Below are 72,089 nucleotides of genomic sequence, written 5' to 3'. Positions count from 1 at the left end.
GTTCATGGTTCTCTTCTCCACCCTCATATCTCTTTTTCATTACTCTTTTTATGGTCCTCAAGTCCGACATGCTTACTCAAAAAATTTCAAATGAATTAAAGGTGCAAATTTTAGCATCTCATCCGAAAGCACCCCTTCAGTACTGCATAAAGTGCGGGCATAGATAATGTGCTCAAGTTCTGGAGTGAGGCTTAAACCCACTGCCTTCCTGCACTCAGGGAAACCAACCCTAAAGATCACCAGAATAAAAAAAATTACTTACAAAGTAAACACCATTCAGAATATTGCTGACCACCACCCCCCGGCCCTAACCCCCAACTTCCAAGATCCTTAACCCCCAATCTTTCTCCTTCTTGGCCCCGATCTCCAGCTTCTCTGAGGCCTAATCACCATTCCAACACCGCACCCCCCCTCCCCCCCTCCCCTCCACTGGAGCCCATCAATCTACTTCCCTGAGCCAAAGATTGATCCCCTGCCCAAGGTCCAATCTTCCCCCCCTTCCCTCCCACCGAGGCCATCAACCGACCTCCCCAGTCCCATCATCCTTTAGTTACATGAGAACTACTGTGGCCCCAGCAGCAGCCTGATTTCAGCACCTTCTTCCCAGAGAGCTTCTCTCTAAACGCTGGCCCCATGGTAATGAGGTCCAAGGCCTAATATCCAGGATTTCGGATCTCTCCATTTGTGTGTGTGTGTGAGGGGGGTGGGGGGGGACTTCACTTCAAAAATGTGTGCTCCTGAATTTTCAGGCCCAGGAGTGTGGCTGTGAAATGAAATTAAGATTAATCCCCTTAAGTTAATGGAAAAGGGTCTGTGACCTCTAGCATTATACATCAGTGTGAAATTCAACTTCATTGTGGCCTTAAAAAAGGGCACCTGCCAGGCCATCAATGAAATGGCTCACAAAAGCATTTAACACCATTATCCAAAGCAGCCCTCTCTGCCCCAGGCGCCCCCCCCTCCCAGCAACACCAAACTAGATCCCTGAATAAACATAAATAAAAACAGAAAGTGCTGGAAATACTCAACAGATCAGGCAGCATCTGTGGCTAGCGAAGCAGAGTTAACGTTTCAGGTCTGTGACCTATCATTAGAACTGACAAAGGTTAGAAAAGAATTAGGTTCTAAGCAAGTGAAGGGGTTGCGGTTTGATGGGGAAGATCACAAAAAGAAGATGTGTGATAGGGAAGAGGGCAGGAGAGGTCAAATAACAAAGATGTCATGGGGCAAAGGCAAATAGAGTATTAATGCTCGTGGTGTAAGACAAAGCATTAGTCCAGAGAGAGTGTTAATGGCAAAGTAATGAGCAGCTCTGTCCAAAAGCACATGAAAAACAGGCATATGGTTAAAAAACAAAATAAAATAAAATGATAAAAAAATAAAATATTACAAAAAGGCCAGTCATGCTGTGAAATTATTGAACTCAATGTTGAATCCACAAGGCTGTAGAGTGCCTATTAGAGTGCCAATGTCATGCCATCTCAATTTCTCCACTCCCCTTGCTCCCTCTAACCTGTCTCTCTCTGAACTTGCTGCACTCCGTTCTCTCAAGTCTAACCTCAACATTGTGATCAAACCTGCTGACAAGGGTGGTGCTGTTGTTGTCTGGCGTACCAACCCCTACCTTGCAGAGGCTGAGCGCCAACTCTCAGACACTTCTTCCTACCTGCCCCTGGACCATGACCTCACCATCGAACATCATGCCACTGTCTCCAGGACTGTCACTCACCTTAGCTCCTCTGGAGATTTTCCCTCTACAGCTTGCTGTACCACCTCATAATCCTGCAACCCTGGACAGCCCACTTCTACTCCTTTCCAAAATCCACAAACAGGACTGTCCGGGTAGACCCATCATTTCAGCCTGCTCCTGCCCTACTGAACTTATTTCTTCCTATCTTGACTCTATTTTTTCTCCCCGGTCCAGTTTCTTCCCACCTATATCCGAGACTCTTCTGATACCCTAAGTCATTTTAACAATTTCCAGTTTCCTGGCCCTAACCGCCTCCTCTTCACAATGGACATCCAATCTCTCTACACCTCCATCAGGACGGTCTGAGGGCTCTCCGCTTCTTCCTTGAACAGAGGCCCAACCAGTCCCCATCCACGACCAGCCTCCTCTGCCTGGCTGAACTTGTTCTTACATTGAACAACTTCTCCTTCAACTCCACTCACTTCCTTCAAATATGCATACCCGCATGGGTCCGAGTTATGCCCGACTTTTTGTGGGATATATCGAACATTCCTTGTTCCAGTCCTACTCAGGCCCCCTCCCTCACCCCTTTTTCCGGTACATTGATGACTATCAGTGCCGCTTCCTGCTCTTGCCCCGAAGTGGAAAACTTCATCAACTTTGCTTCCAATTTCCACCCTTCTCTCACATTTACATGGTCCATCTCCGACACTTCACTTCCTCGACTTCTCTGTTTCCATCTCTGGTGATAGGTTGTTCAATAATATTCATTATAGGCCCACCAACTCCCATAGCTACCTTGACTACACTTCCTCACACCCTGTTTCCTGTAAGGACTCCATCCCATACTCCCAGTTTCTCTTGTTTTGATGATGCAACCTTCCACAACAGCGCTTCTGAAATGTCTTCCTTTTTTTCTCAATCGAGGATTCCCCGCCACTGTGGTTGACAGGGCCCTCAACCATGTCTGATCCATTTTCCGCACTTCTGCCCTCACCTCTTTCCTTCCCTCTCAGAACCATGTCAGAGCTCCCCTTGTCCTCACTTTCCACCCCACCAGCCTCCACATTCAAAGGATCATCCTCCGCCATTTCTGCCACTTCTAGCGTGATGTCACCACCAAACACATCTTCCCGTCCCCTCCCCTGTCAGCATTCCGAAGGGATTGTTCCCTCCGTGGCACCCTGGTCCACTCCTCCATCACCCCCGACACCTCATCCCCTTTCCAAGGCACCTTCCCATGCAATCACAGGATGTGTAATACCTGCCCTTTTACCTCCTCTCTCCTCACCATCCAAGGCCCCAAACACACCTTCCAAGTGAAGCAGCAATTTACTTGTACTTCCTTCAATTTAGTGTACTGTATTCACTGCTCGCAATGCGGTCGCCTCTACACTGGGGAGACCAAACTGAGATTGGGTGCCCGCTTTGTGGAACACCTCCTCTCAGTCTGAAAGCATGACCCCAAGCTTCTGGTTGCTTGCCATTTCAACACTCCCCCCTGCTCTCATGCCCACATTTCTGACCTTGGCCTGCTGCAGTGTTCCAGTGAACATCAACGCAAGCTCGAGGAACAGCACCCGGTCTTTCGATTAGGCACTCTACAGCCTTAGAAACATAGAAAATAGAAGCAGGAGTAGGCCATTCGGTCCTTGGAGCCTGCTCCGCCATTCATTATGATCATGGCTGATCATCTAACTCAGTAACCTGTTCCCGCTTTCCCCCCCATATGCTTTGATCCCTTTCACCCCAGGAGCTATATCTAACTTCTTGAAAACATACAATGTTTTGGCCTCAACTGCTTTCTGTGGTAGCGAATTCCACAGGCTCACCACTCTCTGGGTGAAGAAATTTCTCCTCATCTCAGTCCTGAAAGGTTTACCCCGTACCTTAGACTATGACCCCTGGTTCTGGACTCCCCCACCATCGGGAACATCCTTCCTGCATCTACCCTGTCAAGTCCTGTTAGAATTTTATAGATGTCTATGAGATCTCCCCTCACTCTTCTGAACTCCAGCGAATATAATCCTAACCGACTCAATCACTCCTCATACGTCAGTCCCGCCATCCCGGGAATCAGTCTGGTAAACCTTCGCTGCACTCCCTGTTTAGCAAGAACATTCTTCCTCAGATAAGGAGACCAAAACTGCACACAATATTCCAAGTGTGGCCTCACCAAGGCCCTGTATAATTGCAGCAAGACATCCCTGCTCCTGTACTCGAATCCTATCGTTATGAAGGCCAACATACCATTTGCCTTCCTTACCACCTGTTGCACCTTCATGCTTACCTTCAGTGACTGGTGTACGAGAACACCTAGGTCTCGGTACATATTTCCCTCTCTCAGTTTATAGCCGTTCAGATAATAATCTGCCTTCCTGTTTTTGCTACCAAAGTGGATAACCTCACATTTATCCACACTAAACTGCATCTGCCATGCATTTGCCCACCCACTCAACTTGTCCAAATCACCCTGAAGCCTCTCTGCATCCTCCTCACAACTCGCCCTCCCCCCAGTTTTGTGTCATCTGCAAATTTGGAGATATTACATTTAGTTCCCTCATCTAAATCATTAATATATATTGTGAATAGTTGGGGTCCTAACCAATCCCTGTGGTACCCCAATAATTACTGCCTGCCATTCGTAAAAAGACCCATTTATTCCTACTCTTTGTTTCCTCTCTGCTAACCAATTTTCTATCCATCGCAATACACTACCCCCAATTCTATGCACTTTAATTTTACAAGCTAATCTCTCATGTGGGACTTTGTCGAAAGCCTTCTGAAAGTCCAAATAAACCACATCCACTGGCTGTCCCTCATCAGCTCTATTAGTTACATCCTCGAAGAATTCTAGTAGATTTGTGGAGCATGATTTCCCTTTCGTAAATCCATGCTGACTCTGTCCGATTCAACCACTGGACTCAACATTGAGCTCAACAATTTCAGAGTATGACTGGCCTTTCTTTCTATTTTTCTATTTTTTATCATTTTATTTTATTTTATTTTTGACCATGTGCCTGTTTTTCATGTGCTTTTAGACAGCTCTGCTCATTACTGTGCCATTAACACTCTTTCACCACAAGCATTAACACTCTCTTTGCCTTTGTCCCATGACATCTTTGTTACTTAATCTCTCCTGCCGTCTTCCCTATCACACACCTTCCCCTTTGTTCTCTTCCCCACCAAACCACCCCACCCCCTTCACTTGCTTAAAACCTAATTCTTTTCTAGCCTTTGCCAGTTCTGATGAAAGTTCACAGACCTGAAACTCTGCTTCTCTCCCGACAGATGCTGCCTGACCTGCTGAGTATTTTCAACAATTTCTGTTTTTATTTCAGATTTCCAGCATCTGCAGTATTTTGCTTTTATCCCTGAATAAACACTTACCCCACCAATTGGCAGCTTGTTACACCTGGGTGTGTCAGGGTGAAGAAGTGGAGCATATTGTTACAACCAGGTGAGAAAGAGGTCCAGGGGCTCCCTTTCAGCCTTCACCTGGTCTGACTGTAACAGGATTTTATTTTTAAACACACTGTGTTTTGAGCTCCCCTTTGGTGAATCCTTGTTCACCGCTTTCCAATTATAAGGTAAAGAAATTAGCACAAACAGGCTTTCTTAGGTTTAAAGAAGAAATGTGAAATTTATTAAAACTTAAACTCTAATTTAGTTAACGCCTACCGATACACGACGTGCCCACGCGTGCATGCATATGCGATAGACACATGCAGATAGGGACAGAAAAGATAAAGTGGAAAAGTTTGGGGCAATCTCTGAGGAGGGGTTTTTGTTACTGTGCTTCAAGCTCACTGTAGTCCTTGCCTGTAGGTAGATCTTGCTTTTTCGTTGGGGCCCAGTATTCTTCTTAAACCTTGTTCACTGTAGGAGACTTTTCTCTCTTGGGGTCCATGTGTCTTCAATGGTTTTTGGACTTCCGTGAGAAAGAGATGGGAGCAGACAGGAGAGGCTGCGGTGAGCCAACCACCAGAGGTCTTTTTAGTCCAGGAGCAAACAGATTTCTCAGTTCAAATTCTCTGTGGCGAGTTCCAAAAAACCTACAACAGCCAGTTAGTCTGACCACGTCTGTTTGTGTATTTGGCCATCTTAGCAATCAACCTGGAATGCTAGCTCCTCCACCTTCAACATCGGTAATCAAAAGTCCATTGTGGATTGAATGTGTCAGGGAATGGTCTTTTGTCCCTTTTAAGCATTGTCTGTAAATATGCAAATTTCTTTCCAGTCAAGGGTCTGGTGTTTTTTTTAAAAACAACAAGTTCGTCTTTACTCTAGTAGCAGTTTAAAAATCAATATTCATGTGGCAAAATTAATATGCCTCATTCTTGGCAGGTGAGGGCCTACATGACAGTGTGCATCAGCAGGGAGTAGGAAATCCTCCTATGCAGAATGGAATGGCACAGAGGTAATTTCAGAGGCTCAAGTTGTGAGATGGAGGCTCCTGAAGGGGACTTCATAGCCTTGCACAGATGAGTAAGTCCGTCCAAAAGCGCATGAAGTTGATCAGAAACATTCCATATGCTTAACCTTCTTTGATACACCGAATGGAGTCAGGGCCGACTACAGGCCTTAGTTCCTGGATGGCTGTGGCTGCAGGATCAACATAATGCCAGGTTATCTGGGCAGCTAACATCTCTGGTGACATACATCCTGCTGCACTGTCATCTAATATATCCCTGACTCTGGTTACAAGCAAGAGCTTGTTTCTCTTTTGATTAGCAAAGCAAAACACATGCACCTTGTGGTTCTGGGGGAGTGGCTGTACAAGAAACCCTGCTGGAAGTAATCAAACTCCAGACTTTTAGTATAGCACAACCCGAACTGAGATAAAGCTATTCCTTGATATTAACTCTGAGGCAGATTTTCAGTAAAAGGAATATATGGGATACTGAGAACACAGAATAGGACAAAAAAGAGGGGATATTGTTCTGTGTGTTAATGAGAACTTAATCCTTCATGAAAGAGAATATATTTGTCTGCTGTGTAGTGCTGAAGTAATTTGGGTGCAGTTGGATCAAGATATTGGTCCAAAATTCATAATCAGTATCCAGTTCATTAGCGTGAGATACTCAGGGTACCAATTAAGCAAATTAACAGAAACAGATAATGTTTACATTGATGGAAAATTTTAATTTAATAGGTATGCTGTGAGATCCAGTAGTGGTCAACCAAGTATTAAGGGAGTAGATTGAAATATTTGTGGATGTTGTAAACATTTGTTTTCTTACACAGCATTGAAGATACCAAGGAAACTCATATATTGATTTAATTCTTATCAGTGACCCAATGTGGGGTTTTATTTCCTCGTTTATGGGGATGTAGGCAGCACTGGCCAGGCCAGCATTTACTGCCCATCCCTAATTGCCCATGAGAAGGTGCTGGTGAGATGCCTTCTTGAACCACTGCAGTCCATGTGGGGTAGGTTGACCCACAATACTGTTAGGAAGGGAGTTCCAGGATTTTGACCCAGTGATAGTGAAGGAACAGTGAAGGATTGGACACGCACATGGGGGAACACCTGGATAACACCTGGATAACTCTGACCATAATATCATTACATTTAATGTGAACAACCAAATGAATTTCACTGAAAATGTAATGCTAGTACAAGGGGAATAAATTTACAAAAATGACAGAGGATTTGAATAAGGTTGACTGTGGGCTCCTACTGAAAAAAAAATTGGCAGGACTGATGAAAAATTGATAATTTTAAAACAAGTCTTATGCATAAAGGAGTCAAGTGTGCTCACGCATACTGTAAAGATGAAAATTGCTGCATGGTGAAACAAAACCAAAATGGATAAATTACCAAAGACAACTTAAACTAAAGCAGAAATATATTATCGGATACAAGATAAACAACTCTCAAGAGAATAGGTATCGGATAAAGTTGAATAAAAGAAAGTCTGCTATCAGATTGGCCAAAACAGTACTGAAGAAGAACATGGTGGATATGTATGGCGCTGATAACAAGGCCCTTTTTTTTTTACCTCCATTAGGAGACAGAAAGCCTTCAAGGATTGTATAGGGACATTTAGTGATTATTCAGGGCAGATTGGTTGTGGTCCGAAGATATGGCTGAGGTTCTAAATGGTTACTTTCCAATGGTCTTCACTACTGAAGATGATGCTGAGTTATCAATGCTGTTACATAGATGTGATGCTAATATAGAATGCAGGTACAGAAATGAGGGCTATTAAAACAAATAAAGCTGCTGACACTGTTGGTATCTACCCTGGGGTGCTGAAAGTAATGAGAGCTGTATTATGCAAGCCACTGGCTCATATATTTAACAGCTCACTGAGGTCTGAGATTATTCCAATGGACGAGAGCAAGGATAATTAAAAAGAGTAATAAGGCAGAGGTAGAAAACTATAGGTCTAACTGTTTAACTTCATGTATAGTGAAGTCCCCAGAAGCTATTTTTAGAGATGTATTTTTTGATCATCTTGAAAGATGTGATTAGGAAATCCCAGCATAACATCAGGATAATGAAAAGTCTTGTCTCACCACTTGAATCAAATTTTTTGAAGAGGTTACAATGTTGGTGGTTGATGAAATTCAATCACACCCAAAAACAGGCACGCAAGGGGCAGTGTGTGCACTGCACATGCCTGTTAGTGTCTCAGGTAGCACATATTATTCGTGCTGCCTGCTCGTTACCATGGGTCTAGCATGCAGCCGTGCTACCCATGCTGTTGCCTGTTTGGGGACTGGTCTCTGACCCACTTAAAGGGAGGTGCACTCTAACTGCAGACAACAGGGAAACACTTGTAACTAGAGAAATTGCTTCTCCGAGTACTGATTGGGTACTGATAGTGCTATTAACTATCAACGATCTAGGGGTTTAACTCTTAAATAACCTCACCAACTGTAATAACCTTAGACACTGATCACTGTACATTTCATACTCAATGTCAGTTAATGAAAGGAAGAAAAGCTTGCATTTATAGAGCACCCAAAGTGCTTTACAGCCAATGAAGTACCTTGAAGTGTAGTCATTGTTGTAATGTAGAAAACACAGCAGCCAATTTGCATGCAGCAAGAGCTCACAAACAGCAATCTGATAATGACCAGTGTTTTAGTGGTGTGGTTGAGGGATAAATATTGGCCAGAACACTGGGAAAAGCTCCCCTGCGCCTCTTTGAAACAATGACGTGGGATCTTTTATATCCAATTTAATGGACAGATAGGGCTTAAATTTAATTTTTCATCTGTAAGATGGCACCAACAGTGCATCACTCGCTTGGGGTGCACCAGCCTCGATTTTATGCTCAAGAATCTGGAGTGGGATTTGAGTCCACAACCTTCTGACTCAGAGGAGACAGTGTTGCCAACTGATCCATGGCAGACACTCATGATTTATAATGATATTCTGAATTCCTGCATAACTTTGGCTACTTATTTTGTAAAGTAACTCTATCCATCAATGATTTGTGATTTAGACTGCTGGATAACTCTAACTACATATTTTCATATCTGTTAAGTATTCATGTACTTAACTCTACCCCTAAGTTTTGATTTTGTAACAAATAAACTGTCTTTTAGTGCATGTCCAATTTTCTCAAGTCTGCCTTGATGATTCATCAAGAAAGTGTTAATTCATTTATTCAGAGGCTTGCAGGTATCCTAACCGAGGGTTGAACTAAAATTTAATTTTAATCTAAACAGGTTAATGTAAGGACCATTTGGCAAGCTGACCCAGGTAGCACGCATTCCTAGACCTATGCTTGGAGGTAAACCCCAGCTGGTTGTTAGTGCATGCTAAGGATTTATCTAGTTCCTCAGTATGTATTTGTCAGGAAACCAAAACTATTTCTAATCCTCCTCCATCTCAATCATTCACATGGGCAGAAGATAGTTATTATTGGTAACAGCACTGCATCAGGGCTGGTCACTCATGGAGTTCCTCAGGAATCCATGTTAGGTCTGTTGTTCTTCATCATTTCTTTTAATGATATGGAAGGAGGCATTGAGGGAACAAAGGAAAGGCCTTGCATTTAGAAAGCACACTTCACGGCCTCATAACATCCAAAAGTGCTTCACAGCCAATTAGGTACTTTTGAAGTGTATTTGCTGCTGTAATGTGGAGAGACGTGGCCACCAGTTTGTACACAGCAAGGTCCCCCAAACAACAATGAGATACACGACCAGATAATCTGTTTTAGTAACGTGGGTTGAAGGATAAATACCAGGTGAACTGGTGGTCAGCAGGAATGCTATTGGGTGCCTATGAAATTGTAGCAAGCAAAGTGTCAATACCTTCAAAATGATGGGGAGGGAAGAAAATTACTGCCAAAAAGGACGGGTAAAAAATGTATTTAAGAGTTTCATATTGCAATAGATCACACTGTCAGTAGTTAATTTGGGCAGGGGGGGGAAGGGGGTAGGGGGGTTATGAAATTGAGCTTTCAGGACAGGCTGTCCCAGAAACTGGACCTGCCCCAAAACTCTTCAAAAGGAGTGCTGATGACCTTTAAGGAGGAACTAGTTCTGCCAGGTTATGGTAGAAACACTGCAACATAAGTTAAAATGTCTGTCAGGTATCTCTTTCAAAGGACATCTGTATCCCATCAGAAAGATAGTACGATGCTGGTAACAGATTGGCAGAGGATAAGCTGTTACTATAGTGACAAGACTGAAGCAGCACTACTCAAAAATAAACTCTTCTCCACAGAGCTGTACAGTACACCTCTGAGACAAATAAATTACCATTACAGTAAAGGTTGTAACAGATCGTGAGTTCAGCCTGTTTTGTATAATAAGCTGTCATTTCTGGATTGTAGTTCTAAAGTTATTGACAAAAACATCTTTTTATCCTAATCAAAATTCTAAGCAGGACCAGTACAGACCAGCTCAGACCAGCTGACATGCAGAACTCTATCAACAGAAGTTTCAGTCAGGTTAATCAAACACCAATTGTAAGCTATTGTTTTTGAACTGTTCAAAAGTAAATCTATGTATTAGAAACATGTTACTTAACAGTCAAAATGCTAGAATGCACAGGGCCTAATTTTAATGCTTTTTTTTTTTCTTCACCTGGGCAGCTCCAGCTATCCCAGGCTCGGTCGTTGGGATGGCGAGGCAGTTCCTATTCAATGCTGGTAAACACAGGAGCTGCCCCTGTTGAAACAAAACAGCCCCACCCAAGGTCTTCAGGTCTCTTCTTTCCCCCTCCCCACAATCCTAATTTTAATGCTGTGGCACCAGTGCTGGATCTGTGCCTTAACTGTTTGATACAGACCCACACAGACGGTTAGAGCTAATGGCCTTGAAATATGATTTTTATTTATTATATTTGATAGAACCGGCAGCATGAAAGCAACTTTGTGATAAATTATAGGAAATATGCCAGTCAAAATCAGCACAGTTTTCTATTATGAACTGTTGCCCCCTCTTCCCCAGAGTCTTTTCAATGCTACAAGCTAATTTGCTGATTTAAGCAACATAAATTGAACGTGCTGAATTTGGAGTGGAACAATATCTTTCTTCTTTCTTTCTTCTTTGGCCTCCTTGTCTAGAGAGACAATGGGTAAGCGCCTAGAGGTGGTCAGTGGTTTGTGAAGCAGCACCTGGAGTGGCTATAAAGGCCAATTCTAGAGTGACAGACTCTTCCACAGGTGCTGCCGATAAAATTGGTTGTCGGGGCTGTTACACAGTTGGCTCTCCCCTTGCACTTCTGTCTTTTTTCCTGCCAACTGCTAAGTCTCTTCGACTCGCCACTCTTTAGCCCCGCCTTTATGGCTGGCCGCCAGTTCTGGCGATCACTGACAACTGACTCCCACGACTTGTGGCCAATGTCACAGGACTTCATGTCGCATTTGCAGACGTCTTTAAAGTGGAGACATGGATGGCCGGTGGGTCTGATACCAGTGACGAGCTCGCTGTACGATGTGTCCTTGGGGATCCTGCCATCTTCCATGCAGCTCACATGGCCAAGCCATTTCAAGCGTCGCTGGCTCAGTAGGGTGTATATGCTGGGTATGTTGGCCACCTCGAGGACTTCTGCATTGGAGATACTGGAGGTCCTGCCACCTGATGCCAAGGATTCTCCGGAGGCAGCGAAGATGGAATGAATTGCGACGTCGCTGTTGGCTGACATACGTTGTCCAGGCCTCGTTGCCATAGAGCAAGGTACTGAGGACACAGGCTTGATACACTAGGACTTTTGAGTTCCGTGTCAGTGCACCATTTTCCCACACTCTCTTTGCCAGTCTGGACATAGCCGTGGATGCCTTTCCCATGCACTTGTTGATTTCTGCATTGAGAGACAGGTTACTGGTGATAGTTGAGCCTAGGTAGGTGAACTCTTGCACCACTTCCAGAGCGTGGTCACCGATATTGATGGATGGAGCATTTCTGATGTCCTGTCCCATGATGTTTGTTTTCTTGAGGCTGATGGTTAGGCCAAATTCGTTGCAGGCAGCCGCAATCCTGTCGATAAGTCTCTGCAGACACTTTTCTGTGTGGGATGTTAATGCAGCATCATCAGCAAAGAGGAGTTCCCTGATGAGGACCTTCCGTACTTTGGTCTTCGCTCTAAGACGGGCAAGGTTGATCAACCTACCATCTGATCTTGTGTGGAGGAAAATTCCTTCTTCTGAAGACTTGAACGCATGTGAGAGCAGCAGGGAGAAGAAGATCCCAAACAGTGTAGGTGCGAGAACACAGCCTTGTTTCACACCACTCAGGGTAAGAAAGGGGTCTGATGAGGCACCGTTATGCTGAATTGTGCCTTTCATATTGTCATAGAATGAGGTGATGATACTTAGTAGCTTTGGTGGACATCCGATCTTTGCTAGTAGTCTGAAGAGACCACGTCTGCTGATGAGGTCAAAGGCTTTGGTGAGATCAATGAAAGCAACGTAGAGGGGCATCTGTTGTTCGCGGCATTTCTCCTGTAGCTGGCGAAGGGAGAACAGCATGTCAATGGTGGATCTCTCTGTTCAAAAGCCACACTGTGCCTCAAGGTAGCCTGTTTAAAATGACTTGAGCGAAGACTTTCCCCAATATGCTGAGCAGGGAGATTCCACGGTAGTTGTTGCAGTCACCACGGTCACCTTTGTTCTTATAGAAGGTGATGATATTGGCATTGCGCATGTCTTGTGGTACTGCTCCCTCATCCCAGCACAGGCAAAGCAGTTTGTGGAGTGCTGAGAGTAAAGCAGGCTTGGCACTCTTGATTATTTCAGGGGTAATGCCGTCCTTACCAGGGGCTTTTCCACTGGCTAGAGAATCAATGGCATCACTGAGTTATGATTTTGTTGGCTGTTCGTCCAGCTCATCCATGACTGGCAGAGACTGGGCTGCATTGAGGGCGGTCTCAGTGACAACATTTTCCCTGGAGTACAGTTCTAGGTAGTGCTCCAACCAGCAGTCCATTTGCTTGCTTTGGTCAGTGAGCGTGTCCCCGATTTAGACTTGAGGGGGGTGATCTTCCTGATGGTTGGCCCAAAAGCTCCCTTAATGCCATCATACATTCCTCTGATGTTTCCGGTGTCAGAGGCCAGCTGAATACGACTGAATAGGTGTTGCCAGTAGTCATTTGTGCAGCGGCTGACTGTTCTTTGTGGAGCGCTTCTGGCTGCTTTAAGTGCTATGGATGTTAACTCGCTGGGGGCTTTCTTGTAGTTCAACAGTGCAGTGCACTTAGCGGCTTTGACAGGTTCCAGCTCTTCAAAGTGAGATTGAAATCAGTCTGCATTCTGCTTCACACGTTCACCAGCTAAAAAAAAGACATGGTTATATTCACCAAGCAAACATAGCAGCTCCAACTTGTTATTACACAGCATGATATAACTTTTGTGTTTTTTAAACTTTACTTTGATATAGTGAATGACCAATGATGTGACTTGGCTGTTAGTATTCAGTTGAAGCAGGTTCTGTTCTGAGGTGTTATCAGAATGGAACTTTTAGATTTGTAAGACACATTATTTTGATTGGTAAGACATTTGGTGAGACTTTTGGGGTTTTTTTGGTCTGTACGATGCTATGGTAAAAATATTTCTTTTGTCTATGATTCTGAATCAGTTAGCTTCAAGAAGTTTATCATTATGCACTGTACCTCAACAATTGCAATTAATCATACACTGTTTTCATGGTACCCATGATAGAATGGGACAGAAAGTGTGAATTTAAGAGTGACAACTCTGGCAGCCAGTTTAATAAATGGCAGCTATACCTGTGTTTTTGCAATTGTCCACAGGATCAGTGATAATACTATTTTTGTCTATAATGACTTAGCGAATATCTAAAATTATGTGTGCTTTAATGTATGTTCATGCAATGTGGTGCCTGAGCTATGTGGGAGCATTATCAATGTGTCAGCCTGCCATTGATATTAGCCCAGAAATAAGGAGTTTGTTAATGATGGCTCAACCTATATTGACTGGGTGGGTTAGGGGTAGGATCTCTGGCTCTCCCCAACTTATTGGAGTGCAGTTAAGGGAAAGGCCTGGAATTTCCTTGTACATAAGTGCATCACCATTTCTTTTGCTCCAATTAACTGAGAGCTATTTCATGTCATATAGTACAACTTAAATGAGTATATACGATAGACTGGCCACAGTGTCATTTTACACATTTCCCCGCTACATACGCACACACTCTGTTACAAACAGGTGTCTATGTCCAATAGGGAAGGGGTCTACAGTTAAAAAAAACCAGCTTTACTAAGTGGAGAGAAATTATCCTTTCTCTTGGCATACACGATTTCTATTCCTCTTAGAGCTCCTTCCAGCAATTATCTGTGCAAAAGGTGCATAACACATTTACATCTCATTTATGAGTGGGTTAGCAATGTTCCCTGCTATTTCAGTATCAGAATGAATATAATCAGTAACACCAGACTCTACCCTTGAATTTATGCTGACAAAAAACACACTCACAGTCTTGTGACCCCGGGTTATTTCTAGAATAGGTTACGTGGAACCCGAATGAGAAATAAGTAGCTTTGATCACAAACCATGGACAAGTCACGTTAACAAGATCTGTCCAAGGAAATCAAACAACCAAACAACAAAGTGGATTCTGCATTGTATTGGTTTTCTATTACAAAATTCTATTGAAAACTAATTCCTGCAAAAATAACTGCATTATGACAATGGGTAAAACACACTAGAACAATCAGGTTAGAGTGATTGGTCTGCTCATAGGGAGAATGCCTTTTATAAATATATATATGACAGTTAGAATATATTTGGTAGCATTCTAAGAGAAAGAAAAACAAGAGAGGGCACCTTCAGTAATACTTCATTGGCAAAATGCTGCACTGATCCGTGCATGTATCAGTGATGGTGTAATTCTTCTAAAAGCCAGTTCCCTACACCTTATGTGCTGTTGTCATTGTGGTGTAACTTTGTGCAGTATGTAATTAATCCATATTCCCGTATAAAAATCCTAGTTTAAGTGAATTTGATTAATTTTCAAAATCCTCCTTTATTCTGATTTATTTCTACTTTTTTGTGAAGGGAACTGAGCAGGATAAGTTCCAAATCCCAATAGTGCAAGGTAGCTGAATAAACACACAGTTGAAATGGTTAGATTGTTGAAGTACTCTGGGTTAATAAATGCATCTGTCAATGTTAATTCAGCTCTCTCATGCTGGTGGGCTCTGTAACTTTTTCCATTCTGTCCCCCTGGACTGTCTGAACTTACAATTTTAAAAATCTCATAAAAATTAACAAATACAATCTTAAATATAATTCTGTTTATCTTTCATTTTTAAAAGCAGCACTGATACTGAAACTCTCTTTATAAAAGCAAGTGAACTTGTCCTCCAATACTGTGTTTAGGAACAATTAGAAAGCTGAGTTCCTAATAGAAGCAATTTCAGCTGTGAGCCTTCTTGATTGAAAAATTCAGCTTGCTTTTAAGAGGAATTAACAGCACTAATATCAGTGATCAATGGTGTGGAGTGGAGAATGAAAGGATGTAATGTCACTTTCGATAACCAATGTGCACTGCAATATTTAAAGCAAACAGCTTGCACTGAACAGGAATTTTTTTTGACTGAATGGGAAACATCTGTATAAGAATCAAATTTTCTTGAGGTCAAATTACTTAATCGTCATGGATAAAAACAAATCAACGTCTTAGTAGAAAGTTAAAACTTCCTCAGGCCTAATCTACAATGTCTTTAATGTAATTAAACAATGAGCATCTAATGGTTATCAAATGTTTACAGGAGAAAAGCAAAGTTAAAACTCAAGGGTAATGGAAGTGAAAATTGACCACTGGTTCTTCATTTGGAAATAATGAACCATTTTTTGGAATTGATTCATGAAAATCTAAGGTTTCCTATTTTTTAAATTTGTTCCTAAGTGTCTGATGAGTATACATATTCAAAGTGTTTAGATTCCTGCCCCAGTTTTATCGCAAAATATAATTCTGTCAAGTGGAGTTGCCAATACTTAATTTCACTTTGCAAATGCCATTTCCTTTGTTTGTACTAAAAAGCTGCAAAGATTCATTTCTGCCAAATAGCACACAGAGAAGCATTGAAGATAGAATGTGCATGTTTGGGGGTGGGGGGAATAATGGAGCAGAAATTAACTCAAGGCAGCTTTCTGGAGGGAAACTGCTTCGGTGAGTTGATCTCCTTCCCAGTAGAGACAGCAGGAGGCCAGGGTAGTTTTTATCTGTTCAATAAAAATAAGGTGATGACAAAAATCATATTTTTAATGTCGAATGTTAGCCAATAATTTCCTTCTACAAAAAAGATTTTGCAATTCAAAATCATGAGGCAGTACAATTAAACATTTTTGTCTTTGGATGAGAGTTAATCAGATTGAGCCCATCATATGAGATGCCATATTTCATTTTTGCATTATTCTTGGGGAAGGTGATGCTATTGCCACTGAAAGGTTAAAAGATGTAGTAAGCAGCCAGATTGGCACATTAATTAAAATAAACCTTTTTATTGTTTTGGATTCAGATGCAAATTTCACCAAACCCAAATGCACAATTTGAACATGAAGTAAATCAGCAAGTTGAAACCACAACACACTGTGTTATGGAAAGATATAATACAGAATTGAGTCAACTTCCTCAGCAACACCTTCATAAGAAGACACTGAGCAAAAGGCAGATCCTTCTCATCGGGCGAAAAAGGGAATTAGCAAATGAATCCACTTCTCTACGTGCTTCCTAACTTGAGCATCTTGCTTATCTGCTGAATATATTTGGCTAAATGTATTCTAACATCTCAGCCCTGAGGTAGTTCATTGTGAAGATCAGAGAGATCACATACATAACCATTAAACTACTGCAGAAACAAAGAGATTGGGTGCACACATTGATCCTACACAATAAAAACACTTCAAATGCTTACAAAAACACTGATGGCATGTTTTCTCATAACTAAATTGATGTGTTTGAAATACCATCTGTTACTGCCACATGACAGAAAGAACTTGCTATTATCTTTAATACTGTTTTTTTCAGACTTTTTTAGACCATGTAAATTAATTTATGCATGTCTGGATGCCACTTTTGGCTGGTGATCCAATTGACAGTGTATTTTGAGTACTGTACTACAGACTGCGGTTGAATCATGATAAGCTACATTTAACTAGTTAATGTGAGCAGCCATGCTTTACCTGGAAGGTTTCAAAAAGTTAGTCTGAAGCTATAATTTTCAATTAAACATGCTTTTCATCAAAATATATCATGTAAAATTATTTGAATACAGCTTAAAATAATTAAAAACATAGTTCACCACTTGGAAGGTTATGAAATGAGTTCAATTTGCATCATGTTGATTTGTACAACACTGATTTTGATCTCGATAAGTACAATATGCCCTTTTGTGAAGCTCTGTCACGTGCTTATGCACAACGTCACACCCCTTATGTATATGTTTTTCAGATAGCCTTCATTTATTCTCAGTGTATAAATTTACTATTGGCAATTTAACTTTAATAGAATCTGGTATTGCCGACATCAAAACTAATCATCGCTAAAAACACAGGGATGTTGTAAATCACTTCCATGTGTATTTAGCTAACATTCCCAGCTGTTTATATCATGCATCAATTTTTATGGCCAAAGGATATTTTGGGCCCTTAGCCTAGAAGAAGGGCAGGATTAAAATAAGTCCATGAGAAATAACCATGGGGTGCATATGTAAGCTTATGAAATTTAGTTTGAAAGTCTATTTCCTATTTTACAATAGAATAGTGCATGCTGCTGTTATTATTCATACATCTTGATACAATCATGCACACTGATACCATACCTTAAAATTGCAATACAAGATATTTTTACATTGATTTTATTGTTTCAGTTTGTGCTAACAAAAAATTATGGACACTTCTTCATCAAATATTTAAAAAATAACATCTAGCTTGCTTGTGCAGATTTACATTTAGTATGTACAGTACAGTTAGGACATCCAATGCTTGCTGCATCTTTCTTTTGCACAGCAAAGAATTGATATTATACCTGATGACAAAACTATTTACAGACAATAAAACACTGGTTAAGAAGTCACAACAGTGCAATATACAAACCACAGGCAAGAATAATTTCTGTGACTCAATCAAGAGATTGTAAACAAATACTTAATTTAAGACAAATAACCGTGGCATTTAACTGATTGTGAAAAATTGCATCCATTCCATAATGAGCAATGACAAACGTAAGGAATATATATATTCTATATATTAAGAACCTAGTCAGTCAAATCCGATAATTCCAATCTACTACAGATTGTATTTCTTTATCTTATCACACTCTGATAAAGCTGCAAAAAACGGCAGCCTGATTTATATCTCTCCTGATTTTTATTTCCATTGACTTTACAGTCAATGCTGATACATTACTGGCCATTTTACACTATCACCCAAAGTCAACATTACAGAGGCGCTACCTCTTTCTGGTAGCATTGGCTGTGACTCCCAAACTCATCTGAACTTCATCTATCCACAATAGTGTACCTCTATAGCAAGAATTTTGTGTTTTAATCAGATATCTTTGATCACTGAAATAATTTAATGGAGTTGTTAATCTGATGGCAAAAAATTCCTAACAGTGCAGTAATTATCTTTCACAGTTATATTTAGGTTGGGATACTATAATATAGAATGTCTCATCGCTTTAGATTTATGATGTTCCTACACGCAGTCTGTATAAGATACCAGAAGGCGCACTCTTTCAAAAGGCATTATTTGGCTTACCTTTTGATTTTAAACTTTATTCTGGATTTCTCGAATCAAAGTAGCTGGATTGGGTAAGAGGCTTTAATGTGTATAGACATATTGTTCAGTCTACTAAAAGTGCATTTTACACCAAATACTTTACAACATATTTCAGATCTCTCATTTTAAATCAAATATATACCCTTTGCTGGGACTCACCAGTAGTCTCAAAACATACTGTTCCCAAATGAGAAACAGGGAATATGCTTCTTCATACATGAATTCTGTGTGTACCCGAGGGAAGCTAGAGATTTTGAAAACACAAGCCAGCAACTTCTTCCAACAGTACTTAAGGGAAAATAAAAAGGACATGAGAGAAAAAAAACCTACCAGTATTTTAAAAAGAGCAAACGAACATGAAGGGCACTATTGTTAAACATGAGGAACTGAATAAGGAAGGAAACAAACATTAAAGACAGAACTGATGGAAAATAATTCGAATTTTCATTAAGAGTTTCTTCAACAAATGAGACCATTGTGAATGAAATTAACGAAGCGGCAGAACAGTGGATAATAGCTACCATAACGGTTCAAATATGTTTTTTTGGAGGAGAAATTGGTGAGAACCTGAATACAGGCACGGGACATGTAGTGTGACTCTAACACCAACTCCAAGAGGGCAGCTGGAGATTCGTCTGCAATTGGTCCTTGGATCTCATTACCACAAATCTGATCCGCGATCGACCATTGGGGATCCCGATACAGCTCACTGGTCCAAGACTGGCCAGCTCCAAGTCAGCAGCGACTTTCCAGTAGATCTACGTGTGGAGTTGAAAGGGATGGGGCAAATGTGGGCTGGCTACCCTCAGCAGTGTATGGAGAAGTCACTCTCATGCTCCCACTGGCTTCATATGAGGGTAAGTGAAAACAAGTTTGTTTGCCTTCGGTGGCCTCCATAGGTCCCTTCAAGCTGGGACCCCTGCTTAGGTGGCAGTAGTTCTGCTAAAACTAGTCGGAACTTCCGCAGTGCAAACTCTGCCTAGTTTTTGACCAGTTTCAGAGCAGGGTCCTAAAACAGGCAACAGCATATGCAAGGGGCTAACACAGGCTTAAGGTGGATGCGAGGGGCACCGGAATATTGCCTGAGCCAATATGTTGTTAGATGTATTTCAGGCACCCTTGGACATAGCCCCACAAAACTGGACCTGAGAAACAAGCAAACTAGTTTTGAGACCAAGGGTTGAGAAATTAAGTGAAACACGAACAATCAGTTGTGACCCACATGATTCCATTCTCGGGTGTGGCTGCTTTGAAGAATGTTGATGTATCATAGCTTGAGGTTTTATCTTGTACAGCCATGGCCGGCCATTTGCTCGGGCCAGGCCTGGCTGGACTTTTGATAATGGTGAGCCATCTCTTCCTATTCCCTCTGCCAGTCACATCGCTGGTATAACACGAGTGAAACATTGCTTACCAACCTTTTAAAACCGGCCATTGTGCATTGCGGAGAGGGCCAAGTTGATGTTAACCTGCTCAATAGCAGCCACCGAGCGGGTATTACAGTGAATGGGGAGGAGGGAGTTTGAGGAACGGCTGCTCAGCTTCAAGCGTGTCCCAGGCGACAACCGTCGCTGTCGCCACTTCCATAGGAAGTTTATTGTAAACAGGGACTAAACACAACTTCCATTTCTAAATGTTAAATCTTCCACTTATTAAGAGAACGAATGAAGTTGACACAAACTGTAAGCCGGGGCATTGGCCTTCTAAAAAGTCTGTTTTGTGCAGGTATTTTTCCTTAATTGCACACACTCTTCCTCTTTTACCATCTTCGAGTTGGTTTAAATGGTGAGGGTTGGGGAGGTGGGGGTGGGTCACATCCACAGCTTGCATGTGTCATGAGAAACCGATTGCAAAGAAAACTTAAAACAATTGTACAATTATCCCATTTCTTGCAACTCGCCATCTTCACTGCCGTCTGTTACTGTAACTGGCTCCTGGTCGCTGGCCCCGCTTCCCAGGGATGACTCGCTGCTGGTGCTCTCCCCAGACAGGAGCCTGGTGACCCTCAGATCAGCCCTGAGTAACTGCACATCGTTCCCTATAGTCAGTTCCCCCAGATCGCTGATCATCTCGGAAAAGTCCTGCTCTTCCTTCCTTTGCGAGGGCTCTGCACTGTCCAGAATGTCCTCATACTCCGCACTCATCTCCAGCTCGGCTTTCTCCTCCTCCTCCTCTCCCACCAGGTCCTCGGTGATGGAGCCCAGCTTCGGAGCGCTCCTGCTCCTTTCTACCGGGGGCTTGTAGCTGCACTGGCCGTTCATCAGCTTCCTGAGTGGGACCAGGGGGATGGTCTGCTCCCCGATCAGTCTCTGCTGTTGGTGTCTGGCATCGTCCCTCCTCTTCAGCCTCTTAAACTCGGCCAGGGCGCTGCTGGAGGTCTGGTACAGGAGCAGAGCCATCGCCTGCGCCTTCTCGGCTTTGGAGACAAGGACGGCGTGGCACCTCAGCATGACCGCCTTGTGCTTCAGTTCGTGCCTGTAGATCCAGGCGAAGATTTTGGGAGAGCTGGGCTCTGCCACACAGTATGTGATCCTGTGTAAAAGATACAGATGTCCCGGTCTCTTCGCCTTCCCGTCCACATGAACCATTCGGATTCCTTGAGAGCTGATGGTCAGTTTCATCTTGGTGCCGTTTTTACCTTGCTCGCTCTTGGACCAGATTTTGGCCACTGCCACATCGGCACAGCCTTCTCCTTTGGACTGGATGGTGGTGGCATTGCCCAGGTACAGGACCGTGTAGGTGGGATCTTCGCCGGTGATTTTGATCTTCCTCCTCCTGGATTTGAACATGCTGCACACTCGGTTGAGGCCACTCTCTGCCACCACGTCTGGACAGGCACGGGCGAAGGAAGTGATAGTGTTACAGTTCAGACTCAGCGAGTAGCCGAGCTGCTTCGGCTGTTTCTTCTCGATTAAGTCAAATTTGTTTTTCTTCCAGGGTAACATCGCTGATATAAATAGATTTAGATAGTTGAAATGTTACGGCGACCGGGAAATCAACGTCTCCCGGTCCTTTCCATTCTTGCTGCTGTCGTGGCCGGGCTGCTGTGGGTGATCGCTGGATGCTTTCAACCCTCTTGTACTTCTCATGTTTCTGACACTGACTCGTGTTAAGTTGATACGGTCCGAGACTGAGATGTAAATATAGACTGGAGCGAACCATCCAGTCACCGGAGCGGGGAGGAGCGACACTACCTCACATCGAGGAAGTTAACGCAACGAGAGTTAACCAATTCAAAACCGCTGTTAGCCTTTCAACACTATTTAACATGAAATAAGAATAGACGCATTTCCAGGATCCAAGTGTTTTAGTTGGTGGAAATATCTGGATGGAGGAGGACCAATTCTAATTTAACTTGTAAATTTTTCATAATATTCTCCTAAAGGGAGAGAAACTCATGAATTCCTTCATAGGGTTCTACAGAACTTCCTGGGTGGGCAATGGCCCGTTGCTTCGGTAGGTAAATGCAGCTTCGGGTAGGTTCCGATGAAGGGTCACTGACCCGAAACGTTAACTCTGCTTCTCTTTCCACAGATGCTGCCAGACCTGCTGAATGGTTCCAGCATTTCTTGTTTTTATTTCAGATTTCCAGCATCCGCAGTATTTTGTTTTTATTATTCGGGTAGGATGCTGAGTTCTAAATAACAAGATGATGTTGAGATAGCTGCTCTCGCCCGGAAACGCTGCAGCTGGCGTACGCTGTTCCTGGAATGAGTTGTTCCAGGTCTCTGCTCCACAATCCCCTTTCCAATGAGCTCTGCTGGAAAATAGATGTCAGGTCAGGACCTGGTTGCACTGCCACATCCAGGCAGAAAGCTTGTCGGCAGCCGTTATCCCGGTTCACACGCAACTAATGATAGGATGCCAGAGAGCATCCTGTGTAGAAACCCAATTGAAGTCACTGACTTCAGAGGAGAAGCGAAGGGAGGTGGGGGGAGGAGACCATCATTAGCAAAACTATCACATAATCTGACTTTGGAAGATCTTAGACTTATTACACTGATTAGGTTTATGAAGAGTTCAAACTAAGTAAAGCAATGTTCTGCTGTCAGGGAATCACACAATAAGCTGAATATTCAACCTCTAGTTTTAAGATACAATTCTCCCTTGCCTTTTTTCTTAATTCCATGAAGGCGCATTTAAAAGGGCGGGTTATTACTCATCTCTCATCTTCTTTGGCTTTATTTTTCATGTGTTATAATTGTTGAAAAGATCGAATTTCTTCTCAAAACTTGCTGTGAACAAATCAAATTTTATTTTTATTGAACAACATTTGGAATGGAACTGTTTCTGTTGCAATCCAACAGCAGCAAAATTCCGGACAAATCGAATTAACTAATCACATTGAATTCATTGGATGGCAACCTTCATTGTAACCTTTACCCTCTTCCAGAGATACTGGTGCTTTTAAAACTTTACACAAAACAATTTGTCTTTTATTGCGATGACTGTTATTTTCACCGTTATTGGATACTGCGTCTTCTCCTGATTGAAAACACAGCGTACAATGTTCCAGAGCTGCTAGATTTACGATCAATAAGAAAGATCAATGTGTGAAGCTAAATGATTGATTCCGTTTACATCCATCTGACAGGAGAGGATCATGAGATCTACCCACAGATTTTCTCAACACTTGGGATGTTGTGAAATACCGCCACCTGTTGTAAACAACAGCACCATTCAATCCTTTATTTCTCACTTTATCGGCTCCAAAGCTTCATAACCTTCAAACAATGATTATCTTGCCTGTTTACTCAATGATGGCTGGTGCGACAGAGGTGTATGTCAAAGGCTGACGGGTTGAAATAATGTGCGATTTCTATTTAGAACATTTAGCTGAGTGAATTTAATGACAATTTGGTGCAGTTCGTCATTTTATGCTAACCTGATCATATTCGATTGTTTTAAAAAATCTAAACATACATAATGAGGACAACATTTTAATGGAATACAGGATCTGTTAATGGGCGTTATACTAGACAATGAGCTGCTAAAATCATTTCCACATATTTCAAATTCTATTTAAATCACATTGAATCTGAAGCAACCAGCTTTTAAGTTACAGAAGTGGAATTTCCAGCAGTGTGTTGCCCTTTTTCAGAAAATTCACTCTTACAATATCTCATTTTTATTGTCAAAATCTTACTAATTATGTGATTATCATTAGCTTCTAAAAAGAATAAATAATTTGCATTTATATCATGATCACAAAACATCCCAAAGTGCATAACAGCCAATTAAATATGTTTAAAGCGTAAATGTTGGGAATGGGGGTTCGAGTTAAATCCTATAAGCTGGAGGACTGTAGTTTATGTTTATTAAATCCTTTGCTTAGTTTTCTATTTCCTCATCCTGCTCAGGTAATGCTCTTTCGAGGCCTTTACTTGCAGTGCATTCAACTGCATGTTATGGGATTTGCAGGAATGCTATGTACTGCCTTAACCTTCAGCCTTTAAAAAGGATATGGTTTGGGTACAGTTGAAGTACATTTCCACGAGGGGGAAAGGTAGGGCAACCAAAACCAGAACTCCCTGGATGACAAGAGAAATAGAGAGTAAGATGAAGCCGAAAAAGGGTGCATATGACAGATCTCAGGCTGATAATACAAGTAAGAACCAGGCTGAATATAGAAAGTTCTGAGGGGAAGTGAAAAAGGAAATAAGAGAGACAAAGAGAAGGTATGAGAAAAGACTGGCAGCTAACATGAAAGGGAATCCAAAAGTCTCCTATAAGCATATAAATAGTTAAACAGGTAGTAAGAGGGGAGGTGGGGCTGATTAGGGACCAAAAGGTTGATCTACACATGGAGAGAGAGGGCACAGCTGAAGTATTAAATAAGTACTTTGTATCTGTCTTTACCAAGGAAGAAGGTGCTGCCAAAATCATAGTGAAAGAGGAGGTAATTGAGATACTGGGTGAGCTAATGATTGATAAAGAGATGATATTAGAAAGGCTGGCTGTACTTAAAGTTGATATGTCACCAGAAGCTGAAGGGATGCATCTGAGATAAAAACAAGAAATGCTGGAACCACTCAGCAGGTCTGGCAGCATCTGTGAAAAGAGAAGCAGAGTTAACGTTTCGGGTCAGTGACCCTTCTTCGGAACTGCATCTGAGGTTGCTGAGGGAAGTAAGGGTGGAAATTGTGGAGAAACTGGCCATAATCTTTAATTCCTCCCTAGATATGAGGGTGGTTCCAGAGGACTAGAGAATTGCAAATGTTACACCCTTGTTCAAAAAAGGGTGTAAGGATAAACCCAGCAACTACAGACAAGTCAGTTTAAACTTGGTGGTGAGAAAGCTTTTAGAAACAATAATTTGGGACAAAGTTAAGAACAAAGAACAAAGAAAATTACAGCACAGGAACAGGCCCTTCGGCCCTCCAAGCCTGCGCCGATCCAGATCCTCTATCTAAACATGACGCCTATTTTCTAAGGGTCTGTATCTCTTTACTTCCTGCCCATTCATGTATCTGTCTAGATACATCTTAAAAGACGCTATCGTGCCCACGTCTACCACCTCCGCTGGCAACGCGTTCCAGGCACCCACCACCCTCTGCGTAAAGAACTTTCCACGCATATCCCCCCTAAACTTTTCCCCTTTCACTTTGAACTCATGACCCCTAGTAATTGAATCCCCCACTTTGGGAAAAAGCTTCTTGCTATCCATCCTGTCTATACCTCTCATGATTTTGTACACCTCAATCAGGTCCCCCCTCAACCTCCGTCTTTCTAATTAAAATAATCCTAATCTACTCAACCTCTCTTCATAGCTAGCGCCCTCCATACCAGGCAACATCCTGGTGAACCTCCTCTGCACCCTCTCCAAAGCATCCACATCCTTTTGGTAATGTGGCGACCAGAACTGCACGCAGTATTCCAAATGTGGCCGAACCAAAGTCCTATACAACTGTAACATGACCTGCCAACTCTTGTACTCAATACCCCGTCTGATGAAGGAAAGCATGCCCTATGCCTTCTTGACCACTCTATTGACCTGCATTGCCACCTTCAGGGAACAATGGACCTGAACACCCAAATCTCTCTGTACATCAATTTTCCCCAGGACTTTTCCATTTACTGTATAGGTCACTCTTGAATTGGATCTTCCAAAATGCATCACCTCACATTTGCCCTGATTGAACTCCATCTGCCATTTCTCTGCCCAACTCTCCAGTCTATCTATATTCTGCTGTATTCTCTGACAGTCCCCTTCACTATCTGCTACTCCACCAATCTTAGTGTCGTCTGCAAACTTGCTAATCAGACCACCTATACTTTCCTCCAAATCATTTATGTATATCACAAACTGTCACTTGGACAAATGTCGATTAATTAAGGAAAGCCAGCACAGATTTGTTAAAGGACAAATCATGTTTAACTAGCCTGCTTGAGTTTTTTAATGAGGGTTGATTAGTGTAATGCAGTTGATGTGGTGTACATGGTGCCACATAATAGACTTTCCAGCAAAGTTGAAGCTTATGGAATGAAAGGGAAAGTGTAGGATGGATACGAAGTTGGCTGAGTGAGAGGAAACTGAGAGTTTTTTTTTGGATTGGACCAAGGTATGCAGTGGGGTTCCCCAGGTGTTGATACTAGGACCACTGCTTTTTTTGATATAAATAATCTAGATTTGGGTGTGCAGGGCACGATTTCAAAATTTGCAGATGACACTAAACTTGGAAATATTGTGAGCTGTGAGGAGGATAGTTAAAGACTTCAAGAGGCAGTGGAATGGATGGACATGTGGCAGATGAAATTTAATGCAGAGAAGTGTGAAGTGGTACATTTTGGTCGGAGGAATGAGGAAAGACAATATAAAACAAATGGCACAGTTCTGAAGGGGATGCAGGAAAGAGACCTTGGGTATATGTGCACAAATCATTGAAGGTGGCAGGGCAAGGCAGGCTGGAAAAATTATTAAAAAGGCATATAGGATCCTTATAAATAGAGGCATAGAGTACAAAAGCATGATGAACCTTTATAATACTCTGGTTCAGCCTCAACTGGAGTATTGTGTACAATTCTGGGCACCCCAATTTAAGAAGGATGTAAAGACTTTAGAGAAAGTACAGATAAGATTTGCGAGAATGTTTCCAGGGATGAAGGACTTCAGTTACATGGATAGATTGGAGAAGTTGGGACTGTTTTCCTTGGCGAAGAGAAGGTTGAGAGGAGATTTGATAGAAGTATTCAAAATCATAACGGGTCTAGACAGAGTAGTAAAGAGAAACTGTTGCCATTCGCAGAAGGATCCAGAGCCGGAGGACATCGGCAAAAGAACCAAAGGCAACATGAGGAATAACTTTTTTACACAGCAATTGGTTAGGATCTCAAACGCACTGCCTGAGAGTGTGGTAAAGGCAGACACAAGCAAGGTTTTCAAAAGGGATTTGGATAACCACCTGAAAAAAAACAATTGCAGGGCTATGGGGAAAGGAAGGAGTGGGACGAGCCGAGTTGCTCTTAGAGATGGCACAGACATGATGGGCTGAATGGCCTCCTTCTGTGCTGCAACCATTCTGTGATTCAATGAAATGCCTTGATCCACTCGCTGATTCGGATAGCCAGGTGAGGTTGTTTTGTATACTTAAGGCAATTGTCTGTTAAGAGAGTGCAGTTCATTAGTGACGCGTGTACCCAAAGAACACAAAGAATGAAATGCGAGTTCAGATTCTGTTTTCACTCCCTATCCACTGTTAGTTTGTGTTGTCAAAGACTGGCAAATGAAACTATTTTTACATATGCTACCATTTCTGACTATCAGCAAGAAGAATCAATAGAAATGAAATAATTATAGTTACAATCTCCATGGGCTGCATTTTATTCTGGCAATGGGGGTCCAGGCAGGAGACCCTGCCTCAGCCCTCCATCAGACTCCCAAAGCCATTTGATGACAGGCAGCCAATTAACTGCCCAGCGTCAGGGACATCATCCCTTTAAGGGATGAGCTCCCACCTCCAGAGCTGCCTGCCAATCAGAAGGCCAGCAGCTCTGCAGACCATCAGCACCACCGGAAACAGCGCCCCCTGCCATTTTTGCTCCCTCCACCTCCATGCCCACTTCCAAGGGCAGCACAAAATCCTGCCCTATGTCAGCTTTATTGTAAAGTGATACTGAGAGGCTATATTCTCTATATTCTCTGTTGTGGTCACAGCTACACAGATTATAAAGGATTATAAATCCTTATCCTATCAGTTCCATTTATAAATGGCTAAAGGGCTGGTGTGGGAAAGAGGGGTTCCTTTTCATAGGGCACTAGCACCAGTTCTGGGACAGGAAGGAGCTGTACCGATGGGCCAAGCTCTATCTGAACTGGGATGGGGCGTGCATCCTAGCAGAAAGGCTAAACAGGAAGGGGCAAAGGCTATAAACTAGTAAAATGGGGAGGGGGGGTCTACAAGAAATGTAAGCAGCCTACATGTAAACAAAAGAGGAAAGGAGAGCATAGGAAAGAATAAATTAAGGGAGGACATTAACGGCAAGGGAATAAATAAACAGTAATCTAAAAAGATGGTTAAACATTAAGTGAAGGGAAATCCTATTAAAATTAATTAAAATGTCTGTGTAGGAATGCACATAGTGACCATAATAAAACAGGGGAGCTGGAGGCAATCATGTGTTGGGAGGAACCAGACATAGTAGGGATTACTGAGACAAGGCTACAGAAAACTCAGGGTATTGTAATATAACTTGTCCCTTTGATGTGTGAACTAATTTAAGATTCACAGGACTGCAAGAAATATCCAAAGAAAATGTGTTTTTTTATTATAACCTAACTAGAACATATATACAAGCAGTTACTGCACGAGCCATATCTAAACACATCTTACCTTGTCCGGCTGTACCCACAGCTCCCTGGTCATGTGTGACACAACATCACTTCCTCCAGTGATCTTCACTTACAGCGTCTTAAGGCAGTTCACTGTTAAGATCATACCACATCTTTTGTCCAAAGATGTAAACATATGCACAATATACAATGATGTTGTGGGTCAGACTAACTATACATGATGCACAGAAATGTTATTTACAGGTAAGAAAATTTAACACTCTCTAAAACATAGAGGAGGTTTGCTTATTTGTCCCGATTTTGTTATTGTGAACCCCTTCCCAGAGTTGAGCTCGTCTTGTCGATTCCTCTAAAATCTGGTGACTCAGAACTCTGGTTAGCATGTTCTTCCTCTATGTTTGTAGCCTCTGTATGTTCATCTCCAGACTTTGTCTTTGAATGTGTCTGCAATGTCGCATGTTGTCACATGTAGTGTTGCTGTACAGCTCTCTGAGTTGATTTTGGTTCTGTCTGAGAATCGCATCATTGCGTGTCTTGACCTCATAGTGCCTTGCCCAATGTCTTCACATGTGACAAGCTTTGCACTGGTCCAGGTACACAAATTGGGTGAGTCAGGCCACATTTTCCACAAGGCTTAGTAGACTTCTGAGCCTTGGTAACCATACCAATCTGGGCTGATCACATATCCTAGTAACTCTAGAGGATGCATGCTTGAGGACTCTGACCTTCTGTCCTACTATTGAGCTAATTCTAGTCCTGCTTGCCTGTCGTACAATGCCTTCATCTTCCCTTGTTTAGAAAGCTTAGAAAGACTGGCAACATCACTAATCACCAGCAATCCCTTTTGCCTCTAGCCACTTGCTGCAATGAACTGAAGCCTAAAGAGAGACTCCCAGTCATATCACCTCTTCATGTCAAGACTCCCAGCCTTTGTGTCATCTTTTACATGGACTGACCAGAGACTTTTGATCTGGGTATTTTCTACCATCTTCGGTGTGTTACTGACTTCATGTATTGTGACATGAAGACCTCGCCATATTGTCCTGCGACAGCTGTTCCAGTTGTGTCTGCAGTATAAAACATTTGTGGTAGCCATTCGGAGCTCCCATAGCTGCACTGTAAGGTTATCATTCCAATGCACTTGATTGGAAAACCATTGTAGGCAGTCAGCCTAGCTGTGGTGGATTGCGCCATAGATTCCCATTTCTTTAAGTACATGTCCTTCAGTATACAGATTGGTAGAATGTCTGCACTTGCTCCAGTGTCGATTTTCACTCTGAGCTTATGCTTGCCACTCTGTGGCATATAATCCCGATCATGGCAAATGCCTCTGATACATAAAAGCATTGTCATGTTGATCCAGATTGACTATGTGAAATGCTTGCTCGCTGTTCGCACGAATGCACTCTTCATCCATGTCCTCCTGGCAATCTGTCTTTCTGCTGATCTGATGTACCTGCTTGGGCTTTTGTTGTGTGTTGGCATACCTTTTGTTGTGTTTCTCATCCTGTCTTGCAGATGTTCTCTCTGCATGTGATCTGCCACCATTCCTGTGTGCAGCATCTGAGCTCAGCCTCTTGCACTGCCTTGCCCAATGTCCTCGCATGCCACAAGCTTTGCACTGGCCCTGGTACACCGGACAACTGTGAATTGGGTGAGAAGGCCACAGTTGCCACAAGGCTTAGCAGTTTTCTAAGCCTTGGTTACCATACCAATTGTTCTAGCCACCCCCAACGCTTGTAAATACTGGCGTCCAGCCATGATGGCTTCAAATTTCCTTTGATCACTGAGTAGTGCAGCTATGGTGTGCCCTTTCTTCTTTTCTAGCTGGTCTTTTTGAAAGGCCTCTATTGATGTAGATGCGATTACTAGATCTATAACTAGTTCCGACAAAGTCGCATTCCTGAGCCTTGTCTCAGTAGCTTGTAACAAACTGGTCAATGGACTCATCTTGCCTTTGCCAGTAGGTCATAAGCTCAAACCTATGTACTCATAAATTTACCTTCACCTTGAGCTGCTGCTACAGGAATGTCCATAGCTTACTAGGGTGCTTCTGATCCTCAGTTGACAATCCTGATGTATCGATCCATTGTGGGCCCTTGCTGCCCAGTGTAATCTTAATCTTGATAGCTTGTTTCCCTGGTTTGCTCACTTCTTGATCCAGGAAACACAATTCCATTCATTATTGGAACAGTTTAAATTCAGACGCTATGTCTGACGCTTTCCAATCTATAATTGGATATCTGAAAGCCATTGTCTTAATGATCCTACATTTTTACAAATATAGGACTTTTTACAGGTTTTCTTTTTCAATGACACATTTCTTTTTTTTCTTATTTAGTTTAGTTTAGAGATACAGCACTGAAACAGGCCCTTCGGCCCACCGAGTCTGTGCCGACCATCAACCACCCATTTATACTAATCCTACACTAATCCCATATTCCTATCACATCCCCACCTGTCCCTATATATTTCCCTACCACCTACCTATACTAGGGGCAATTTATAATGGCCAATTAACCTATCAACCTGCAAGTCTTTGGCATGTGGGAGGAAACCGGAGCACCCGGAGGAAACCCACGCAGACACAGGGAGAACTTGCAAACTCCGCACAGGCAGTACCCAGAATCGAACCCGGGTCCCTGGAGCTGTGAGGCTGCGGTGCTAACCACTGCGCCACTGTGCCGCTTTGTTTAGCGAGAGCAGTTCTTCATTCACACAGGTGTGGGTGTTTTTTTAAACCGAGGGAACAGCTCTTTGTTTACACAGGCTGGTTCTTTTTTAAAAAACTCTGAGCTGTTTTTTCTTTAAGCTGAGAGAGAGTTGTTTTCCCTGTAGCCTGTTGCAGCTTGCAGTACCGGCAGCTGCCACAACCAGCTTTTCTCACTGTGCTGTGGACCTCTAGTGGTGCTGTTGAGTTCTTCCCTCTCTTTTCAGCTTAGGCCCTGCCAACAAAACAAAAAAAAGGAAAACTAAAACAGTAATGGCTTCAGCTACTGCATTTCAAATTTTTTGACCCACTGCCAGATTAGTTGAAAGCTTTGATCTCCCTGGCAAATTGCCTACACCTCCCAGAGTCCTGTCTGTGGTCCTGACTCACTGCAGTGTTGTGGGGTGTCCTGCTAACTGTTCTCCTGCTGGATATTCAGCCAGTCCAGGTAGGAAATCAGTTGTTCTTTGTTCTCTCTTAGTGTGTTCTTCAGAAAAAAAATCAAAGGTTGGCACAAGGTAATGTTTGGTGGTCTTCAGAAAAAATATGGAATAGATAGGTATTGATAGGCAAGTAATATCCAAAGAAAATGTGGGTTTTTATTATAACCTAACTAGAACATATGCAAGCATTTATTGCACGCGCCACATCTAAACATATTTTACTCTGTCCGGCTACATGCACAACTCCCTGGTCATGTGTGACAGGACATCATTTCCTCCAGTGACCTTCACTTACCGCTTCCTAAGGTGGTCTGCTGTTAAGGTTGCCCCACATCAGATATAACATATTTAGAAAAGATAGAGAGAGAAAAGAGGAGGTGGAGTAGCTGTACTTATGAGGAATAAACATAATGAGTGTAGAAAAAGGATGCAGCTATTAGCAAGACAAAAATAGAATCCATATGGATAGAGATAGAGGATAATAAAGGATCAATCACATTAATAGATGTAGTCTACAGGCCACCTAATAGTGGAAGGAAGGTGGAAGAAGAAATGTGCAGACAAATTTGTGAAATGAGTAAAAGTCATAGAATAATAATCTTTGGGGATTTCAACTACCCCAATATTAATTAAACAGAAGAGGTAGGTAAAGGGGATAAGGGAATGGAGTACCTACAATGTGTATAGGACTGCTTTCTAACCCAATATGTAAAATGCCCAACAAGGGAAGATTGACTATTGGATCTAGTAATGGGGAATGAGCCAGAGCAGATAAGAGAAATAAAAGTTGGTGAACATCTAACAATAGTGATCATAATATAATAAGTTTTAAGAAGATAATAGAGATGGATTTAAGTATGACAAAAAAACAGCTGAATAGATGATTTTGATGGGCTGAGAACAGAACGTGGGAAAATAATATAGGCAACAATATTGGCAAACAACGATGTAGAACAACAATGCGAAACATTTAAAACAGTGTTCAACAGAGTGCAAGAAAAATATATTCCAGTTAAAGAAAAGAACAAATTAAACACTGGTGTGACTCCATGGATGAATAAAGAAATAATGGAACAATTGAGGGTTAGGAAAGAGGCATACATTAAGTACATAGACAGCAGTGGAGTGCATGATAAGAGAGAATACAAAGAGATTAGGATAGAAGTCAAGAAAAAATTAGGAAGGCAAAGAGGAACTATGATGTCTGATATCTATTCCATGTGTCATGTCTGAAGAGAGAGACATTTATAAAAAACTAATAAAACTGAAGCATTTCTTTACAGCTAACGTTATATTCAGAACTCGATGGCTGTGAAGTACTTTTGACATCCTGAGGATGTGAAAGATACTGTACAAATGCAAGTTCCTGTTTGCATACTATCTTGGGCAGAGAGTGATGGGTGGTACAATGGGACCTGAAATGGACAACAATTCCACCCAATCAGTTAAACAAATTATGCTGTTTTGGGATCAGAATTCAATGTAAAAGTTGCTGAAGTAGTTGAAATTGCTTTTAACCCTATTACAAAGTATTTCGATGTTCACAGTTTCAGTTGATTAATTTCTTCCTATAATTCAAATTATTAACTTGATTTCTTTATGATTCAGTATAAAGTACTGTCATCTCAATTAGAAAGGACAGTTCATAAGATATTTTTACAAATAATTAACTATCCATCTTAAATCCAAAAAGAAATTACACAGGGGAAAAGGTTTTCTCTAGTGTTACTTGTAATGAAGTCATAAAATGATTTATAAACACTGGATTTATGACTTTGTAACACAATAGTGCAGAAAAATATTTCCCTAAGGTGGTGATCATAAAACTTGCAGCTAGTTGCCAGCTCTGATCTTTGCCAAGAAATGGCAAATCTTCCACATAATGTGCAGCATTTTTCAAATTTGGCACCATTACTGTTGTTTCCTATGGCAGCTGTCATGCAGGCCCCCACCTGCCAAGAATGAGGCACATTAATTTTGCCACATGGACATAAAATTTCAAATTGTTGCTGGGAAGAAGAGAATGCCTGTTACAAGGAATTGCCAGGCCCCTTGGCTGGAAATACATTTTTTCATATTAACAGACAGGCTTGCAGACAAAGGAGCCACTCCCTGCTCCAATTCATTCCACAAACAGACATAGTCAGACGAGTTAGTTACATGTCTAACTGGCTGTTGAACTGAGAGTTTTAATTGTACAGACAGTGTTTGAACTGAAAAGAAAGCAGAATGCTCCCAGACTGAAGAAGACCTCCTGTTTGCCTGTCTGCTCCCATCTCTTTCTCACGGAACTCCAAAACCCACTGAAGACCTTCATCGGACGGGGTATTGAGTACAAGAGTTGGCAGGTCATGTTACAGTTGTATAAGACTTTGGTGCGGCCACATTTGGAATACTGCGTGCAGTTCTGGTCGCCACATTACCAAAAGGATGTGGATGCTTTGGAGAGGGTGCAGAGGAGGTTCACCAGGATGTTGCCTGGTATGGAGGGCGCTAGCTATGAAGAGAGTTTGAGTAGATTAGGATTATTTTCATTTGAAAGACGGAGGTTGAGGGGGGACCTGATTGAGGTGTACAAAATCATGAGAGGTATAGACAGGGTGGATAGCAAGAAGCTTTTTCCCAGAGTGGGGGATTCAATTACTAGGGGTCACGAGTTCAAAGTGAGAGGGGAAAAGTTTAGGGGGGATATGCGTGGAAAGTTCTTTACGCAGAGGGTGGTGGGTGCCTGGAACGCGTTGCCAGCGGAGGTGGTAGACGCGGGCACGATAGCGTCTTTTAAGATGTATCTAGACAGATACATGAATGGGCAGGAAGCAAAGAGATACAGACCCTTAGAAAATAGGCGACATGTTTAGATAGAGGATCTGGATCGGCGCAGGCTTGGAGGGCCGACGGGCCTGTTCCTGTGCTGTAATTTTCTTTGCTCTTTGCTCAAGACAGTTGAACCCCATGAGAGAAAAGTCTCCTAAAGTGAAAAAAGTTTACGAAGAATACTGGGCCCCAACGAAAAGCAAGATCAACCTACAAAAGGACTCTACAATGAGCTCCAAGAACCATAACAAACTCTTTAGATATTGCCTCAAACCTTTCTATTTTATCTTTCTTCTGCTCTTTTCTGTCTCTATTTGCATGTGTGTATCGCATATGCATGCTAGCGTGGGCATGTCATGTATCCGTAGGCGTCAACCAAATTAGATTTTAAGTTTAATAAAATTTCACCTTTCTTCTTCAAACCTAAGAAAGCCTGTCTGTACTAATTTCTTTGCCCTATAATTGAAAAGCGGTGAACAAGGATTCACCAAACGGGAGCTAAACACAGCGTGTTTAAAAATAAAACCCCTAGATCTCTTTCTCACCTGGTTATAACAGAAATTTGGGTGCTCGCGTCCGGAATTGACCCACAGACAAACGAGAGAAATTGGAAATGGGAAGCCAAATTGTCCCCAAAAAAAGAGCAAGTTTTCAGTACAAGTTTTCTTGTGATTGTATGTGATTGGATACTAACATATCTGCAATTGAAGCTAGTAGCTCTCCAAGCCAGGGTGAAGTAACTTGGGATTAGTTAAAAGTACTGTCAATGGAGGAGTTGAGGAAAATAGCTGAGCAGTGTGGGATCACTGTACGTGGCAGGGCTAGGAAGTCTGAACTCCTAAGGCTAGTGGCCAACCATTTTTCCCTTGAATCTGAAGAAGCAGAAACAGGATTAGAAGTGGAATCCAACAGGGTATTGTTAGCAAAGATACAATTGGAACAGAGGAAACTTGATTTTGAGGAGAGAGAGAGGGAGAAAGAGAGAGCTTTCCAGAAAGAACATGAAGAAAAAGAAAGAAAGGAGAAAGTAAGAGAGAGGCGGGAGAGAGAGGGGGAGAGAGAAAGAAGCTTCCAGAAAGAATGTGAAGAAAGAGAGTCATTGCAGCTTGAATTAACTAGGGGTCGACAGAGTAACCCCAGGCATGGCCAATATGGAGGAGCATAATTCAGGGCTGGGTACAAAATTACTAAAACTCGCTCAACTAATTCCAAAATTCAATGAGGAAGGTGTGGAGGCATTTTTGTGTCTTTGGAGAAACTGGCAAGTTAAAATGGCCAGCTGAGACCTGGCCTCTTTTACTGCAATGCATGCTAACTGGAAAAGCCCATGAGGTTTATTCACTGTTGCCAGATGAGACTTCGTCAAATTATGAACTTACCAAAAATGCTATCCTCGGGGCATATGAATTAGTACCCGAAGCCTAGCGCCAAAAGTTTAGAACCCTCAAGAAGCAAGCTAAACAAACTTATCTGGAGTTTGAAAGAAATAAGCAGCTGGCTTTCGACTAGTGGCTGAGGGCTCTTAAAGTACAGCTCAGCTATGAGAATCTCAGGGAAGTAATTCTGTTAGAGGAATTTAAAAACTCTCTTCCACTCTCCATAAACACCCATGTAGAGGAGCAGCGGATTCAGAGAGCCCAGCATCAGCTGTTCTGGCCGATGAGTTTGCTTTAATTTATAAGTTGGTTTCTCACAGGAGAACCTTTCCTAGTCACCCCCACAAATCTGAAAAGGACAAAGGGTGGGAAGGTGATATCAGCGCAGGCAGTCCTGGGAGAGAAAGGAAAGCGGGAGACACAGGAGGCCCCCCTCCAGCCAAAACGGAAGGTGCTGTGAGCAAGAGTGAGACCCAGATACCTGTGTGCTTCCATTGTAATAAATTGGGGCATTTAAAAACTGACTGCTGGAAACTAAAGGGAAAACGGGTAGGATTAATCAGGGCACACCCGCTCAGTGAAGACAGTAACCTGATGGAAAGCACAGCAGAGCAAGCTGTGGCTTTAACCCCAGTAACAGTGAGACCCAGGAAGCTTACGGTGGCAAGTGCAGGAAAATTTAATAGGATTCCTGAGGGTTATCAAACTTTTGTATCTGAAGGGAAAGTAACCCCATATCCCTCGAGTGGGGCAAGCGAACCCATAGTAATTCTCAGGGACACAGGGGCCACTAGATCCCTTTTACTGGGAAAAGACCTGACCTTTCCCCCAGGGAGTGCAGTGAACACCAGAATGGTGGTGAATGGTATTGGAGGGCAGTGTATGCCTGTACCTGTACACCAGATGCACCTGGAGTGTGACCTTGTTTCGGGACCAGTGACCATAGGGACTGTCCCCAGTTTGCCTGTGGACGGGGTTGACCTGCTCCTAGGTAATGATCTGGCGGGGGTGAAGATGGTAGCCCCCTCAGTAATGAAAGAAAGACCGCAGGAGATCAGAGAGACAGGGCAGTGGCAGGAGATGGTCCCCTGCAGCTTCCCTGAATGTGTAGCGGATCAGGCCATGATCAAACCAGCTCCCCCAGGGGACACTGCATGGGCACTGCAGACAGATGACCAGGTCTGTCTGTCCGAGACTTTCTTTGCAAAGTTAGGAGACCCAGGGAATGAATTAAATGGATTTTCCCTAGCTGAGGCTCAGCGAGCCAACCAGTATTGTGAGAGTTAGCACAGGCTGCCCAATCTGAAAGTGAAGCAGAGGGAGTCCCTGACTGCTACTTTTTAAAGAATGAGGTACTGATGAGGAAATGGAGTTCTCCTCACAGACCTAAGAGCAAGGAGTGGACAGTAGTTCACCAGTTAGTGGTGCCACAGATGTACTGGAGAGAAATATTAAGAACGGCCCTCGAGACTACAGTGGCTGTACATGCCGGTATACGAAAGACCAAAGCTTGTATAAGACAGCAGTTTGACTGGCCAAAACTCCACAAAGTTTAGAGATACAGCACTGAAACAGGCCCTTCGGCCCACCGAGTCTGTGCCGACCATTAACCACCCATTTTATATTAATCCTACACTAATCCCATATTCCTACCACATCCCCACCTGTCCCTATATTTCCCTACCATCTACCTATACTAGGGGCAATTGCTAATGGCCAATTTACCTATCAACCTGCGAGTCTTTAGCATGTGGGAGGAAACCGGAGCACCCGGAGGAAACCCACGCAGACACAGGGAGAACTTGCAAACTCCACACAGGCAGTACCCAGAATTGAACCCGGGTCACTGGAGCTGTGAGGCTGCAATGCTAACCACTGCGCCAGGTTGTGGAGTACTGCAGGAGTTGCCACATGTGCCAGGTTGAGGGGAAATCCCAACCTGCAGTAAAACCTGCACCCTTAAGTCCTGTACCAGTGTTAGGAGTACCCTCAGCAGAGGGCTGGTGAACTGTAAGGGACCTCCGCCGTGAACAAAAGGGGACAAGCAGGCACACGGCTGGCAAAAGGTTAGACAGGGAAGAGGAAAAAGTGACCAAGACGGCAGGTTAAAGGACGTCAGGGAGGAATCCCGGATGAAACACCTACTGTCTGGTCAGCCAACCCCGAAAAATGTGAAAAGTTAGACCCCACATCCTCCTACCTAAATGCAGACTCTAGAAGCACCCCACCAGAGTTGCTAACAGCATGTAAAGGAACCTGCAGGGACAAATAAAGACCTCTAGGGGCAGAGAAACCATGAGGGTGATGCCTCATCAAGTCGAACTGTCACAGGGGAGTGCAGCAGAGTCTGCACAAATACCTGCAGGTAGGAGTGTCCCAGAGAACAAAGGCGAGATTAACAAAGAATCCTTCCCCACAGTCAGAGAAAAAGGGAACCACCCATCCTCTGAAGTCAAAAGTCTTTGCATGACTCATAAAATCTGTTACAGTAAGACCCGGTGAAGGCTGAAAGGAACTCCTAGACCTCTTTCTCACCTGGTCGTAACAGTCCATATTGATAATACTTTGGTTTTGCTTAATAACATTCAGAGTTGTCAAATAAGAATAAATACAATTGAGTCTTAAGTAATCAGAAGATAATGATTTTCACAGATTTCAACAAGTCAATTTGCATATCTTTGAATAAAAGAAGGCCTTTAGTTAAAGCCAGATGTTGCTTAAACCATGGATACAGAAGCAAAAAGCAAACTAATATAACTGGAGTGGCTCCTTTTTAACACGAGTTAAGTCGGCACAGTGGCGCAGTGGTTAGCACCGCAGCCTCACAGCTCCAGGGACCCGGGTTCGATTCCGGGTACTGCCTGTGCGGAGTTTGCAAGTTCTCCCTGTGTCTGCGTGGGTTTCCTCCGGGTGCTCCGGTTTCCTCCCACATGCCAAAGACTTGCAGGTTGATAGGTTAATTGGCCATTATAAATATCCCCTGGTATAGGTAGGTGGTTGGGAAATATCGGGACAGGTGGGGATGTGGTAGGAATATGGGATTAGTGTAGGATTAGTATAAATGGGTGGTTGATGGTCGGCACAGACTCGGTGGGCCGAAGGGCCTGTTTCAGTGCTGTATCTCTAAAACTAAAACTAAAAACTAAGTGCAGAAAAGCAATGTTAGTGGGAGATTTGATAAGAAGTGTACACTGCTTCTGTATCTGTAAATGTGTGTCCTGAATATTGTGTTTCTTTCACACCAGAAACAGAACAGGTGCAGAAGCTTGTGGAAAGGAGTCAGCTGGAGCTTGTGGTTTTTGTGGAAACAAATTACTTGAGGCAGAATAGGATTTAGGTCCTGCAAAGAAAGCTCCAGAAGGTATATTAAGAAGCAGAACCGACCAAAATATTAGGGATGTAAATCTTTGGCTAGAAGTGTGATGTAGTGAGGAAGTGTTCATATTCATCAGGCATTAGTACCAGTTCTAGAGCAGGAGTGTGCTGTACTGGTAGATTGCTCTAGACTGAGTAGGGATGATTATCCTCATGGAGAGGTTAACTAGAGCTGTGGAGCTGGGTTTAAACTAATATGGCAGTAGGAGGGGAGAAAAAAAAAAGAGAAAAATAGGCTTCTTGGAAGGCAAGGTAAACTTTTGGTATATTAGTGATAAGATGGAAAGATGGCCGGTTAAAAAAGAAATGAGGACGTTAGGCAAAAAATGAAACATTTCCAAACCATGGGAACTAAACTGCATGTATATTAATGCTGAGAGTATAAAAACAGAGAAACTAGAGTCATCAATCATGTAGAAAATAGTGATATAATAGGCTGATTTCCTGAAATAACTTATTTCTTCCTATCTTGACTTTATCTTTTCTCTGCTGGTCCAGTCTCTTCCCACCTACATCCGTGACTCTTCTGACGCCCTATGTCATTTTGACAATTTCCAGTTTCCTGGTCCCAACCGCCTTCTCTTCACTATGGACGTCCAATCGCTCTACAACTCCATCCCCCACCAGGATGGTTTAAGGGCTCTCCGCTTCTTCCTTGAACAGAGGCCCAGCCAGTCCCCATCCACCACCACCCTCCTCCGCCTGGCTGAACTTGTTCTCACATTGAACAACTTCTCCTTCAACTCCGCTCACTTCCTTCAAGTAAAAGGTGTTGCTATGGGTACCTGCATGGGTCCTAGTTATGCCTGTCTTTTTGTGGGATATGTCGAGCATTCTTTGTTCCAGTCCTACTCAGGCCCCCTCTCCCAACTCTTTTTCCGGTACATTGATGACTGTATCGGTGCCGTTTCATGCTCAACTTTGCCTCCAATTTCCGCCCTTCTCTCACCTTTACATGGTCCATCTCTGACACTTCCCTTCCCTTCCTCGACTTCTCTGTCTCCATCATTAGTTGTCTACTAATATCCATTATAAGCCCACCGACTCCCACAGCTACTTGGACTTCACTTCTTCATACCCTACCTCCTGTAAGCACTCCATTCCATTCTCCCAGTTTCCCTGTCTCCGACGCATCTGCTCTGATGATGCCACCTTCCATGACGGTGCTTCTGATATGACCTCCTTTTTCCTCAACCGAGGATTCCCCCCCACTGTTGAAGACAGGGCACTCAACCGTATCCGGCCCATTTCCTGCACCTCTACCCTCACCCCTTCCCCTCCCTCCCAGAACCGTGACAGGGTTCCCCTTGTCCTCACTTTCCATCCCATCAGTCTCCATATCAAAAGGATCATCCTCCGCCATTTCCGCCACCTCCAGCGTGATGCCACTACCAAACGCATCTTCCCCTCCCTTCCCCTGTCAGCATTCCGAAGAGATCGTTCCCTCCGCGACACCCTGGTCCACTCCTCCATTACCCCCACCACCTCGTCCCTGTCCCATGGCACCTTCCCCTGCAATCGCAGGAGGTGTAATACCTGCCCATTTACCTCCTCTCTCCTCACTATCCCAGGCCCCAAACACTCCTTTCAGGTGAAGCAGCGATTTACTTGCACTTCTTTCAATGTAGTATACTGTATTCGCTGCTCACAATGTGGTCTCCTCTACATTGGGGAGACCAAGTGCAGACTGGGTGACCGCTTTGCGGAACACCTCCGCTCAGTCCGCAAGCAGGACCCTGAGCTTCCGGTTGCTTGCCATTTCAACACTCCCCCCTGCTCTCATGCTCACATCTCTACCCTGGGCTTGCTGCAGTGTTCCAGTGAACATCAACGCAAGCTCGAGGAACAGCATCTCATTTTCCGATTAGGCACACTACAGCCTGCCGGACTGAACATTGAGTTCAATAATTTCAGAGCATGATGGGCCCCCCAGTTTACTTTTATTTTTAGTTATTTTTTCTTTTTTTACATTTTTTACAATTTTTTTCCTTTTATTTCATTTCATTGTAGTTTGTTCAGTTTGCTTACCCACTGTTTTTTTTCATGTTTGTACTTGCTGCTGCTCAATCTTCAGTTCGTTAACACCCTATCTGTACTAATGCTTTGTCTTTCAACACACCATTAACATATTGCTTGCCTTGGCTCCATGACCTCTTGGTCAGCGATGTGGCCTTGTCCAATCTACACCTTCTCCTTTGTTATCTCTTGCCCCACCCCCAGCTCACTTGCTGAGAACCTTTGACATTTCTAATATTTGCTAGTTCCGAAGAAGGGTCACTGACCCGAAACGTTAACTCTGCTTCTCTTTCCACAGATGCTGCCAGACCTGCTGAGTGGTTCCAGCATTTCTTGTTTTTATTTCTGGCAAGACTCTGTTGGGAGCACTTTTGTCTCTGAATCAGAAAGCGTGGGTTCAAGTCGGTATTTTTATTTTGGGGTCACTAATAATGTAAACGGCTGCTGCCTTGAGCAGGATCGTCCCTTTGCAAGACATGTAAATGGAGTTGCGATACTGAACAACCATTGTCTGTTAAGTGGATTAGTCTCGAGGGGTTGAATGGCCTACTCCGGTTCCCCAGCCTCCACCTGCTCTAGAAATCCTATGGCTCTATAAATGTATTGCAAATTCGTGCGGTTTTTTTTTTGTTTAATGGATTACCTATATTTTACAGTACATGAAGTGCGCAACCCAACCCCTGCAACAAAAATATCCCTGCAGAATTTAGTGAACGAGAACAAGGTTCTAAATATTTAACATTTTCTAGAGTAGTACTGATTACTTTCTTGTCTTTCTTTAATAAATGTTATTTAAAACATCAAAAATGAATGCAGTTTTAATAAAAGAGCACTTTGATAATCATTCCTCTAAACCAATAGTCGGTTCTCTCAACTATTGAACATAGACCGGAACCCCCAGTCACATCTGCTGGATCCGGCGGAAGGATTGTGACACACAGTCTGTCCTTGCTGGTGACGGTTGGTGAGATCACGTGTTGGAATCATCGCGAGCCGGTGCGCCTGTGCGAGAGAGCCGGGGCCATGGGGAAGAAGAAGGGTAACGAGGGCGCGAACCTGGGCCGAGCCATCATCAAAGACAAGAATCAGGCCGGCAGGAGACAGCGGAAAACTGATTGTTGGGTGAGTGGCGAACTTTATATTGTAGGAGGAAACCGACTCCATCTCCACCTCCCCCACGGCCACAAACTGAGACCACCGACACCCCCCCCCAACACTGACACCCCCTCCCTCTCAGTGACCCCCCCCTCTCCCCCTCAGTGACACCCCCCCCTCTCCCCCTCAGTGACACCCCCCCCCTCTCCCCCTCAGTGACCCCCCCTCTCCCCCTCAGTGACACCCCCAACTCTCCCCCTCAGTGACACCCCCAACTCTCCCCCTCAGTGACACCCCCAACTCTCCCCCTCAGTGACACCCCCAACTCTCCCCCTCAGTGACACCCCCAACTCTCCCCCTCAGTGACACCCCCAACTCTCCCCCTCAGTGACACCCCCAACTCTCCCCCTCAGTGACACCCCCAACTCTCCCCCTCAGTGACACCCCCAACTCTCCCCCTCAGTGACACCCCCAACTCTCCCCCTCAGTGACACCCCCAACTCTCCCCCTCAGTGACACCCCCAACTCTCCCCCTCAGTGACACCCCCAACTCTCCCCCTCAGTGACACCCCCAACTCTCCCCCTCAGTGACACCCCCAACTCTCCCCCTCAGTGACACCCCCAACTCTCCCCCTCAGTGACACCCCCAACTCTCCCCCTCAGTGACACCCCCAACTCTCCCCCTCAGTGACACCCCCAACTCTCCCCCTCAGTGACACCCCCCCCTCCCCCTCAGTGACACCCCCAACTCTCCCCCTCAGTGACACCCCCAACTCTCCCCCTCAGTGACACCCCCAACTCTCCCCCTCAGTGACACCCCCAACTCTCCCCCTCAGTGACACCCCCAACTCTCCCCCTCAGTGACACCCCCAACTCTCCCCCTCAGTGACACCCCCAACTCTCCCCCTCAGTGACACCCCCAACTCTCCCCCTCAGTGACACCCCCAACTCTCCCCCTCAGTGACACCCCCAACTCTCCCCCTCAGTGACACCCCCAACTCTCCCCCTCAGTGACACCCCCAACTCTCCCCCTCAGTGACACCCCCAACTCTCCCCCTCAGTGACACCCCCAACTCTCCCCCTCAGTGACACCCCCCCCTCAGTGACATCTCCCCCTCAGTGACATCTCCCCCTCAGTGACATCTCCCCCTCAGTGACACCCCCCCCTCTCCCCCTCAGTGACATCTCCCCCTCAGTGACACCCCCCCCTCTCCCCCTCAGTGACATCTCCCCCTCAGTGACACCCCCAACTCTCCCCCTCAGTGACACCCCCAACTCTCCCCCTCAGTGACACCCCCAACTCTCCCCCTCAGTGACACCCCCAACTCTCCCCCTCAGTGACACCCCCAACTCTCCCCCTCAGTGACACCCCCAACTCTCCCCCTCAGTGACACCCCCAACTCTCCCCCTCAGTGACCGGTCCCCCCTCTCCCCCCTCACTGACCTGTCCCCCCTCTCCCCCACACTCAGTTTTGCTTCAGATATCCGTGTACACTGTGTAACGACAATGATTTGTTGTAACAGTCCTTTTTTATTTCATCCAGTGCAGGATCTCCAATTTCTTTCTTTGATTGCAATTGAAGGTTACATTGCAGCATGTTAGAAGTGCTTGTGTGTTGCCCCTCTCCATCCTCGCAGCATTAAAGGAAATATGCAGATGTTTAATAGCTGTTACAGTCAGCAAGTGTCTGCCTCGCTGGTGCTGTGTAAAAATTGGAATGAAAGTCCTTGGGAGTACATATTGAGTCTCAAAAACCAGTGGTTACTGTAATGGCTAATCATGCAAGTTGTAACTGGTGGACAGGAGCGGAGACTCAGCACTTTCAGTTACACTTTTGACAGAGAAATGAATAGACTGGCCTGGTACAAAAATTATTTCCTGCAGGTGCCCAGTGTTTTGTCACAATTTATTATGTCATATCACTTGTCCTACCCCTTGGTCACAGTCAAAAAAATCCTCTGTGATCGTGACCATGGCGCATTTTATCTCTGTGTCCTCTGTAGCCTTTGATGCAGTCCATCTCCAATGCTTCTGTGTTGTCTTGCTCAGTGGAACTGCCATTATTTGGTTCAACTCACCTAACCAGTCATAGCCAGAGCGTTTCCAATAAAGGCTTCTCATTTCAGCTCTGCACTGTTGCCTCTGGAGTCCTTCGAGGGTTTATCAGCAGGACCCTGCTCTTCCTGATTGACATGCGCCCCCTTGGTGACATCATCCAAAGATGAGGAGTCAACTTCCACATGTATGCTGACAATACACAGCTCTATACCCAGCCACTCCTCTCAACCCCCTGTACTGCTGTCAGACTGCTTGGAGAAGCTGAATTTTACATCTTTGGCCTCCACCACTAGCTCCATCTCACCAATTCCATCCCCTGCACAGCCATTGTCTTAGATTGGACTAGACTGTTCACATTCTTAGCATCATATTCAATGCCGAGCTTACCACTTCATGTGTTCTATTAGTAAAAAAAATGTGCTAGGGAAATTACTGGGGTTAAAGGCTGACAAATTTAAGGCCTGCTTAGGTCGGGAAAAAGAATTCGAGCCAAACTCAACCGATCCACAGCAGTCCCTCCAATTTCGCCCTGAGCCTGACCCCACTCGAACCGACCTGACCATCCTTTTACTTATCTTCCGACTAGGAAGCTCCCCGAAGCTGCAGTGCATGCGTGATGATGTCATACTGACATTACTTGCTCACTGCGCAGACTCCGTTTCGTCCCGGACTCCCAACTCAGCTAAGTTTTTATTTTATTTTTAATACTTACTGGCAAAACACTTACCGTGTGTGTCCTGTCCTGTCCGGCCCGGCCCGAACCGAAAGCTGGGCCCGGAAGCGGGACCTGACCCGACACGTCGTCGGGTCCCATTGGGTTCAGGTCAGGTAGCAGGCCTTTCTGACAAATCCTCAGGGCCTGATAATCTACATCCCAGAGTACTAAAGGAAGTGGCCCTGGAAATAGTGGATGTGTTGGTGGTCATCTTCCAAAATTCTATAGACTCTGGAGCAGTTCCTACAGATCGGAGGGTGGCAAATATAACCCCACTATTTAAAAAAGGAGGGAGAGAAAAAACAGGGAATTACAGACCAGTTAGCCTTACATCAGTAGTGGGGAAAATGCTGGAGTCTATGATAAAAGATGTGATAGCAGAACACAAGGAAAGCATAAACAGGTTTGGACAAAGTCAGCATGAGTTTATGAAAGGGAAATCCATGCTTAACAAATCTACTGGAGATTTTGGAGGATTTAACTAGTAGAATAGATGAGGGAGAACCAGTGGATCTGGTATATTTGGATTTTCAGAAGGCTTCTATAATTTTAATTGCAATGTACACTCTGACTTTCAAAATTATATTTTAGAATTATATTTTTTAAATATATCTGGATTTTGGATAACCAAGGAGGCATTTTTCAGTGCTTACGTATTAGTGGACAAGTTAACATAAATGTAAACAGGGAAACCTATTTTATACTTGGGCTTACCTTTTTGTTATCAGCAAACTGAGGAAACTAGCTCTCAAATTCCTATATAGTCATTGAGTGTATGAAGCTATGTTGACTTAATTTTAATATTGCTGATGCTGTGATGATTGGATCTAATTCTCCTTTTGTTATTCATAGCTTCACACAAGCGAGTTAAATGATGGGTATAACTGGGGACGGCTGAACCTACAATCTGTAACGGAACAAAGCACTTTAGATGAGTTCCTGGCAACTGCAGAATTGGCAGGCACAGAGTTTGTAGCTGGTAAGATATTTTGAATTTAGCATTTATGCACTGTTCTTTGTTATCTCGTTCAGGTTGGAATGCATTTTGACATTTTCAAATTTTTCTGTGCAATTTAATTATATTTGAAATTCTACTTTTTCTGACTGGAAAAATCTAATTAAAATAGTTTATTAGTTTGGATTTGCCTAGACCATTCAGGCCTTCAGTATAATCTGAGTTTTCACACTTGATCTTTAGTTTCCAGACGCTGATACCTAAAACACTGTATGTTGGACAGGCTTGCAGTTTCTGTATATTGTCAACTTTCCTAACTGTTTTGGATTACAAGTTTGGATCAATTGCTCACCATTTTCTTCCTATGTTTAATTTCCCCTATGTCCCTGTTTAAGTAAATAATTCATTTCTCTTTTTTTCTGATTCTAGAAGTATTTCTGGCTACGTTCCCACCACATAAGATCTGCACCACCTTCAAGGGTTTTATGCTCCCTCTGTAAAATGTTTTTTCTGCCATGTTTGCTAGTTTGTAAGCTTTCATGGTGTGTTTGACAGCCTACCATATTTTTTTCTCTGGAGATTGTTCCCATCACCTGCCCTCGAACTCGCAGCTTCACTTTTGTACCACTAGATGGGGATTCATAAGCTCTGGTTGTATAGATCTTGTACCAACTCCTGCAGCATCACTAATGCTTTGCTCTGATTTTCCCTGGGCAGTGCCATGTGAGATCCACTAGTAATGGAAAAAGTTGATACAAGAATGTGATGAAAAGAGTGACAACAAAATGTATGGTATTGTCAACAGTGCACATAGATATAAGACTTTAATATCATGTAAGATTTTTGCTTCTTCACAAAATTTTGTGGCAGATATTTTCATTTATCATTGTATATGTGTGCTGTATATTTGGATGAAGCAGCACGTTAGGGTTAATGCAAATCATTATTTTGTTGATGGCCTAGCAGTATTTATATTTTCATTAAAGAGACTATCTATGGGAGTAGTTTTAGTATGTAGTCGTAACAAAGTTTAAACTTCTATTTTGATAGAGAAGCTGAATGTCAAAATTATTTCTGCTGAGGACAGAACTGGTTTGCTGACAACTGAGGAAAGCAAAAAGATCAAGAAGCTCCAAGAGGAGAACAAGCAGTTTCTGTGCATTCCCAGGAGGTGGGCAAGTGTTTATACGTTTATTCTTGAAAGATTTTGATTTGTGGAAATGATCAGAGTAATTATGGAATGTTTTCTGTGACAAAAATCTCGAGCAGTACATTTTATCGGTTTGATAGTTTTCCTCTTCCAATAATTGATTTTTCTGTTGACTCTTGACCTTGTGTCCACTAACTTACAAGATCCCTTTCAGTGGTCCTTTCCTCTCATTTCAAAATGCAGCTGAAGTAACTTGTTGTTCTGTCATCCTAAAGATCCTTAATGTTTCAGTATTTTAAAAAAAAGCCTTTTGATTTCATGTTTCCAATAAATAGTGGATACAACCCTCCTTCTGAGGTTATGCTCACTTGTGCAAGTAATGATTGTTTCCAGTTGTTCTTGTACCCTTGGTAATGTAGTAAAAAATCAATAATTCTTCAGTTTTCTTTACTCAATACTTTTTATTCCTTGTAATTTTTTCAGCTTTTGAGTTTGCAAAGTATTGTACATTTAATAGTAGCAATATTGATTTGCGTCAATAAAAATGATATACCTTATAAACCTTAAGCTAATTTATGGAATACAAGTATTAACTTGAGTATTATAAAACGTTTCAAACAATTTTGATGTGAACTGAAGTGCAGTCTTTACATCTAATATATTTTTTTTGTTCTATTTTACAAGAAATTTTAGTCAAATGTAACATTAATTTTGTTACTCCTTTTAAATTTGAAATCAATTGCTTCCTTTTCCACTCCTTCAGATTCCCCTATGATCTATCCTTGGGCCTGTCATCAAGCTGCCCTTTGACCCTAGCTCTGCAGATGTCTGCAGATGACACCCGGTTGTACCTCTCCTCCACCTCCCTTCACTACTGCTTGTTAAACTGAATGCCAGACATCCAGTTTTGGATGAGTCGTAATTTCCTCCAGTCTGACCAATATCATCTCTATTCTGAAAATTGCCCATTTCCAGCTCCATAACGTTATCTGTCTCTGCCCCTACTTCATCCCGTCTGCTGCTGAAACCCTTATTTATCCCTTTATCTTTTCTGGACTCCAGTTTGTACCTGAGTTGCCTCCTACTCTCACTTTTCTGTAAACTTGAGATCATAAGCTCTGCTGTCCATATCCTATCCCATACCAAGTCCTACTCATCTATTACTTCTGTCCTTGCTGACCTATGTTGACTCCTGTGGAAAATCATGGATTGTGGTCAAATGATTTCCCATCCTGCACTTTCTGGGCGTGCCTAGTTGCAGAATCAGCCATATTTAGTAGAGTTTTTACAAAATTTACCAATTAAATCATGTTGTGCATTTGGCAAATTTAATGTTGAAGTTCTGTTTTGATTTTTTTCCCAATTGATTGTCTTCTATGTAGACCTTATTGGAATGAGAATACAGCCCCTGAAGAACTGCAACAGGCAGAAAGAGAAAGCTTCTTGGAATGGAGACGACAGCTGGCTCAGTGAGTGTTGTGAATTGTACTACTTATAATTGATCTGATGTGCTCGGTGTCTGTGGTTAGTGTTTTATGAAGTTAACTACTAATTTTGTGCATTAAATTTTCTTAAACTTTAAAATTGAAGAACAATCTTGCTCCTTTGCAACTCCAAGTCTTTGAAACCTGTGAGAAGGCTACTGTGCATCACTGGAATTGTCCTGCTGCCTTTTTAAATCATCTAACAATTTTAGTTCCTTGTCAGATTCAGTGGACTTTCTACTTTGACAATGAACTCGCCTTCAAATATCTATAGAATCCACTCATGAGGAAGAACTGGAGACCTGTTATGTTTTGATGACTTCATGTGTTAATTAAGAATCCTTGAAATTCTAAACCGAAAAATATGTGCCCCTCCCTCTGTTTATAAATGTGCGCCTGGAATTTCTGCCAGGATTCTCCTGATCTCTCGCTGTATCTTTGGGAGAGTGGAAGAAACCCTGGAGATATGGCGTAAATGAGTGTGGGATATTAGTGAATTGACATAGAACACCTCTGATGTAGTTTGGCATCCCTCAACCTCTTCCAAAAATCTCTCAAAACAGCAAAAGTACAAAAATGGCCTTAAAGTTATTCATTAATTTTCTTATTCCTGTGTGAAGAAATAAGAGTCCTAGTGTTACAGATCCTTTCCCCTTTTACTGCGCCAAAATGCCTTGTGATCTGGCACACTAACGTTAACAGCATGGAAGTCGGCTGCGTTTTCTCCAAGCCACAAACATATATGATCTCTCTTTATAAAAACTTTTCTTGGAGTAGTTCTGCTATTTGAGCTGAATGATCACTATGAGTCAACTTCCAGATTCCTTAAACTTAAATGAAGAAAACCATCTTGTAATCCTTTAGCACCATAAAAGATTTTTATTGATATGCACGTTACATTTGTGGAAAACGCATTCATCTTGCATTTAAATCTTACAAGAACAATATACACGTGGATTTTTTTTAAACAATGCTTAAAATTCATTGGCTTTTTTAATGTGTCCAGGCTGGAAGAAGAACGGAACCTGATCCTGACACCGTTTGAAAGGAATCTGGATTTCTGGCGTCAACTTTGGAGAGTGATTGAAAGAAGGTATGATATGTAGAAACTGCATCCCTTGAAATGACCATCCAGATCTGTTATTTTGCTATTCATATCTAGTAGCCATATTGCTGTCAAAAACTAAGAATTCTGAGCAGAATATTTGAAATTACATAGTTGAATAGGCACTTGATTTGGATGTATTTTATAACCGTACCAAATAGTCCTTGAGTTGTGAATTCTGTCCTATTTATTGCTGCATGTTGTGTAACAATCCTCACTTTGTTTTCAGAAAATGGTTACTGTTGGATTTTTTTTAAAAACTGTCCTAGTACACCTTAGACATTCTTCCTCCTTCCTCACCCTCACGTCCCAGCCAGACCACACAGGGTGTCCAGTTTTATTGGGTTACTTTATCACATTTTAAAGTCAATTTTATTTCTTGTATTGTGCATCACTTTCAACTGTTCCAATGCTGCTCTGCAACTTGTACAATAATGATACAAAATGCAGCATGGAAGCTTTTCAGCAGCATCATGTATTCGCTGTTCTGGAGCACCTGCCCTCTACTTGACACTTTCTCCAGGCTTCCTAGCTGAGACTGAGTTCATTGTGAATTGTGTGACAGTAGGGGTAGGTATTGTGCAGGCGATATCAGAGTTTATTACAGAAGATGTTTGTGCAAATGGAAAGCTGATTCCACTGGCATTCCATAGGGCTCAGTGTCGGGTCACTTGCTGTTTGTGGTATATACTGATGATTTAGACTTAAATGTGGGAGGCATGATTGGGAAATTTGCTGATGACACAAAAATTGGCCGTTTAGTTAATAGTGAAGAGGATAGCCGTAGACTGCAGAATGATATCAATGGTTTAGTTGCGTGGACGAGAAAGTGGCAAACGGAATTCAATCCAGAGAAGTATGAGGTAATGTATTTGGGGAGTGCAAATAAAGCGAGGGAATACACAATAAATGGGAGGATGTTGAGAGGGGTAGAAGAAGTGAGACACCTTGAAGTGCATGTCCACAGGTCCCTGAAGATGGCAGGACAGGTAGAGTGGTGAAGAAAACATATGGATTGCTTTAATAAAAGCAAAATACTGCAGATGCTGGAAATCTGAGATTTGGATCTGAATATGGATTGCTTTTCTTCATTAGCCAAGGTATAGAATGCAGTAGCAGGGTTGTGATGCTGGAACTGTATAAAACGCTGGTTAAGCCACAGCTGAGTATTGTGTACAGTTCTGGTCACCACGTTACAGAAGGGGCATAATTGCTGTGAAGACAGTACAGAGAAGATTTACAAGGATGTTGCCAGGGCTTGAAAGTTGCAGCTTTGAGGCAAGATTGGATAGGCTAGGATTGGTTTCCCTGGAACTGAGGAGGCTGAGGGGAGACTTAATTGATGTGTACAAAATTATGAGGGGCCTAGATAGAGTGGAAAGGAAGGACCTGTTTCCCTTGGCGGGGATGTCAGTTACCAGGGGGCACAGATTTAAGGTGATTGGTAGAAGGATTAGAGGGGACATGAGAAACTTTTTCACCCAGAGGGTGGTGGCTGTCTGGAATTCGCTGCCAGGAACAGTGGTGGAGGCAGAAACCCTCAAACATTTACCTGAAGTGCTGTAACCGGCAAGGTTATGGGCCAGGTGCTGGATTGTATTAAAACTGGATGAAAATTTTGAAATGTTGTTTTTATTTTTAATCTGTTAGTGAGTGAAAGTTGCACCACATGATTCTTTGTTGTTTTTGCAGTGATATCATTGTTCAGATTGTCGATGCTAGAAACCCACTGCTTTTCCGGTGTGAGGACTTGGTAAGTAAAAATTTGAATATTGAATTTCCTTTTGCCAGTAGTACAAGGCTTCATATCATTCTAAAATGCAGATACTGTTTTTAATTGGAGCGATTGACCTTGTATTGCTTAGTTCTATACCCATTAAGACCGTAAGCTGCAAATAGTGGTGTGGTTCTATTGTTACTTTATTGTAAAGGCATTTAAAATGTAAGCAAAATTTTCTTTAAAATGTAATAGCATCTGCAGTGATTTGACAACTGCTTCCTAATGACACAGCAGGGTTATACTTCAAAGGATTTGGGTTAATCTGAAGGCTATCTTTCTGTCTAAAGTATGCAGTAAAATACAATTGTCACGTGTTATTGTGAGGCTGGTGGTAATTAACTTCACTACATCGGAATGTTATATCTTATTGTATTTGGAACACTCTTGGTACATTAAAACTATCTATGCAATTTTTTTCTTGTTTCTCTACTCTTACTTTCTGATCGCTTACTTTCTGCTTTGATTTTCTCACCATTCGCATTCTTTAAAAAAAAATTATCATTCACAAATTACATTCCATACAACTTCCAAAACAGTTGCTCCTTTCCTTCAACACATCTTCAGCTGTCTCTGTTGATTTGGTATAATCCGAGCTCTCTTCTGGCTCAATGTTAACCAAAAAGCAGTTACATTTACAGAGCACATTCCATCCAGCTGCCTTGATAGCTGCTTCCTGCTTTCAGTTCCAGCCTCTCCACTCTTAGGTTCTGGCCTCAGTTGTATCTCCAGGTCTGCTAGTGCTCTAGCCATAGTCTACACTTACAGAAGCTGGCATGATCCAGGCTACAGCCCCTTTTTCTGACCTCTTGGAGCACTGGCTTCAACCAGGAGAATTGTGTTATAGGAATCAGATAGGAAAGTGGAGTTGAGGCCACATTTGGATCAGCTATGATCTTAAATGGTGGAGCAGGCTTGAGGGGGCCGAATGGCCTACTCATCCTAATTCACATGTTTGTATGTTTTTACTGGTCAAATAAGTTACAGTATTTAACTCCAGACTGAGAAACTATTCTCTGTGCAAGATACAGGAATATTTTGCTTATACTCTGTTTAGACAAACCAAGATAAAGAGATGGAAAATATGGGTGACATGCAGGGAGAGGAAAACAGGAAGAGAAAGCATTAGTCAGTGAAAGCGAGTAGGGAGGGTGTGCAATTTTTAAAAAAAACCCACGAACACCACAATATGTTTAGTATGTTTAAAAAAGCCAGGCTAGTACTAATCATCCTTGAATGTATTGAACTTGCTCAATGCGTCCTATTATAATTTTGTTAATTTTTCTTTAAATCTTTTGCATTCCCGATGTCCATTCCTAGGAGCGTTATGTGAAGGAGGTTCAAAAGGATAAAGACAACATGATTCTCCTGAATAAAGCTGATCTGCTGACACGTGAGCAGCGGACAGCTTGGGCAAAGTATTTTGACAAGGAAGGTGTGCGGATTGTTTTCTGGTCAGCCACTGCAGAAGGGAAAAGATTAGATGCTGAAGCAAAGGTAAGCTATTAATGGAAGTTTTTAAAAGCTTATTAGAAATAGGAACATAAGGAAAATCAGTGATGAATAAAGGGCAGTTAGCTCAACAAATGTTATCCCTCTAGTACCCTAACTGTCCTATCAGCCTCAACTATATTTCCATCCAATTTTTTTCTTCTACTCAATCTAGTAGATTATTATTTGAGTAATTTGCTATGTGTTATGTCAAGTTATTTTTAAGAAACAAAGTACTTTTCACTATAATGCAATTTAGTCACTGATGGAAGGAGAACTGGTTTCTGGTAAACATTTCCGAGATTATTTAGCTATTGCCTTCAAATAATCCACTGCTATGGAGTTTGTGATGGTGCCATTAGTGCTTTCATTAAAAAATATGCATAATCTTGGTGGATGGCTGCTGAGATTCTGAAGAGGGCAGTTCAAATGTCCTCAGACTATGGGCCATGATGGCTCCACCTCAGACAGCACCATCTCAGCATGGGCTTCAGAAGTCTGGGTCACCCGTCTGTAGGAGTAGTGAAATGATAGAGTGCTGGGGGAGGGAGAAGGAATGCTGCCATCTGGAGAGAGGCCTGTTGATTCCTGCTTCATGTTTTTCATGCCACTATCTCGGTGCATCTGTTCAGGCAGCCCTTCTCAACTGAGGAGTCCACAGCCACCATGGCAACTGTATGAGCTTCCATTGCAGTACTTTTCTCTTCCATGGAAGATGTTGTTTGGATTTCCATTGCAGCAGTTTGTCATTTTATGGAAGCTGCAGTGCCTGTAGTGGAAGCAGTATCCTCCATCATCAGACGCTGCATGATGTCGGCGCCACAGATCACTGGATGGAATTGACTCGCCTCTTCACACTGGAGAGAATTATTTCCAGGCTCAGTGTCAAGCCACAGGATGAGCATCTTCCTAGGAACGATCTGTAAGCTTTCAGGCAGGTTACCCATTTCACCAAGCATTTGCTTTGTTAAATCCATCACCCTCTGAAGCTTGGTCCTGTAGGGTCTCATCAACTACTTTACAAAAAAAACTAGTGGTGTCCCTTCCACCTAATGTGGCTGCTGCCCACTAGTGCCTGGTGCATCCCCATGTGAGGATTGGTGTTCTACCCTATGCTCAGTCACTAGTGGTGTTGGTCACTGAGCGGGTGCCTGCCACAGTGGTAGCAATTGACGCAATGCCATCTTCCTTGTTCTTCACTTCCACAGGGTGCATGGGGGAGTGCTTCCTCTTCTTCCATTTCTTCCAGGGGTGAAGGTGGATCTTGCTTCTGGGAGCCTCCAATGATAAAGCTAAAAGGGTCAGGGTGTAGTGCATGTGGCCACTATAGGGAGATGTTTGTGATGAGACCATATGGAGCTTGAGAGTGAAGATTGGTTTGGGAGATGAAGGATCAGGAATACTCATGGATATGTAAGGAAGGCCACAGACCTCTGGGCAGTCTGCCTCCTGCTCAGCGTGTGACCATGGCATTTCCCACTCTCTCCCTGATCACCACCGGCACTCACTCCTCAAGGGGAGTGATATCATGCAGTCCACGCCATTGGTTAGGTCCTGCTGGCACTTGTTATGTACTGCCTTGTCCTGGAAGAGAAAGTGGTGATTTATAAATGAATGTATTGGCAGATGTGTTCGTGTGAGATACCTCACGTGGTTGAAGAGCTGTGAGATGTGTCTGAAGTATGAGTAGTGCATGTGAAAGGTGCAGTAGTGTGGATTGTGTGAAAGTCAGTGCTTACTTTGAAGGATGAAATGTGGTGAAGTTGTGATGGTGCTGGTGGTGCAGTTAATTGAGCAGTGTGTTTGAGATATGGACTGTTACCATGACCATTTGTGTCAAATCATTAAATTTCTTGCGGCACTTGAGCATGTCCTGGGAATAGAGATCCTGATTGTTGCCTCCTAAGTAATGATCTCCCATATCCGTCATAGCTGTCTCTCTGGCCTCCTTGCCCTTGTGCGGGTGCAGGACATCTTGTGTACCTCTTGTGCCAGTACATCCAGTGCAAACTAATTTCCGTCTATATATTTTTGGAAGGTAGTGAATCCGAATCAATCAGCACCCGCAACTATATCCAAGATCTGTTTCTGTGAAGTTCTTGCAAAGTCTGGCATACATTTTATGAATTTTCCAATGCAACCATTATCTCAACTTTAGAGATTTTATACAGACTGATGTTTCACATGCAGAATGGTGTATTCCTAAAATATTGTATTAATATGCTTCCAATGAAATGGTATACATAGATGTTCTTGTGCTTGCTTTCTTTGCTTCCCACTTCACCTAGTGATTTGACAATTCTAATCAGGCAGTCTGAGCAAGGGCCTTCCCCATAAGTGATGGAAAGTGATGTCACACTTGTGAATAAGCACACTTGATGGATGATTTCAGTACACACATATTGATAGAGCTCTCTGATCAGCTGCTTGCCTACCCAGCCACAATTTTAGTAAGGGAAAGATGCAGGCAACTTTGAAAGGAGGGGTTAAAATTAAGGAGGCAAGAAGGGGGGAAATCTAAATTAAATATATAAACATAAAAAGCCACACTGTCATTTTTCACTATTCATTTTGTGTGTGTTAGAATTTATTTTAGTGAAACTAGGCAGTTTCCCGCTTGACTTGTTTTAGTAATGGAATTTCTTTATTGATAGTTTGATTATGCGACAGCTCTAAAGAATGTCTGAGTTCTGGCTGCTGCATATTGAATTGAATGTTGCTATATGTTACTGGAAAACTGGAAATTATTTTAATGTTTTGTCCACACTTGAATATTTGTGTGCCTTGTATCTCTTTCAAATGCGTTTTTAGTGGACTAATTAGTTACAATCTGTGTCCTGAGTTTTCTACAACTAACCACAAATGTCATATTTCACTCTAAATGTTTCTGATTTTCAAAATGCTTAGGAGAAAGAATCAGAGAGAGAAAGGAGTGAAGATGAAACAGAAGGCTCAAGAGAGCCTTGCAGTCATTTTGATGCTGGAGAAGACTTATGGCCTACTTGTGACACAGGTGAAGGTGACAGTAGTGAATATGAAGATTGTGAAGATAATGAATTTTGGGAATCTTGTTCAGAAGATGAGAAGAAAAATATGAGTCAATCTGATATTGAGGGCCTGACTGTTCTTGCTAACATAAATCATACCTCCACTGATGGCTGTGTGGACTGCACCAATGATAATGACAGGACTGCATATGCTTTAAGCTCCAATACAACACAATTTATTAAAAAATGCATCAGTAACTCAAGCCATCTGATGCAGCGAAATGAACTGTTGGAGATTTTTAAAACTTTGCACAAAGGAAATCGTGTGAAAGATGATGAAATCACAGTGGGCTTAGTGAGTCAATACTTAAGTGTCTTTGATTCCCTTCTGTGTGTTTTTTTTGTCTTTATTGCTTAGAATGTGGTGGGGGAGGGGAGTAGGACAAAAAAGCCATTTAGTCCACCCATCTGGCACTTCAGCGGGTCCTGTTCAATATTTTTGTTTCCTTTCTTAAAATGTATTGTAGTTCTTTTTCTTTAATGTTTTATTTGTGCCTTTATTCCTTCTTTCCCATTCCCGACTGATATTTTTATTCTAGTTTTTTTTTACTTTTGTAATTTTTTTTTGTTGCTTGAAGAGAAGATGGGATAGAGCTGACAAGCTAGAGAACAACCAAGAAGGGATGGTAGAAGCAAAAGTGAAAAACTGAGAGATCAAGTTGGTGGTAGGGGGTTGGTTGGGGAGGGGGTCTGCGGGTCAGCGGCGAGTGAAGAATCAAGAATTTGGTTACAAAGGGTAGGTCATGAGGTGACCAGGCAGGTGGCTGAAGGAAGCTGGCAAATATGTTAGTGGATTAAGCAGTTTTTAGAAGGTGTGGTATTGGGGGTGGATAGAAACCTGGTAAAGTTGGCTATTTGGGCTTGGAGTTAGCTGATATGCCAGATGGAGAGAGTGCACAGAATTTCAGTTGTCCAGTGGACAAACTTTTGCATAAAGTTATGGATTAAAATTGTTAGTGATTGGCATCAATTGGAATATTTCTAACATTTCATTGGCATGAGGTAAGTTGGGTTAATAATTTAAAAAATTTTTGAGACCATGCTTAACTTTTTTTAAAGCTTGTATTTATTTAGAGTATATACAATTGACTCATCATAACATGAAATCACGAAATGGCATATTATCCTAAAAAAAAGTAGTGTCGGCTGATATGTGCAAGTTAGTTTTACATGTCATATGATCCAAAATATAAAAAAGCACAGTTTATTTTACGCTTTGAGATTCTATTTACATTAAACTGATTTCAGTAGATGTGAACTCTCCATCTTGACATCATTAGTGTGAATTCATAATTGTAAAAATCCCAAATATAGCTATCTTTTTTATTTGTTTTTTCAATAGAAAAATGCTTCAAGTATGCCATTCTACTCTGATGCTTACCCCTTTTTAGTTAAAGCCAATCTTAGAAATGAGATGTTTAAAGTTTGATGTATTTGAACATGTGTTTCTTTTATAAGCACTTGCCTCAGTGTCATACTACCTTATTGGCTCCTGGAAATAGATGTTTAAAGCAGTAGTCTCCGATGTTCATTTCTACAAATAATGATGGATCATGCATTTCAATGTGCTTCCATTTTGGCATTGCATGATGTAAATTGAGAATGTTTGTTCACTATGAATGGATGGATCTGAGATCATTGCATTGTGTCTGTGTTGGTATTCACATTTTAATTTGTTTGATAGGTGGGGTATCCAAATGTAGGCAAAAGTTCAACAATCAATACTATTCTTCAAAATAAGAAAGTTTCTGTATCTGCAACTCCAGGTCACACCAAACACTTTCAGGTAATTTTTACTGACGTCCTTTAGTGCTGGATTTTTCTCTCTCAAATTTATTTGTTGAAGTATTTCAAACAATATTGAATATTGTAGAAATGGAACTTTTTTCTACTTTTTCCATGTCAAGATCAAGCATTTCTAGATTGATTACAACACATGTTAAATGCAGAGTAGGGCTCCACCTGCATCAATCTATAATATACTTTGACATTTCAGCAGATGCCAAATGCACCAGTATGACCTTTTCATTTGCCAGATTTGCTGTTATGCATGGCTGCTAATTTACTTAAAATTATAAACTATGGACTTGTGTCCACAAAAAATTGAATTGATACTGTCTTAATCAAATTTATAGCTTTACAACCATCTGAGAGTGGTTGGTTTCATTCCCTCAGTCTAGGCACACAGTGCCAGAGTGAAGGGCAATGTTTCAACTTTCGATTATGAATTATGTTCTTTTTGACTTTTTATTCAGCATTTTCTAGTTTTTTTCACACACAGTGCAGATGTGTAATATCGTTAAATAGTTCTCTGGTTAAGTTTGAGCAGATGATGCATCAAGCATTTGAGTAGAATATTGAATCCAATCTTAAAATGACTTCATCTAACTCTTAATACTGAGTAATTTTCTTTTAGACATTGTATGTGGAGCCTGGTTTATGCTTGTGTGACTGTCCAGGCCTTGTGATGCCATCCTTTGTCTCGACCAAAGCGGAAATGGTCTGTAGTGGAATTTTACCCATAGACCAGATGAGAGACCATGTTCCACCTGTCTCTTTAATATCCTTTCCAGAAAGTTAAACATCTAGCTTGGTTGAATTTACATAATATGTTAACTAAGAAAGAATCTTCTGTATTAGAGAACAGCATTCCTTTTAAAAAGGACCAATACCCTTGACAAGAATTTCAATGGGAGAAATGGTTATGAATTTCTCTTTTCCTGAGAAGAGCCTTTTTTTAGTTAAAAATGCAACCTCTGTATCTGGACTCTTGGCCAGAAAAAGAATATGCTTGAATTTTTTTTTTTACATTTATGGCAAACTGTCAGTAAACTGAAAGGGAATTGGTTTACATCTGTTGGAAGGGTGTTGAACTCTCCATAATCATGCAGTGCGATATAGAGCAAATGATAGATCATGTAAGTAAGCCTTTATGCTTGAGATGTCCTATTTAGAGTTGCCATGAGCCTGCATTTCAACTGACAAAACTGAATAGTTCTTATCAAAATGGAAGCATCCTTAGTTTATTCATGTTGGGGACAGAGGAGGTGGATATTGGCAGAAAGTGAATTTCAATAGTTTCTTCCTCTCCTCTCCCAAAAGTATTGTGATTTAGAACTCATTTCCACATGGTTATATATTTGTCTTTTAGGGCATGTGTGATACTGTGTACATAAAATAAGTTTTTTGCAGAATAATTTTTGGGTTCTTCTAATTAAATTAGATTTTATAGGTTGAAAATGTCATAAGTTTTTGAATAAGGATAAGGATAGTGGAAAATAAATATTTTTACATTTCCTTCCTGTGTGCTGATTTATGTTGACCTGGAATTTGCAGTCAACAGCAAAGTGACGGCGATCTTTGCTGACCTCATAGAAAGCTGCCCACAAAGATCTAGCAAGCCCTGCGGTATGGGTTTCACCTTTCCCCTGAGCTTAATTTCATTTATGTGCCAGCTACAGGGATTTCTGGAGTCTGGCAACAGTGATGTCGTCAAGCAGCCATTATTGAATTCTTGCAGGCTGCAAATTGGGAAGTAACAAGCTGGTTTTATCATTCACTTTTTATATTTTACAGAAAGTGAAATAAAAATTGGGATACAAACATGGGATTAAGGTAGAAGCTGAAATATAAACTTAAAAAAATTAAAAATCTTGGAATTATTATGGAATGGAGAAGTTTGATATTCCACAACTATAAAATTAGTTTTTAATGGCCAGAATTGTTCAGTAGTTATGATTTAGTACGCTGTTAAAAACCCAGTTATAACTCATTCAAGGCTTAACTTTTTCAAGGGTTTTTACAGCGAGAATATTGTGTAAAAAAAAAAATGGGTGTTCACATCAATTCAGTCATTTCTAATCGATTTCCAACTGTGAGGTCTTCAGCATACCCTGAGGAGGAATGGGGTATCATGACAGCAGCTTCTGGATTTCCATGTTTAACTACACGTGTGTGGACACCAGAAGTTGCTGTCAGTTTGACAGAATAATGACTGAGTGCTGACAGTTTTTGTTGTCATTTCAGCCACAAAATCAGGCCATTATCTCCATACTAAAATGTGAACTCTATAATGTGAAAACATACTTTCCTGTATAAAATGTACATGTGTAATGATGACCTTACCCCTCCGGAATTAGTCATGGATATTGAAGTATATAAGAGTGAACACGTTAGCTGTAGTTCTTGCAGTGAGACATTGTTATAGACCAGTTGCAAATTAAATTGTGCTATGCAGCAGAAGCTAAGTGAAGGGTAAAGGTTAAAAGAAGTAATAAAAGTAGAAGCGCTGAGTTTAGAGCATTGTTAATTTGGATCACTGTTACATGGTAGTACTGCCGGAAAGAACAAGAGGCTGATCACCTGAGTTTCTGATTTCAGCCATGATGCTTGGGAAGGAATTTCACTTAATGGAAGCTAGAGGCTGGAAATTCAAAACTGGGAAACTCTCTGTTGCCTGCTTTAAGGTGCTTCCTCATTATGGTCTGGGGAAACATTTTCTATTATCTTTAATATGTGTGGGGCTTGGGCTGAATGGTGAATAGAAAAAAACAGCAGGAGCAGGTATGTGTTATAGAAAGACTCCATTCTCCTAACTCACTGTAATGGAAGCCACAGGTGCTGGTGTTTTGGTACTAGTGAATCTTTTTCAAAAGCCTGTGGCATGTTTTATGCATTTCTATTTTCCAAAAATTCTGCTTTTCTCTACATGGATATAAAAGATTTTAGATATAACTTCTTGCCCTTTCCTCCTTGGTTGTATTTTTCTCATTCTCTCATTTTTAATATAAGACTTGCCTATAACCCTGGATTTTGCAACTTTGAAGTGCACATAAAAGATTTGCACACTGTAATCCTCAATGATTGAAAGAATCAGTCTTTTCGAGTGGGAAACTAGGGGATTCCCAAAAGCCTACTGAGGAGAAACTTTGAACAATCTTGCATTTTTGTTTTGTCATCGGTTGTGTAACAACTGCATTCCTTATACCCTGAATTCAATCAACTTTACACTTGGCAATAAAGTTAGAAGTGTATTTGAGCATGGGTGTATAGATCATGATGTAGAGGACTTAATACAGTGAATGTGCTCTCAGGAATAATAGGATACTGCAGTAGAACTGCTTCTGTGACTATCACGTTTTACAATTTGAGTTTCTTCAGATTCTTTTTCTTGTGCTTAATGCAAAGGCCAGCCCCTATAGGCAAGTTCTTCTTTCTTCTGAATTGAAGTATAACAGAGTGCATAATATTCTGGGATAGCATGTCTTGGGAAAAGAACAAAATAATCTGTCTCTAGATGTAGGTGTAGGATTCCCACTATATGTCTAAGCAAATTAAAGTAGTATTGGTCATGCCAGAAGCTTTCATAACAGACTGATCCATCAAAACATTTATTCACAGATTGTTTCTAAAATAGCTGTCAGTGACAGCAAGTGATGAACTGGTTCAAACGCTTCTTAATAAATCAATTAAATTCTTTTGAATCACTTTCTTTATAAATCTTTATGAAAAAGATGGCCTAATGTTCCTTAGAAGAGGAGTAGCCAGTTGATCTCTGCTGGTTAGTCTTTTAATGGTCTTGCCTCTAAGTCTGTTGTGGTTAGATCAAAACTGAGTAACCAGAACATCAAAAACTTTAGACTATTATGGTCAGATTAATGCATGTGAGTCTTTTGCAATTATTTGTGGTGAGCCCACTGATGCACAAGACAACTATGTGCTGCATGTTTTGTTTTATTTTGGGCTGAATTTTAAGAGTGCGCTGAAGTTTGCGACGGCGCGCCCTGGCGGCGTGCATCCCACGCGGATGCGCCGTCCTTGAGTTCCCGTGATATTACGTGCAGGGGCTCATTTTAAATTGAGGGCGGCCGCTCCGCTATGACGTAGAGGGGGTGGCCGCTGTGTCCCCAGCAACAGTGTCCTGCGTCACCACATAGCCGCCGGTGCCATTTTTAAAGGGCTTTAAGCCTTTACAATTAATTTTAATTTTTAAAGGTGTATGATTGTAAAATTTTATTAAATAATTGTTTTGATGGAGGCCCATCCCCAATACCTCCAATGATCATTTTGTTGCCCGAAATGACCAACTTTTTCAAATACCCAAACTTTCTCTTCCCCCCCCCCCCCCCCCCCCCCAATCATTTGCCCTTCAACCCCTCCCACCATCCCCACATTCAATCAAAATTGTTCCCCCCCGGGTTTTCGCCTCGGAACTCCATACAGAGTTCCGAAGGCGCGCAAATGCCAATAGGACGCCATAAAATTGGCGTAGGATGGCCGCCGCCTGCAGGTAAGTTAATTTAAATATAATCAAGGTTCATTTTAATATGGAGATGAAGGGCCCGCCGCCAAGTCGCGGGGGGGGGGTGCGCACCAAGGTCCCTCCGCCGTTGATATGCGGCGGGCCCTTTTTGACGTTGTGAGTCGAGGCGGGCCTCTCCCTACAGAATTTTACCAGCCCCCACATCGAGACCCGTGGCATCGAGGGGCCTGTAAAATTCAGCCCTTTATTGTTTGGTAAGGCCAAAGATGTACAGTCAGGAAAGCTAAAAACAGTGCTCGCAGACTGCATTCACTTAGCTGTTATTACACCAGTTTCCTGAGAGATACTCAAAACAGTTTCAAAATATGGTGCAGATTTCAACAAAGTGTTTGCTTTCATGAGTGACAATGCAACTTACATGACAAAATCTTTCAAATCTGTGCATCAAAGTGTAATGCCTAATACTATCTATATTACATGTAATGCACATGTAATTTCTCTTGTCATTGAGCTGTGGAAAAACGAGTTTGGTAAAGTCAACAAACTGGTCAGCTACATTAAAAAGATCTTCAAACACTGCCCTAGCTGCAAGCTTCGATTCAGGCAACACATTGCAAATGTGTCTGAAATTGGGAAACAAAACATCATCTTTCCTCCAGAGGCAGTAATTGCATGTTTGAATTTTTGGTTTTGAGCAGTACAGTATCATGCAGTTCACTTGAAATACTACTCTGATTTCATCTCAGGCTCACACTGACAGTGCAAACAGAGGTTTTAACAGACATTGTAACCCTTCTAGCGATGCTCAGCTTAATGAGGAGGTTGTTTGTTTTCAAGAATGCTTCGCGAATGATGGATATAATCGCTTGGTTTGAATCTCGACACGTCACAATTCACAAAGCTTATCATAAAGTAATGGATCTACTGTTCTGGGCTGAAGCACAGTCAAACGAACAACACTCTGACGCTGAATTAAATGCCTGTGCACAACAGGTATTTATTTGCATGGCAAAGAAGCTTAAACAATATTACTACTACGGGGAAGAGTCAAACGGTGAAGAAAAAGCAGCTCAGCGGTTTCAACAACCACCTTCGGTGTTCCTGAAAGCTGTGCATATCTTTAACCCTGCACAAATGCACCTGCTGATGGTGGATTTAAACTCATTTGATGCGACTCCTGGCCCTGACCAGAACTGTCGGCTGGAGATTCCTGCTTTTAAAAGCATTGCACAAGGAGAGTGTACTTTGCCTGTGCTGCAGTTTTGGAACTCTGGAATGCAGAATCCCCCACCTTGCAAGGCTAGTATGACGCTGTCTAACAATTCCAATAAACTCATTGGACGTGGAGAGAGCTGTGTTTAAACACAGTCGGGTGTTCACAGCACAGAGACAGGGAATGAAGAAAGACAGTTGCATGTTCCTCCATACTTACATTAAAACACTGACTTCAGTGAGTAAACAATGTGAGCTGTTTATAATCAGTTGCTTACAATAGTTTTGAGTATGCAATAAAAATGCCATTTGAAACTAGAAACGTTCCTTTGTCTTTTTTTGTTTTAATTTGATCATTTTCATGGTTTGTTGTGACAGCATGAAATTTATTATTTAAGTACGTGAAATACGTAAAAATGTTGACTGAAATTTGTAAAATTTGAGCGTAAGTTTTGTAGGGCCCTGGTCATGAAAACATGGGATAGCCACTAGTGTGGTCTGTGTTAGGGCTATCCTGATTAGCATATCTTCTCTTCTTTGGCCTCCTTGTCTCAAGACAATGGGCAAGCGGCGAGAGGTGGTCAGTGGTTTGTGAAGCAGCGCCTGGAGTGGCTATAAAGGTCAATTCTAGAGTGACAGACTCTTCCACAGGCGCTGCAGATAAAACTGGTTGTCGGGGCTGTTACACAGTTGGCTGTCCCCGTGCACTTCTGTCTTTTTATATATTGGTGATTAAAAGTCCAGTGGCACATTTTAAACTGTTTCTAACAACAGGATAGACTGAGCCTTCTCTTACTTGCTTATAATAAGGCAATCAAGTACTATTCTTTCTGACTCTGTATATTTCTTTTCGTGTAATTGACATCACTGAACTGAGTCATTCTATTACATAGAATGTAATGTAGGGCGGTGCAGTGGTTAGCACCGCAGCCTCACAGCTCCAGCGACCCAGGTTCAATTCTGGGTACTGCCTGTGCGGAGTTTGTAAGTTCTCCCTGTGTCTGCGTAGGTTTTCGCCGGGTGCTCCAGTTTCCTCCCACAGCCAAAAAAACTTGCAGGTTGATGGGTAAATTGGCCATTATAAATTGCCCCTAGTATAGGTAGGTGGTAGGAGAATATAGGAAAGGTGGGGATGTGGTAGGAAAATGGGATTAGTATAAATGGGTGGTTGATGGTCGGCACAGACTCGGTGGGCCGAAGGACCTGTTTCAGTGCTGTATCTCTAAAAATAAATAAATAGCTATGAGCCAGCCTGTGGGAGACCTGATTTAAGCTATTTTGCATATTCTACCTAGCAGGTCAGTTTCAGTGTAACCAATTTTAAATTGGTTAGAATGCTTTCCAGCTGTATAATGTGAAAAGGGAAAATTAAAATGTAGAGTTTTTTTAATACTTGACTGTTTAATTGTTTTTGCTTTAATGAGCAGTCCTCTTCCCACCCTTCATCTCCCACAAAAGTTAGTTTTAGTTTAAACTTCTCTAGATCCACCAAATCATTATACCAGTGTCATACTGTTACCCCAGTGCCACTCTTCAATTTTTGTGCAGGGGCAAGATCATTTCCTATTGACGTTTATTAACAATGAAATATTCACAGTATGGGAAATCTCTCAAAAAAACAAACCCAAATTAAACTGTTTCCTTTTACCTATCGTATTCAAACTAATAAATTCAGTGTTGCTAATCTTTAGAAACTGTGATCACCACATGCAGCTGTCATTCTTTCCTGGAGTACAAATATGAGTTATCTACTTGAAAACAAAACTATTTGCCTATTACAATACTAAAACACCACATAGATTCTGTTGTGATTATATAAATATGAAAAACTGGATTGACAGATATATCAACAAATGCAAAGGAAATAGACATTTGATATGGGTGTCGGCCCTTTAAGCATTGTTCTGACAAAGGAGCTATACTCCAAATGTTAATCTATTTCTGTTTTTCAGATGCTTACAAACTTTTTAGCTTTCCTGAACAGTGAGTGGGCCTGATTAGACATTACATATTTGTGGCTTTGTAGTTTGACAATGGGAGCAAATAATTTGATTTAAGCAGCTAGAACTGAAATATCCCTTGACAGTAAGATTTGGCCTTAACTTGGTTAATAGAAATCTGTTTTCAATGCAGTCATTTCTGTAAAAGTTTTTTATTTATCAGGACCTTTTATTGTGTAGTCAATGAATTGTAGTGAAAAATGTATATACAAGTTCCATGACTGGTTATATTTTGAGAAAATTTTAAACTAAACATGCTGTAAGAGTACTTCATCTCCTATCGGCATTAATTTCATAGTGCTCTGCTTACTGATTTTCTAACTCAAGAATGTGTTGAAATCCTTGGAATCATTGACAAAGCTATTTGCTCTCTACTTGAGCACAGTGGCATGGAAAAGAATGGAGAAGATGAGAATTTAATTTAATTTATTGCTATTTTGAAAGGGTGAATAAATGAGATTGTCCGTCTGAATTATTTTTGGTTACATTAAATTTGTCATGTATGTTGTATTTATGGATAACGTTCATCACTGTGTGCCTTCATAATAGATTTAATGCTTGGATTCCAATTTAGAAGTGATCAGTAAAGAGCATAATCTTGGATTTTGTAATCCTCATTTGTATTTTTTCCTAATAGTTTGTGGTTGCTCTTCACATTATCTTCCTACCTGTACCTATCTCCTCAGAGCCAGTTACTTGTATTTCTCTTGACTTAGTCAAAATAATTACAAAAGTGCCTTGCTACATATTGTGGGTTACAGTTATCACCATCAATATTTAAAGCGCACATATATTGAGTTCCTTGACTAAGCTATGTCTGCCAGCATATTCCCAGGCATGTTTTGGAAGCTGCATATGGAATTAATATCATCCGACCCAGAGAAGATGAAGATCAAAGTAGACAGCCTACTTCGGAGGAGTTATTAACTGCCTATGGATGTAAGTCTTTAATAAATGATCTATTACTATTCTCATTGTATTTAAATTGTGGATGATCACTTTAAATATGCCATTGTCTGGCTTCACAAGACGATTAGTAGTCTGGTTTTAATTTAGCACTAATTATTAAAATCAGCATCTGAAATTTGAAGTATCTATTTGTACTTGTCTTACCACTTTATACGTTCTCTTCATGGCTTTTCTTCCAACCATTCATCATGAAAAATGCAGGAGTGGAACTAATTAACAGTGTTGTATTATTACGCCAGTCCATTTTTCTTCCTGTCGGGGAATATTTTTCTCCTCCTCCTATGTCCCACCAGGAACTGAATTTGAGGGAGAATGCACATCATATACGTGCAATGGATCTGTTGTATGTGATTAGAATAGTGTAGGGAGGTCAAGAGGGGGAATTTAAGTGGTGAATCATAGGTAGATCAGAATCACATTTGTGGACAAAATTGAAATTTCTTTTTGGTCTCTTCCCCAAGATACTTATTAACTGCTTCTGTAACAGGGGTCCGCATCGTGATTTTTGACTTCTAACTGTTCTTTCCCCTCTCCATTGTTTGGCTCGGTGCTGTTGAGCGGCCCATTTCTAATCTCTAGCTTGAACAAAAAGTTTATACCCAAAATATTAACATGACTCCTCATTTCAAATGCCTGCCCTGCATATTAATCATTTTCTGTTTTTAGCTTATATGCAGAGAGACTATACCCTTGCGTTGCTGTAGAATGTGAGTAGGTTAAAGTTGCCACTTGATCATTTTATTAGTGGCCTGACCTTCTTGATATTCCATTGAAGAGGAGAATGTAATGTAGAGATTGTCATAAAGTGAACTCACAACTGCCTTCTGAATTCCTGTGCCGTTTGTCTTCTCATTTCTGTTCTACTTGAAAGAGGAAGAAAATTTAATTGAATCTCTTGGCAGAAAATTTCTCTGCTAACGCTTTTATTTAATGCCATATTTTTCAAATATGCTTGTATTTTTTGTTTCGGTTGGACAACTTGGTAACACGAGTATAATTTATTGCTTTGTTAAGAACATAGCACTACTTATTATGGAAAAGTCCAATAAAGAGTTCAGTAACTGTCAATTATCCAATATATTGCTATCTTACAGACATGAGAGGTTTTATGACTGCACATGGACAACCAGATCAACCTAGAACAGCTCGATATATTTTGAAAGATTATGTAACAGTGAGTAAACTGTTTGACTGTACAGTTTTATTAATGTTTGCACTGGTACATGATTACTTGCAAATGGATGTCCTTTTGCTGTCATTGCTGTAAAGAAAATTGTTTGGATGGACCAATAGGTTAGGCATTCTTTTTTTTCTTGCATCTTTAAATGGGGAAACTTGCTACTCTAAATGCAGAAAGCAGTGATGAACGGTTATCAGATCAGAGTGAAGTATAAGGTGGTGTCTTGCAGGAATTACCATTAACACCACTGTTTTTGATGTATATTAATGACTTGGACTTGGGTATACAGGACTTAAATTAAAAGTTTGCAGAATGACACAGCTTGGAAATGTAGTAAACAATGAGGAGGATGGTAACAGATTTCCAGAGGAGTCAGACTGATGAAATTGGCAGATACAGTTTAATGCAGGGAAGTGTAAAGTGATACATTTTGAAAGGAAAAATGAGAGGTGCAATATAAATTAAATGCACAATTTTAAAGGGTGTGCAGGAACAGAGACACTTGAGGGTTCATGTACACAGATCTTTAAAGTTGGTGGGACAATTTGCCAAGGGAAGGTTAAGGAGAGGTATGATAGAGGTGTTTCAAATCATAAATGATTCTGACAAAGTAACTAAGGAGAAACTGCTTCCAGTGGCAGAAGGGTTGGTAACCAGGAGATACAGATTTAAGGTAACTGGCAAATAATCCAGAGGTAGATGAGGAGAAAACATTTTATGCCGTGAGCTGTTATGATCTGCAAAGCATTGTTTGAAAGGATGGTGAAAGATTCAATAGTAACTGGATATGCACTTGAAAAAGAGAAATTTGTAAAGATTTCTAACTTATTTCAATCTGAAGTAAAGTATAATACTCCACAGTGAGTTGAAATCTACTGAGCATAAAGTAGCGCATGATAATGGATGGACCACTCATCAATAACGTGATTTGAAGAACTGCCACAAGTTGATGCAATGAAGGGGGCATGTATTGCCATTGTTTGTCTGTCTGTGATGATGGAAACTTTTCTTTGATCGACTTGTTAAGAACAAGTGAGGGTGGCAGTGGTTAGCACCGCAGCCTCACAGCTCCAGGGACCCGGGTTCGATTCTGGGTACTGCCTGTGCGGAGTTTGCAAGTTCTCCCTGTGACCGCGTGGGTTTTCGCCGGGTACTCCGGTTTCCTCCCACAGCCAAAGACTTGCAGGTGATAGGTAAATTGGCTGTTGTAAATTCCCCCTCGTGTAGGTAGGTGGTAGGGAATATGGGATTACTGTAGGGTTAGTATAAATGGGTGGTTGTTGGTTGGCATGGACCCGGTGGGCCGAAGGGCCTGTTTCAGTGCTGTATCTCTAAAATAAAATAATTTCTGCAGAAGTATTCAGCTGACTTCATCCCTGGATATTGAAATGAAGGCTACACAAGAAGTGTCGAGAGCTGGGGAGTTGGCAGGTCATCCAAAAAAAAGATTTTGCCTTCCCACATCTCAAGCGTCCAAAAATGAATTACTTTGGTGCATTTGCTTTTATCACATTAACAAATACAACAGCCATTTTGCATCTGATAGTAAAACAAATAGATTTTGTGTTTTGATAGTCTGTTTTCTACTTTTAATTTCAGGGCAAGCTGTTGTACTGCCACGCTCCACCTGGTATTGATCCCACTCATTTCCAATTCCAACATGCTAAATTTGATGAATGTGCTGTTATATGCGATGAGAATGGTACACAGCTCAAAGGGAAGCAACATAAAGTGAAAAGAATTGAAAATCATGTGGACAAAAGCTTCTTTCATCAGGTAAGGAAATGCAACAAATAGGGTGCACAATGGTGTGATTCTTTTGGAATGGATTTCAAATACCAAGAGCATGATATGGATAAAAAGTAGAATGCAAGTCATGATTGCAAGATTCTTAATCAAATGATGTGCCTGTTCTGTATGTTTGGACAAAATACTGTTTATATTTTGAATTCTGGTTTTTAGTGTACGCAGAAAAAAGAAAATGATAAGTGTTATGTCCTGAGAATAAAATTGATGAGCTTCAAATATTTTGTTTGTTGTGCTACTACAGCAAGTAGCAACAATTTGTAATAAACACAATTTCATGGTAATGCTCTTTATACCTTGAAATTTACAAGAAGCATCTTTTATGTAATTCTGAGCTCATGATACTCAACGATTTTTCATCTAGAAAATACATCTGTACAGAGGTTGTAACTGTACTCATTCTTAAAAGATGGTTTCAAGATAGAGGTGTTTGGGGCCCTATTGGGGTCTTCTCAAATCAATATAATCCTCAAACTTGGATTTTCTTTATAACTTTACTCATTCTTGTGTGTAAATTGAAGCAGTTTTGGTAAAAGATTTACAAGATACTTGAAATCGATTAAATGTTTATTGTGTACTTGTAAAAGGAGAATATACGTGCTTTGACAAAAGGAGTTCAAACAGCAATGGGATTAAAGTTTGGTAGAAGCCCAACACCGATGACTGGAACCAGCATGGAAAATCTGGCAGGAAAACCATGGAAAAAACATGACAACAGGAATAAAAAAGAAAAATTACGGAGACTTTGCAAACAGCTGGATGGGTGAACTTCACTTGCTTTCATCAGGAATTGGGCTGATGTCCTAATTGAACATAATATGGGCAATAAGTAATGGGAATATATGCAGCAATCAGAAGGAAAAGTAATGAATATGTTTCTATCTGACATTCAGTACATGCTGAATAAAAGAGGCCTTATGGAATACAATATCGTACTTGAAGTAATTTACTGTGATTCACTTGGAATTTGCAGTCCATCTTGTATGCAGAATTTGTTACAATATAAATTTTTAATCTTTCCTAAAGATGTGAATAAATGATCCTGCTGTTGAATACTCTAGTAAAAGAATACAAAATGACAAAATGAATAGATATGTACCACTTGGCTTTCATTTACTAAGAGGCGACAATTTCATTTGTTTTGATGTGTGTTTGAAATGATATGGAATTTTTTTTTGCTAGGAATGACCACCTGTTTTTGCAGTGTAAAATGCACTGAATCCATATTTTGGGATGACCAATGGAATGGAGTTTCACTACTTTTTAAATTGGTTGTGCTAGGCTGGTGGAGTGGTGCACTGTATCTGGAGGTGAAATTGTCAGATTTGGCTGATATTCACTTGTTTATCCTCACTGGTAAACATTTCCAGTTTTGTACCAGGTTTTTAAAGTAAGAATGGGTGGAAGCACAGCATTCCTGGGCAGAGAGGGAGAGACAAAACAATGGTAGTTCTGCTGCTAGGAGTCTCTGGTTACCAACTGCATTATAATATGGATATCAGTTGTGGAGTTACTCCTAATAGGACCCATTTAAAACTAAACTAAGAAGTGCACAAGTAACAGAAACAAATTCAGGAACACGGGGTGGGGGATGGTGTGGGTGGAGAGCATTGGGGTTAGACAAAAATGGTGCACAATGAGAACAATTGTTCACAGTTTATTTCAGGAATACTGCAAGTGAATTATTAGTTTTCTTACATGGAATAAAATGGAATATGTAGTAACACAGTAATTCTGAAGATGTTTTAAAAGTTTGTTTTCCTTGTTCATGGGATGTGTGTGTCGCTGACAAGGCCAGCATTTATTGCCCATCCCTAATTGCCCTTGAGAAAGTGGTGCTGAGCAGCTTGCTTGAACCATGGCAGCCTATGTGGTGTAGGTAAATCCACAGTGCTGTTGGAGAAGGAGTTACACGATGTTGACCCAGTGACAGTGAAGGAGCGTGGATATATTTCCAAGTCAGGATGGTTTGTGGCTTGAGGAGCTTTGGCTTAGAGTCAGTGAGCTGGGAGGCTGAACTACAGTGATGCATCAGGGAGGGGGAAAGTTACCTGGACACTTTGTTCCAGAAGGCAGTCACACCCATTAGGAAAGGGTCTTCTGATTTGGTCAGAGACAGGAGGGTGTGACTGCGGGTGAGGCAGGTAAGGGGATTGAGAAGGCAGAAGTGGAGGAACCTCAGCCTATGCAATTGTCCAACAGGTTTGAGATTATTTCAGCTTGTATGGCTAAGAGTGAGGGCTGCAGTGTGGATGAGTGATGAGGGGATATATACGAACATAGGAATTAGGAAATGGAGTAGGCCACTCGGCCCTTCGAGCCTGCTCCGCCATTAAATAAGTTCATGGCTGACCT

At 41.8% G+C, this 72,089-nt stretch overlaps 2 protein-coding genes across 2 annotated transcripts; one reads left to right on the top strand and one right to left on the bottom strand.

Moving 5' to 3' along the window:
• Window positions 1–17,816: 17,816 nt before the first annotated feature.
• Window positions 17,817–22,043, bottom strand: fam43a (family with sequence similarity 43 member A). Its single transcript, XM_068042285.1, has one exon. It carries the CDS (start codon window positions 21,846–21,848, stop codon window positions 20,781–20,783), a length of 1,068 nt encoding a protein of 355 aa, XP_067898386.1. The 5' UTR covers window positions 21,849–22,043; the 3' UTR covers window positions 17,817–20,780.
• Window positions 22,044–42,379: 20,336 nt separating this feature from the next.
• lsg1 (large 60S subunit nuclear export GTPase 1) lies at window positions 42,380–70,822 on the top strand. The gene is made up of 14 exons (XM_068042283.1): window positions 42,380–42,549; window positions 46,149–46,275; window positions 47,302–47,422; window positions 48,784–48,870; window positions 49,892–49,978; window positions 51,683–51,743; window positions 53,088–53,264; window positions 56,166–56,600; window positions 57,990–58,091; window positions 58,722–58,865; window positions 66,595–66,718; window positions 67,843–67,922; window positions 69,528–69,704; window positions 70,322–70,822. Exons 1-14 carry the CDS (start codon window positions 42,451–42,453, stop codon window positions 70,499–70,501), a joined length of 2,001 nt encoding a protein of 666 aa, XP_067898384.1. The 5' UTR covers window positions 42,380–42,450; the 3' UTR covers window positions 70,502–70,822.
• The last annotated feature ends 1,267 nt before the right edge of the window (window positions 70,823–72,089 follow it).

Source organism: Heterodontus francisci, chromosome 11 (assembly GCF_036365525.1).
Source record: "Heterodontus francisci isolate sHetFra1 chromosome 11, sHetFra1.hap1, whole genome shotgun sequence".
In the NCBI taxonomy this organism is placed as follows: Eukaryota; Metazoa; Chordata; class Chondrichthyes; order Heterodontiformes; family Heterodontidae; genus Heterodontus; species Heterodontus francisci.
The sequence above is the reverse complement of the archived record's forward strand: the minus strand, read 5'-3'. Positions and strand labels throughout refer to the sequence as shown.

Excerpts from the sequence above, each read along its gene's own strand:
- lsg1 (XM_068042283.1), top strand. The coding sequence starts at position 42,451 with ATGGGGAAGAAGAAGGGTAACGAGGGCGCGAACCTGGGCCGAGCCATC. Across the intron at positions 46,276-47,301 it reads AGGCACAGAGTTTGTAGCTG|AGAAGCTGAATGTCAAAATT; the intron begins GTAAGATATTTT and ends CTATTTTGATAG. Across the intron at positions 49,979-51,682 it reads TGGAGAGTGATTGAAAGAAG|TGATATCATTGTTCAGATTG; the intron begins GTATGATATGTA and ends TTGTTTTTGCAG.
- fam43a (XM_068042285.1), bottom strand. The coding sequence starts at position 21,848 with ATGTTACCCTGGAAGAAAAACAAATTTGACTTAATCGAGAAGAAACAG.